The 72089-nt window shown below is 33.2% G+C and overlaps 3 protein-coding genes across 3 annotated transcripts; all 3 read left to right on the forward strand.

Moving 5' to 3' along the window:
- The first annotated feature begins 9513 nt into the window (after positions 1-9513).
- On the forward strand, positions 9514-10458 carry LOC127550615 (olfactory receptor 2D2-like). Its single transcript, XM_051979710.1, has one exon. The coding sequence runs from the start codon at positions 9523-9525 to the stop codon at positions 10456-10458; it is 936 nt and encodes a 311-aa protein (XP_051835670.1). The 5' UTR covers positions 9514-9522.
- An 18918-nt stretch (positions 10459-29376) lies between these two features.
- Positions 29377-30324, forward strand: LOC127546816 (olfactory receptor 2D2-like). Its single transcript, XM_051973756.1, has one exon. The coding sequence runs from the start codon at positions 29389-29391 to the stop codon at positions 30322-30324; it is 936 nt and encodes a 311-aa protein (XP_051829716.1). The 5' UTR covers positions 29377-29388.
- Positions 30325-53146: 22822 nt separating this feature from the next.
- LOC127550614 (olfactory receptor 2D2-like) lies at positions 53147-54094 on the forward strand. Its single transcript, XM_051979709.1, has one exon. The coding sequence runs from the start codon at positions 53159-53161 to the stop codon at positions 54092-54094; it is 936 nt and encodes a 311-aa protein (XP_051835669.1). The 5' UTR covers positions 53147-53158.
- Positions 54095-72089: the final 17995 nt, after the last annotated feature.

Genomic DNA, 72089 nt, shown 5'->3' on the forward strand with positions numbered 1-72089 from the left:
ATAAATCTCATTTAAAGTAATTGGAATCAATATAAAATACTTGGTAGTATACCAGTCAAGACAAATCCAGAAACAATATAAACCCAATCACAAAATGATTTTCATACAAATAAAGTCAGATCTAAATAATTGGAAAAAATATTAACTACTCATTGAGAAGGTCAAACCAACTCTACCCAAAGCTTATTTTGTAAAGCTAAAAAAAAAATAACAAAGCTCATCTGGAAGAACAAAAGGTCCAGAATACTGAGGAAATCAATGAAAAAATATGGAAGAAGCTTTTAATTGATTTCATACTGTACAAAAAAGTTACAATAATCAAAAAAATATCTGGTACTGGCTAAGAAACAGAATGGTAGATCAATGAAATAGATAGGTACACAACACATACTAAATGATCATAGTAATCTACTGTCTGATAAATGCAAAGATCCAAGCTTTGGGAACAAGATTCACTACTTGACAAAAATTTCTGGAAAACTGAAAAGCAATCTGGCAGAAACTAAGTAGAGACTGGCATCTCATACTATTTACCAAGATAAAAGCAAAAAAAGGTGCACAATTTAGACATAAAGGATGGTATTGTAAGCAAATTGGCAGACTACTGAATATTTTATCTGTAAGTTCTATTTACAAGGGAAAAATTTATGATAAAATAAGGAACAGAGGACATTACAATATTTTAAATGGATGTTTTTGTTTACATTAATTACAAGATTTGTATAACCAAAACCAACCTGGGAAAATGTTGTATAGCATGTTTATCTGATAAAGGTCTAATTTCTCAAATATTTAGAGAGCCAAGTTGAACTTATAAAAATATGTTATTCCCAATTATAAATTATCAAAGCATATAGGCAGCTGAGTGGCACAGTGTTATGTTTGGAGTCAGAAAGACACATCTTCTTGAATTTAAATTTAGTCTCAGAGACTTACTAACTCTATGATCCTGCACAAGTCTCTTATCTCTGTGTGCCTCAATTTCCTCATCTGTAAAAAAGCTGGAGAAAGAATTGACAACTACTCCAATATCTTTGTCAAGAAAAGGAAGGCCCCAATCTATGGTAAATAGGATATTCTAAATTTAATTTATAAGACGTTCCCTGAGGAAGGCTAAAGAGATCTATTTTATTCATTTTGAGTATTATAGGGAAACTGAGTGATCATTGCAGCAGCATGGATATCTTCTATTCATTGTTTCAAATTAGTATTGTTTTGTTAGCCTGTTATATGCCTCAAGATCTTATCTGCAAAGTTCTATGTATATCATGAAGGCTGAATATTTAACTCCTCTTAGACTGACTTCTCTTCATTAGTGAAGAACTACACAGCTTGTCTCAGGACTTCCCTGTCTAATGTAACTCACCATTGCTTGAGTCAAATGGGTTCATTCAAGAAAGGATTGGCCTTTGAATCAGGAAGATCTAGGTTCAAATTCCACTTTTATACATGATGAGACTTTTTGCAGTACTTCAAAGCTGACAGGAATTTATTAGATTCCTGGCACAAGAACTAATGGACAATGGATTCCTTATGGACTATTTCTAGGACTTATGGACATTTGTAAATTTTCAGGATGATTCATGTTATTTGTTACATTACTACTAGCCTGTGTTATATTGCTATGTGCTATTGTAAATTATGTATAATGCCTCCCATATTGATGGATTTACGTATACCATGTATATGTGTTTCAAAGTTCTGGCCCATATTGATGGATTTATGTGTACCTATTTCAAGTGAGCCCCTTCAGAGCCCGCTAATCTGATTTGACTTCCTATTTTCTTTGGTGTTTTCATCTCCCTTCCTGAGGTGTCAGGGAAGGCATGATCACCTTTTTTGGGGGGTTCTAATTTACTTGATAATTTCTAAGGTCTCTTTTAACTCTAAAATCTTTATCTTCCTGCCTTTGTTCTACATATATAAAGATAAACATTAAATAGTTCCTGACCTTAAGGAAATTACATTCTGTAGGGAGAACAATATTTAAACACATAAATATTGTATACATTTGTGTAGAACTCTTCTTCTTAGGACTCATGAAGGAATGTCAAAGTCCACATAATTATTGTGATCACAGAAAATATCAGAGAAAGTATATGTCAAGGAATACTTTAATAATTATTCTTAATCTCTTAGTACCATTAGGATCTTGAAAATGGATTTGTGCTGCCAAATGTTGCACTGACAAGCAGAGCAATCCAGAAACATCTTTGGAAGGGTTTTGAACTAGAGTTGAGTCTCGAAGGAAGAAAGGTATATTTAGATGGAAAGGAGAATATTTTAGGTATGAAAACACAACTTATGCAAAACATGGACAAAGGAGATAGAAAGTCACATACAGGGAACAGAAATTAAACCACTTTCTGAGAGATATTGTGGGCCAAATTAATATTTTCCATTGGCATAGATGATATAGGAGGATTCAAATCTGGGATCCCCTTATTCTAGTTTATAATTCAAATTATCTGAATATTACCAAAACACCTAGGGCACAAAATTCTGCAAATTGATATGATTTGTAAATTTTAAAAAATGTTTTCCAAATCTTGAAATATGGAGTCTGGATTACATAAGTTCTCTTTTACTGATGAAAAATTTATTTTATCAAGACAAAAATATAGTAGACCCCCACATTAGGTCACTTAGTTACTCATCAAATGCCCTACCTATATGACCACAGAGAATATGTGGAAGGAAAGAAAGAAAAGACTTAATTTAGAGCTGGAGTTGTAGTTTTTAATTACTTGCACTAAATATGTATTCATTGGTATTACATGAGAAATATTCTGAAAAGAAACACACAGTTCTAGATCTATCCTAATGATTAAGGAATCCTCCTGAGCATATCAGATGCTCTAGAGACCTTCCCAAACCCAACAGATCAATTAACTAAGTTCCTCCTTATAAAATCATTCCTTGTTTGAAAGGAAAGTTCTTAGAAACCATTAAGACATTTGTTTATGGGAAGAAGTCATTTGGGTCAATTTGCCATTTTTCCAACTTCAACCTATTCTTTTCAGAATCCATGCTTCTTCTCAGTTCCTAGTATTTATACCGAAAAAGGAAAAGAACTCTTTGCTTTCACAAAAGTTATCTGCTATTTCCACTTTCCAACTCCAACAGGTACTTCTCATTGATCTAGTCTATGTTTCACATTTGGAATAACCTCACTATCTATAATCTTGTTTGTCTTCCTGTTGAGAAAATAAGGTTATATTTGGAAGAGGAGAAAAATGAGAGAAGTTATTGGAAGAGATGGAGTTTGATACAGGATGTTTCAGGAGAATTTGATTAAGTACCTTTCTGTCTGTCCTTCTGTTTCATTATCAACCAACCAGCAAGTCTGACATACTAATATTTTCTCTTGGCAATAGATCTATATAGGTTATTTCCATATTAGCAAAAAGTCCTCCAGAATGAATTTGGGTAATGATGGCTGTTCAGACAGTAATCAAATTTATCTAAATTACCAAGCATGCAAGATTGATTGTAGGGGGATTTTCCTTTCTTCTTTCTGATAAAATCAGTCTAGAGAGTAGGGACCATTTCCATCACTTTTCCTTAGCTAGTTATTAGCCAAAGGAGAGATTAGTCTTGCAATCTAAGGGAACAATTAATTTCCCTCAGTAAAACACACACACAATATCACTACCTCCCCCACTACCACATCATCCCATGCCACACCACAACACACAACTTCCTTTCTCAATATGGAGATGGTATATAAAAGAATATCTGATTATATGACTCTTATGATCGAGAATCAGATATTATGGGCTTGAAAAAGGGCCAATATATTTAAACTTAGGGTCACTTGGTCATTATGGGCTTGAGGATATTTCAGTGTAGAAATGGTATTGTCTTCCCAAGTGTGAGACATAAATCTGAAATATACTATGTTCTTTCTATTTTCATCTATTTCTAAAAAGTGCTTTAGATTTTCTTTTCTGAACAAACTTGTCTGAGAACAAATGAATACTAGAATTTATTTGTAGACCTAAGAAAGATTAAAACCTCAAATGTGGATAGATAAAATATATGAAGAATCCAGGATGGGAAAACAAAGGGGATAATGGGGGATAAAGGAGATAAGGAGGAGTTGAGGGTCTCAGAATAATTAATAATAATAATAACTTTAGTGTTATCTTTTGGTTTCCTTTCAGCTTGTCCTATTACCAAAGGAAATATATCTGTTACACTGTTTTCTGAATTTTTCTTTCATTGGGACCATATCTGTCAGTTCTACAGCTCTGATGTCACATGTGGTAGACAAAATGAGAGGAAAGTGGATGCTTGATGAAATATCTTTGTGGGAACCATTCTGGATCTGGGAAGAGATTCCTAGGGAATCTCTGAGATTCTAAGTACTTGGGGAGAGGGATCTAGATTATAATCTTCCCTAAATATATATATCTAGAGAAAATGGAGGTTAATATAACTGTTAATATATTAATATTGATTAATATTAATGTATTGATGTAACTATTATCAAGATACCTAAGACATACCTATCTACTCCCTACCAAAGTGAGGAATTAGCCCTCTTATTGTTCTGCAGGTCATATTCTTTATATGTCTAATAAGACTCAGCATATTGAATTAGGTTAGAAATAACTATCTTAAAATAACATTGATTCTTCTCAATCCCCATCTTTCTTGAACAGGTATTCTTTCATCCCTCACTTCCCCCAAATATCACACTTTTCATTTAGAATTCATAAGTTTGTCCCTGTTAAGAAATATATACCTGCTTATGGTCATAATGCCTTGAAAGCATTTTTTTTCATCTGATTTCATAGAATAAATAAGGTTATATATGGTGACAGTCAAATCCATGGTGTTGAATGCTAGAAGATTACTTGGAGGGATTCTTCTGACTCCTCCAAAAAAATCTGGAGAGTAAAAGAGGCAGATGCAGTGAACAAGATATCTTAATAGGTTCTTGTTCTGAAGCTACTTTCCTGACAAGAGGAATCTAAACTTTGCTAGTAACAAGTACGTTTATTTAGTATTTAAAATTATGCTTTATGAGCACTTAGAATGATAAACAGCAATCACTAAGTATTCTTTGTTCTATGAGGAACAATTTATGACAGGCTAATTTCATTTCTTTTCATGAGATATATAGTAACTATATATATCTTAATTTCAACAAGTAATTTGACATAAAATTAATTGAATATTTTTAGAAAACATGGAATAATGTTGATTAGTATAGTTAGATTAATTGAGAACTGATCAAGTACCTGGAAACAAACACAGAAGGTTAAATATCAATGTCAGCATTGAGATGGACAGGGGTAGCCCCAAGTAGAATGACTTAGCTCTCTTTGATTTGATGAAGCTATCATTAGATTTTTAGATAACACAAAGCATCAAGGGATACCAAGAATCTTGGGTGAGATAATTAGGATTCAATCAGATCTTGGTATAATAAAAGAGAAATTTTAAAACATGAATTTTAGTAAGGAAAATGCTTTGCATTTTTATTCAAGCTTTATTCAAGCATTTTATTCAAATGCACAATTGGCATAAAGAATTTTTCCCCCTATTCACAAATATAAGGTTGAAAGAAAGAAGGAAAAAAAAGATGCAATAAGAGGCAGACAGGAAAAGATAGACAGATGGCAAGAGATAAAGTCAAAAATGAGAGACATACAGAAAGAGATTTTTTTTTAAATAAATAAAAAAAGAGTTGAATGAGAGGAGAAGATGAAGGGTGTTAAAGAGGATGTGTGTGTGTGTGTGTGTGTGAGAGAGAGAGAGAGAGAGAGAGAGAGAGAGAGAGAGAGAGAGAGAGAGAGAGAGAGATTGAGAGAAAGAGATTGAGAGAGAAAGAGGGAGGGAGAGAGATTGAGAGAGACAGAGACAGAAACAGAGACTGTGAACTCTGGATTTTTGGTTATGATGTACTGAGGAGGTAAGACTGGCCTCAAATAAATTTTAGTGTTCTTTTCTTCTGATTCATCACAGCCACCCATACCCATACCCTACTCAATTCTTTCCTGTTTCATTTCCCTCACTTAATGGAGTAAATCAATGCTACTTCATACAGAATGGAAAGGGCAAGGATATTAGTGTCACTGTATCTTTAGGAGATGAAAACAGGCTCTCCCAACCTCTAGACTAAATCTGAGTTTTCCTATAATACACTACCACTAGTATATAGAAGCTGATTGATGAAGGGATTTGATTGAACATTCTGATGTTAAAGTTCTCAGGTGTTTATTAATAATGATGTTCAATTCTCTAGTGTTAATTAATGATATCCACTTTTCAGTGATTTTGTACTCTTCTTTATGGATTTATTTGTAATTGCTCTACATATTGTGCATAATTCCTTTTTGTGTGGGTTGAAGAAGTAGAGAGTTTTCTCCCTAATCTGGAAGGATACTTGAAAATCAGTGGAGTAGGTCAGAAAATTCCAAGTTTTCCAGACTTTTTCCACCAACAAGACAAAAATAGAACTACAGGGCAAATGTACAGTTGTTAAAAATAAATAAGAGTTGGGTAGTACAATAATTCTCCTAGGATGAGTGGAGGAGATCTGAAGAAATATCTCTTAAATATTTCCAAGTTAGTTCTGCTGAAACAGCAAGTAGCAAAGCCTGGGCTAGCTGGATCAGAAGATAGCCTTACTTACAGAAATTTTATCTCCAGACATTATAAGAAGTTGGACATCAGAGCTGAGGAAAATTGATGGTATTCTGCTGATAGGGGTTGCCAGGCTCAAATGATGCTATGGAGAGATGGCCCTGGGCAAGAAGAAACCAGCACATGGCCAATAAGTGTAGAAGCAATGGAGCAGGGAGGCTACTGACTGCAGGTACTTAAAGGAGAATGGAGTTCTTGGTTTCGGTTCCAGGCCAGAGGGGAGAACTAAAGGAGGACCTGAGTTAGACACACCATCTCCCATACCCATGTGATTACACTAACAAGTTAAATAATTTTTTAAATAAACAAAAGAGAAAGAATCCGACCATAGAAAGTTACTATAAAAATATAGATAGAGTTTGTCTTCAGAGGATCCTGAAACAAAAAAAAAAAAGCCTCTTCTACTCCAAAGAGTAACATTAAATTGTCTGAGTAAATGTGATTCTAAAAAGAAAAACAGTGTAGGAAAAAGTAGAGTAATTATCTTATACAAAGAAGGTGCAAGAGAAATTATATGGGAAAGTGCTGGTATTTGTGGAACCAACTTTCTTTGGAAATGAGTTAAAGAGGAAACAATACATGTCTATCTAGAGGGTGTAATAGCATTCTAATTCAGAAAGAAATTAAAAAATCTAAATTTATAATTAAAAAAACAGGAGAACGAGGAATTGGATGAGATATAGAACGTCTGTAGATTAATGGGAATGTGATAAAGAGGGAAATACATATATTTGGAAAGCTTTGAAAGTCTTCTAAATTCACATAGAATTTAGAAGCAAAAGGTCATGGAGAAAGGGATGGGAAGAGAAGATTAAGGAGTAATCATTGGAGAGAAGTAGATTAAATAATAGGAGAGCAAAGTGGCAGGTAGAATTAAAGCTGAGGAGTCAGAGGGAACAAGAAATACTTTAAATTTAAAATTTATTGATTTATATTTTGAATCCTTTTTTATGGTCTGCTGTGCATATGGTTATTTTTTTCTTTTTCTATTTTTTATTTAAGTTTGAAATAAATCAGTTAATTTTTTAAAAAGAAAGAAACTAATCTGCCATCTTGCTGGTCAATAAGCTTATGGTAATGATCAACTAGGATGATTAATATTGCATAGTTCTATACCATTTCACAAAGTGGTGAGCTTAAGCAGAAGTGAAATAATATATTTAATGCATTTGAGTCCTGTTTTTACAAATGACTCCTCTAATCAACCTTTAAAAAATTGAACTAGTTTAATTCATTGAATTAATTTAAATCATTTCCCCAGTGAAGAACTTCCTCTGCCAGTATAGAATAGCATCTTTGCTGCATTTATTATCTTAGAAAATTGCTTCAGGCATTGAGAGGTTAAGTCTTTTGTCTAAGCTCACAGAGTCAGTATAAATCTGAGGTAGGAATCAAAACAGTATTTTTCTGATTCTTCTACCCTCCAGGGGTCCTTAAACTACGGCTGCGGACCAGATGCAGCAGCTGAGGACATTTATCCCCCTCACCCAGGGCTATGAAGTTTCTTTATTTAAAGGCCCACAAAACAAAGTTTTTGTTTTTACTATAGTTGGGCCCTCCAGCAGTCTGAGAGATAGTGAACTGGCCCCCTATTTAAAAAGTTTGAGGATACCATGCTTCCTATTTTTAAACTAATGCTAAATAGAAAAGCTTTGAAGATAACTATAGCATAAGTTGAGGCCTGAAATTAATTATTGATTTCCTACTTTTTTATTATAGTTCTTAATTTTATTTACCACTTATTTTTCAGATGAATATTGTTATTATTTTGTCTAATTCTACAAAGTAACCTCTTAGCAATTTTATCAACCTGGCACTAAATCATTCAAGTATTCTAAGCAATATTATCCTTTTTATTATACTAGCATGGTCTAAATGTGAACAATTAATATCTCCCAAATTATTTGCTTTCCTTTATTTCTGGGGGGGGGAAGTGTTTTTTATTGTATTTATACAAGATCTGAATATGGTTTGATAGCTGAACGACAAGATGTTTTATTCATTTACAGTTGTGAATGAAATTTCTTTTGATAAATTATTCTGATAACATCTTGAAAATGCTGATTAATGCAGATTTATTTTAATGTCTGATTCTTTATTGAAATTATTAATAATTTCAATTAATTTAGTGAATCTTAAGGATTCTCTATATAAACTCTCTCTCTCTCTCTATATATATATATATACATATATACATATATATATATATATATATATCATCTGAATAGTGATAATTTTGTTTCTTCATTCCTTAAATTCTTTTGCTTGTCTTTTTTTTTAATTTCTAGAAACAGATAATTACCTGGAAAAATTCTTAGGGAAAACATGTAAAAGTGTTTTCAAATATTTGCCAGGCTATAATGTGATGAAGAAATTGGACCATCTATGAAGGATCAGGTGATAGAGGATAGATTAATAGGAAGAAGCTACAATATGAGAGACTTCAGCTGGATACAAAGAAATATTGTCTAATATTTAGTGATTTGCCACCCTGAAAAGCCTCCCTCATGGGATAGTCTACTACTTCTCAAAGAAAGAACTTAATGAACATCTATCCAGAAGATTGACACAGAAGAAAGAACTAACATTAATATTAGGAAATTATAGAATGAAAGATTTCTTTTCAATATATGGAAGTATTTTCTAACAGTTAAAAGCTGTGCAGTATTGGAATATCTTTTTGAAACAGTGTAATGTGTCACTGAAAGTGTTTAATGAACATTTATCTGGGCATCTACTGGTGGGTTGGGTGGGAAACTAGTAAATTGCATCTTAGTTCTTTTCCAACACTAGATTCTGTAATTCTACAGGTTATATCCATGTATCAAATTCCTGTTGGGTCCTTCCTAAAGAAGCAAAAAGAATATGAGCCAGAGCAATCAGACTTGGGTTACAGAATTTCTCCTTTTGGGTATTTCTGATGACCCTCAGATTCAACTATTGCTCTTTGTACTATTCCTGGTGGTCTACTTGATTACAGTTTTTGGAAATCTGCTCCTCATCTCCTTGGTTCTGACTGATTCACAGCTTCATACACCCATGTACTTTTTCCTGTGCAACTTGTCTACAGCTGATCTCTTCTTTTCTACCACCATTGTTCCACAAGCCCTGTTCAATTTGCTGTCCAGGAGAAAGGACATTTCATTCATAGGATGTGCAGCTCAGCTTCTTCTCTTCCTCCTTTTTGGGTGTACAGAGTGTGCACTGCTAGCTGTTATGTCCTATGACAGATACTTGGCGATCTGTGATCCCATGCACTACCCTCTCATCATGACAGGAAGGGTATGTGGCCACCTAGCTTTGGGGTGCTGGGCTAGTGGTATTCTAGTGTCGTTAGTGGATACAACATTTACACTAAGACTCCCTTATCAAGGAGACAATAGGATTGCTCATTTCTTTTGTGAGCCCCCAGCAATCCTGGCCCTGGCATCTGCAGACATCCACAGTGCAGAGACAGCTATTTTCTTTATGGGTGTATTGATCCTTCTTGCACCTGTATCCCTGATCTTAGTCTCCTATGGCTCTATAATAGTGACTGTGGTCAGAATGAAGACAACCTCAGGGAGACTAAAGGCATTCTCTACATGTGGCTCCCATCTTCTTGTAGTAGTTCTTTTTTATGGGTCAGGAATAATCTCTTACATGACACCCAAGTCTGCTAAATTACTGGGGAAGTTGGTGTCAATGTTTTATTCAGTGATAACACCCATGCTTAATCCTCTCATCTACAGCCTGAAAAACAAAGATGTGAAGAAAGCCTTCAGGAACGCAGCCATCAAGAGACTATTTTGTAAACTCTGACTGTTCTAACAGCAATTGGATTTAAAAAATCTCCTCATCTCCAAAGCTTATTTTATGACCTGGAAAGAAATGACTTTTTCTTCATGACTGAGGCACAGAGAAATCATATGTGGTGTTCATCTGTATATTCTATACCATGATATGTCTCAGATATGGGGAGCAATGATTTGTCTAACTTATTGGAGAACTGGGTGGAGTTATGCTAATCTGAAGTTCTATGGGGAGAAAAAAATTACTGTAGAGTTATCATAGACCCTGGAAATTGTGTTTTACATTTTAGGATGTTAAATTGGTTATATTATACTGATTATGCATTTGGAAAGTAATTAGAAAGCTGCACAAAGATTACCCTGATTTTAGACTACTATACATATCTCTGTATCATTTAAAATGTGTATGGTAATAGTGCCATTGTATATTGTTACACAAAGATCATATCTGCTTTTCTCTATTCTGTACTGAATGCATCATTTAAAAAAAGAGTCTGCCAAGTTGAAGTATATACAGAGGAAAAATAATCAACAAACATTTATTAAGTAGATATACTGTGGTAGACATTGGGGATAGAAATGCAAAGAATGAAATGATCCCTCCTCTTATGAATTGTAGTTATAGTAAGAGGCCTTGAAAAATGAAATATAAAGATTAATTAAATGAATCATGGAATATCTCAGTTGAATAATATTTTATGGATCTTCTAACTTAACTTCCACCTTATACAATATCCCTTGTAAACTATTTTTTGAAATGCTATCAATTATTGGTTGAAAACCACCAGTAATGTGAAGTACCCTACCTTCTAAAACATTCTCTTCTGCATTAGACAGTTTTAACAATTGTTTTTCTCTTCTGATATTTAACCAAAGTCTACACCTCTGAATCATATACTTCCTGCTTTTAATTCTGCCTCCTGTAGCAAAGCAGAAAAGATATAATTTCTCCTCCATAAGAAAGTCCATCAAATTTTTGTAAACAACTATACTATTCGAACTAAATATTTCTCTTATTTTTAAAATTTATCCAGTTTCTTGAACTTCCATTTCAAACTAATGATATAACTTTTCCTTGAAATTCACTAAAATATCTGTATCTTTTTCATGCAATTTTTTTTTCAATTAACTCAAATGTAAGGCCTTAATTTTTTTCTAATTAAATTTCATCCTAAATATAGTTCAGTATTTTTCTCAAGAAATTTCTTTTGGATCATATCTCTGTCATTCAATAGGCTATCTGTCCTTCCTAGCTTTATGTCATCTATAAAGTTAATAAAGTTAATACTAGAACCAAGTAACTGATAAAAAAGAGGTTGAATAGCAGTAGGCAAAATATGAATTATTTTACATTAAAATAAAGGCCTCCTTTTAAGCTAACATTGATCAATTATTTATGACTTGATTTGAGTCTGCTCATTCAATCAAGTAAACTGTTCTGGAATTTAGCTGATGGCTATAGACTTCATTCTTAAAGAATAAAGAGTTTTGTTTTTTTTTATCAAAAGCTTTTCTAAAACTCTAAGTATATTGTGTCTTTAACATTCTATTTATCTACCAGTTTAGAAATATAAGTAAAGTAAAATAAGGAAAGGAGTTTGATAAGTATAATTTATTCTTGATAAAACCATGCTATCTCTTGTTGATCACTACTTCCTTTTCTAAATGCTTACCCAATAATCTTTTCTTTTCATATAATATATTTTTTTTAAGAATTAAAGTGCACCTTTATATAATTTGAAGATGTGATTTTCCCTTTTTCTCAAAACACATTTACATGTCTTTAGTACAGGGAAAACTGTAGAACTTCTATTTTTGTCATGATTTTTCAAAGATCACTTAGATTATCAGAGCAACCACACTGAGAAATTATTTCTTGTGTTTCTTTTGGACATGATGATGAATTCATTATGGAAAAGTCAGAGTTCTCCTACAATCTCTTCACTTAATTTTAGTGGCTACTCCCTTTTTGTCCAATTTTTGTTCTTGTAAAGATCATTGACCTGGTGAGAGAAAAACAGGAGAAAATAAAAATTGAATGGTTCTACCTTCTCTTAATTATTAATTATTATTGTCTTATTCACCCTAAACAAAGTCTTCTTGACCTTCAAGTCAAGTTCATTTCTGTTTAAAAGATCCTTTTGTATCCTAAGCATTCACCACTTGCAAAATTCATTCTGAGTCTTTGAACTTCATCTTACAGAATGGCCTTTTCCCTCTTATTTATTTATTCTCACTTACCTTACTTTTCTATGCTCATCTTTTACAAATATAATTAGGTCAATGACGAATCTATATATTTACCATTTACCATATCCAACTCTCCCTTTTCTTTTTCTTCATCAGAATCATTTAAGATTGTCTTTTCAGAATTTAATTTTTTTTGAACTTTTCATATGTCAGTGGAAAAGTTAAATGAATTCCTTTCAGAATTTTAGTCAACAGTCTATCTATATTTGTTATTTGGGGAAAGGACTTTTGAGAGTTAATTTCTACAACCCTGGAGGATATGTCAGATCGTAACCAACTTCCCTTTCCTTCTCTATGCCATGAGGATTCTATCCTTTTTCTGTAAAGTATCTTATTATCTATATTGCAGCAAGTACTTCCTTCTCAGTCAAAACTGAGTAGAGAATTGCTATTCCTTATAATGTCATTTTTTAACCTTTTAAAGCATGAAGTGCTCAATATGACAAGCCAACAATTTATTAATTGATCTGATTTTGGCAGACAACAAATTCCAGAAAATACATAGATACTTCATATGCTCGTCCTTAACATAGAATGCTTCCATTTTTTTAAAAGGGGGATATATTTCTTGAAGGAATCTATTGGCTCTTTCTGGGCGAGTAACTTTTTAAAAATCATATCATTTCTGTTTCTTTCTCCCTTTTTCTTGTCCTCAATGTCCTCTTCCATGTTTTCCTTATAATTCTCCTCTTATATTGTATTTCCTCAAATAGATTTTTCTTCTTATATAAATTATTATATAGCTCCTCTTTTGAAGTCTTTTCTTTTATAATATGTCTAATAGTAATTCATATTTTATATTGTACACTTAAATTGAATTAGACAAACATTTATTAAGCAGCCATTTTTTTCCAGGCACTATGATTGAGATTAGGAATACACAATTGTCTTTTCAAAGTGTTTCAATTCTATTGGAGGAAACAAAATGCACAAATATAAGTAAATTAAAAATAAATATGTACAAAAGAATGCAAAAAGCAATTTATGTCAATAGAATAGTAAAGTAGCATGCCCAGGGGAGATAGCACTTGTATTTAGGGAATCATCATAAACTTTTTTGTGGTTGTGGTATTTGAGATGAACTTTGAAGCAATCTAAGAAGGTTATGAGGAAGTGATGATGAATCAGCATATTTCATTCTCCTCTCCAATATGTTTTCTGTATAGCTGCCAAATTGAAGCTTTCAAAGCATAGGTCTTTTCTCTTTTCCTCCTAATTGTCTGGATGCTCCTTCTTAGTCTTCTTTGGTAGATCACCCTCATGTCTTCCATTCTAACTAGTGATGGATAGCAAGGTTCTGTCCCAAGCCCTTTTTTATTCTCTTCACATTCTGTCTTAATGACCTTAGCACATTCTACAAACTCCATCATCATCTCTAGGTAGATGGCTCCCAAATTTATATATGTAGACTTCATTCCCTCTTCTAAGATTCATTCCCTTATTAGCAACTGCTTAGTGAGCAATTGACCTGGATGTCTCAAAGTCATCTCATACTCAGTTTCCCTGAAGATGAGCTTATTTTATTTTGGACCAAACACAAAATTCTCAATTTTCTTAAATCTGTCACTGATACCACCATTTTTCAAGACACCATGTTTACGAATTCAAAATTGTTTGTAAGTCATATTTCTTGCATCTTTGGGGTATGTAAAATCTGTCAATTCCTTTTTATTCATAATTATAACTTTTTATTGACAAAATCCATGCCTGAGTAATTTTTTACATTATCCCTTGCACTCACTTATCTTGACTTTTCCCCTTCCTCCCTCCAACCCCTCCCCCAAATGGCAAGCAGTCCTATACATGTTAAATATGTCACAGTATATCCTAGTAGTATATACAATATATGCGTGCAGAACTGAACAGTTCTCTTGTTGCACAGGAAGAATTGGATTCAGAAAGTAAAAATAACCTGGGAAGAAAAACAAAAAGCAAACAGTTTACATTCATTTCCCAGTGTTCTTTCTTTTAATGTAGCTGCTTCTGACCATCATTGATCAATTGAAACTGAATTAGATCTCTTTGTCGAAGAAATCCACTTCCTTCAGAATACATCCTCATACAGTATCATTGTTGAAGTATATAATGATCTCCTGGTTCTGCTCATTTCACTTAGCATCAGTTCATTTAAGTCTCTCCAAACCTCTCTGTGTTCATCCTGCTGGTCATTTCTTACAGAACAATAATATTCCATAGCATTCATATACCACAATTTACCCAACCATTCTCCAATTGATGGGCATCCATTCATTTTCCAGTTTCTAGCCACTACCAACAAACAGGGCTACCCCAAACAATTTTGGTACATACAGGTCCCTTTCCCTTCTTTAGTATTTCTTTGGGGTAGAAGCCCAGTAGTAGCACTGCTGGATCAAAGGGTATGCACAGTTTGATAACTTTTTGAGCATAGTTCCAAATTGCTCTCCAGAATGGCTGGATGTGTTCACAATTCCACCAACAATGTATTGGTGTCCCTGTTTTCCCACATCCCCTTCAACATTCCGCATTATCTTTCCCTGTCATTCTAGCCAATCTGACAAGTTTGTAGTGGTATCTCAGAGTTGTCTTAATTTGCATTTCTCTGATTAATAATGACTTGGAGCATATTTTCATATAGCTAGAAATAGTTTCAATTTCTTCATCTGAGAATTGTCTGTTCATATCTTTTGTCAATTCCTTTTTGTAACACCTCATTATGCCATTATGCATCTTCTGGTTTCATTAGCAGCAAGAATATTAAGGTGGATATTATTCACTTTCAAATAAGATGTCTATTCACTGGTTATTTTTCAAAGATCTCACATTTGAAGTGCCAATTATCAAATTGAATTTTGATGACAGCCTAAAAACTATTATTATTGACTTCCCCTTCCCTATCATTCTACCATCATCATTTCAGAAGTAGAAAGGGGTCACAAGGATAGAGAGCAATCTTTTCTTTACTGAGTTATTGTTTTATGAGTTTCCATGGCTGAAAATTTTTTTAAAAATTAGTCAGTAGGAAGTCAGCCTGTCATTAAGTAGATTGATCTTCAGAAAAAGATTTGTTCTTTTTCTAAGTCTGTATCCAAAATTTTTCCAACATGTTGTTCCAGAACTTATGCTCTATTAGTATAGTCCTTGAGATTCCAGGATCACCTCCATGATACATCAGAATAGAACTTTCTAGAGATATTTATTAAAAAAAAATCCACCATGAAAATAATTGCAACTTACATAGTAACATTGGTTGTCGAAAATGAAAGTAGAGAGATTCTATGAAGGATCTGATTTTTTTAAATTAAAAGATCATATATTTAATATTTAGCGATTTAAGTATATGGGGAGGTATAGTTCAGGGACAGGAAGGAAAGGTCAAAAGCTTGCAGATTATACTGTAGCGTCATGTCTCTATATCATGGATACTTTCTTCAAAAAAAAGAATTGGCAATTACTGAACATGGCACACATTAAATAACACCAAAAAGAATAAAAATAACATTTCAAAACACTGGAAAAGACTTATTATCAATGCAGAAGTTAGAGGACAATAAAGTGTGGCTGAAGACATGTATCATAGGGTTCATATCAATGAGGGATTTCTCTGGATCATGAGGTCTTTCAGATATCCCTCTTTCTAAATGAAATTGTGCTTATTTCATGAAGTCAATTTACATTATAATCTCTCAGGAGAATTTGATTTGTCCATCCACAAAGAAGAGAATAAATGAATAAGCAATGTCTAGTTGCCCAGATTTCCACATTCATCTGAATGAACTACTTATAGATATGATCCAATAGAATGTGTGTCTGAAGCACACAGTACAGATGGTTACAAATGGGTAATGATGTATTTCCAGAATTTAAAAGAAGAGTGTGCTGAAATTGCTTTTGGGAAATCATAAAGTATTTTTTGCTGACTACAAAACTTCCATGACAGCAAAGAGCCAACTTTTCAATTCAAACATTTTCCCTTTTTACTGTATGTCTGGAATATCAGTGCCTCTGAAAACAAAAGATGAGCATCACATGGAGAGCAATAGAATGACTGCAAAATATAACTTAGTAGAAACTCAAGAATAGGCATAAAGGGTGTCAACAAGGCATTGTAGGATAGGAAGTAAAGACAGATTGGTCACAAGGAAAGAGTGATGGATGAGAGATGGTCAGAATAGTTCCTCTGATATTCTTGCAATGTTATGAAAATATGAAAAATATTCCCTGTAAGTTGCAGAGATGATAATATCTTTGTAGCAAACTTTGGAAGAACATGGCCTAGAGGCACACAGAATTAGTATTGATGAAATAATAAATCTATTTGAGTATTGAGTTATATTTGCTTTATCTATCTATCTATCTTTCTGCCTATCTATTTCCTTTGATAGTATGTAAACTCTTAGAAATTATCAGAACAAGGATTCATTTATTTTTTGTCTTTGAATCTGTAGCATCCAGAAAGTACCTAGAGCATAATCAGTGCTTAACAAATTCTTTTTGATTGGCTAATCAAATGAAAAAGGACAGCTGCTCAGGAAAAAATTATTTTTATCCATGGTCCAGGGACCAATATAAAGTTGGTTGATGTTAGTAATAACCATTCTTCTTTCTGTACTGCTGTTTCCATCCTGAGTTCAACAGCATATTTTACCATGAGGACACCTGGAATAATTTCTCTTTTAGATATATGTGTCTGACTCAGATTGGGTTTCCTGAAGGAAGAAACTATTTTCTATCCCTCAAAGAATTCTATCATAGAAGAAATTCTACCCTTTCCTTCCTCTATACCCTTTACAGCACTTAGTCCAAGATTCTGACATAGGGAGTGAGTGCCTAATACATGTTGTTACTAATTGATGAATAAGCTTTTTGATTTCTATGTTTCCTAACTTTTGTTTTGCAGAGAAGAAACCCTGCTTAATCTCAACAGATTTCGCACAAACCTCTTTCTGAGTCTGTTCTTCTTCATTTCTCAACATAACTGATAGCGGAAGAAGGACTAGGAGGAAACAAAGGTGCAACTATTTCCATTGATTTTCTATGAAGGAGACAGAATTCAAATTATTAAGGTATTACAGGCCCTATATTCAGTTTATAATCTTTCCTTTGAAAGGTGTTCTTTCAAAGAATACAGATGTTTGGATCTTTAGACACTTGAGAAAAAAAGCATAGGTGACAGTGGATGAGAGAAAGCTTACATGAAACCTAATTTCTGGAAAGGATAATGAAAATTTGGACAGTGGCTGGTAACTTCTCCATTCTTTTTGTACTGAAAGGATTTTGGAATTTGAAGACCATATTACCTTTGTCTAAGAAAATGATTCGGGGGATTTGGACTATGCTGAATGCATTTGTCTTTGTAATCTTCTCTGGCCAGCCCTGCAAGCCACAGATTCTTCTATTTATGCTATATCTATATTCTTTTGTAACATTTATGGACAGTATCCTTTTACTACACCTGACTCAGCTTTATATAATCTCATATACTTTTTCCTCAAGCAAGTGTTCTTCTAAAATGATAAATGTGGGAGAGCATATAGGAAAATTAGATTACTAATGAATTCTTGGTAGAGCTGCAAACTAATTCAACCATTCTGGACATCAATTTGGAAACATGTCCAAAGGGTAATCAAATTGTACATATTCTTTGATCTAGCAGTACCATCACTAGCTCTGTATGCCAAAAAGAGCAACAAAATGAAAAAAGACTCACACATACAAAACATTTATAGCAGCTCTTTTGGGGGGGTCATTAAATTGAGAAAATTGAGAGGATGGAATGAACAAGTTGTAGTATATGATTGTAATTGAATACCATTGTTTTGTAAGAAATGATGAGCAGGTAGATATCAAGAAAACCTGGGAAGACTTACATGAATTGATGCAAAGTTAGCAGATCTGATGAAGTCTGAATGCAAATTGAAGCATATATTTTCACTTTGTGTTTCTCATAATTTTTTTTCTTTTTGTGCTATTCTTTCACAATATAATTAAAAGTGTTTTACATGATTATACATATATAACCTATATCAAATTGCTTACTGTCTGAGGAAAGGGGCAGGGAAGGGAGGGAGAAAGAAAATTTAGAACTCAATTTTTTTTTTACTAAAACTATGTTAAAAATTGCCTTAACATGTATTTGGGGAAAAAACAAAATATTAATTGAAAATGTGTCCTTCCTGATTGTTTTGCCCTTAATGTCAATATCCTGCTGACCAAAGGTACAACCATCCCTTTGCTGAATTTTGAAACTCAGATGGATTTTTTTCCTTTGGGGTTTCTAAGTGCTACACAATGGTATATGAGTACTATGTAGTCATGCATGATCATTCACAATATCTAATCATGGAGTATAGGGCCTTCATCCAACTTAATTCTGTCTCCTAATTTTCAAGGTTTCCTATGATGATAACAGAGATAATTTGCAATTTCAACTTCCCAGTTTATTTAGCTTTTAAATTCCAATACAACCTATCCTCAAACCATCTTTACAACTTTATTGTACATTACTCACCTTTCTAAGAGTCCATTCAAATGAGCCTATTTTCTGTATCTTACACATGGCGTGGTACTCCTTTGTCCATACCTTTGCACTGTCTATCCCCAAGCTTGGAATGCACTCTCTTTTTACCTCTCTCCTGAAGAATATCTTTCCTTGAAGACAGTTTGACTACCACTCTCTACATGGAGCCTTTCTTGGTCCTTGCAAATTGCTAGTGTCCTCCATCCCAAATTACCTTTTATTTAACTACTTTGTATTCAGGAGTTTCTTCTCTTCCTATTTATTATGTATATGGTTACACATACCCAAATTGTTTTTCCAATTATGATACAAACTCCTTGAACACAGGAATTACTTCATTCTTTGTCTTTGTATTCCTAGAACTTTGCTCAGTATGTGACACATAACAGATAATTAATAAATGCTGATTGATTAATGGATTGAAATCCCATCTTTGATATTTCCCAGGTAGGTGGGAGCACTGGCAAGTCAAGAAAACCATTTTGTGCATTAGTTTTCTCATCTGTAAAATGGTAATATTAATATCTATACATCTCAAGGTTGCTATGAAATTCACATGTAATCTGTAAAGCACTGGGCAAACATAAAAGCATATATAAATATCAATTGTGATCATTATTATGTTAATTATCATTTAAGAGAAATGAAATATGGCAATTTACTATGCCTCTGATCTTTTCTGGAACCATAATCAATAGATTGGGGGACTGACTTTCTTTTATGTATCTTAGAGGGACATAAGATCATTTCTTCATTGAAGGTACACATACAGATGTAAGTATCATTGTATGGGAATAGTGCAATCTTATAACCTTTCTTCTAGCTCAGTAGCCTCTTTGGTAGAATCATCAATCATCACTGTATTCATGATTGTAATAGTAACCCAAACTATGGGATAGTTAATTATATTCTTTACCAAGAATACGTGAATCAGATTGTTTGACATGATCTTATTTGAAATAAAGACTATTATTGTCTTGCTGGTATCTTTTCATCTGTAATAAAGTACCTATGAATATTCTCAAGCTAACAAAAAAGCCAAGACAGAACTACAGGGTGAAAGATTACATAATGTTGAAGTCATCATTTTGTATTTAGACACAGTAAGAAAAGGGCATTTCCTGTGAAAAAGCAATGAGTTTTGAATACTTTGTGGATAGAAATTCCTGTAGTAGGGCATAGGAGGAATCTATCCTGATCTCTGACCCATTGGAAACAGGTTTAACAAGTGATGGGACACAGATGTGTTTTATTAAATCCCTGGAATCCAGAATAAAGATTATATTACTCAGATCTTATATCAAAAGATCTACTTTTACTGGCTAAGCCAGGTAATAATTGATTATATGATTTGTCTTCCATTGCCTGTTATGAATAAGATAAGGCCTATATCATACACCTCATTGTAGCCTTGTTCAGCAGTCCTAGATTTATCTAGATTTTGAACATGGCTTCTCGACTCCAGATGATAGTGAATTTTGATTTTTATAATAAAGGTGAAGGTAGAAATAGAAATAGTTATGCATCCTTCCCTGGGAGCTAAATCATGTCAAGGCTATATCAATAGAAATATAGCGTGTTACATATTTAACATATATTACTTGTTGTCTGAAGGAGAGGATGGGGGAATGGAGTAAGAAAAAAAATTTGCAACACAATGTCTTGCAAGAGTGAATGTTGATGGAAAATGAATGGATGCCCATCAATTAGAGAATGGTTGAGTAAATTGTGATATATGAATATTATGGAATATTATTGTACTGTAAGAAATGACCAGCAGGATGAATACAGAGAGGACTGGCGAGACTTACATGAACTGATGCTAAGTGAAATGAGCAGAACCAGGAGATCATTATATACCTCAACAATGATACTGTATGAGGATGTATTCTGATGGAAGTGGATTTCTTTGACAAAGAGAAGATCTAACTCAGTTTCAATTGAACAAGGATGGACAGAAGTAGCTACATCCAAAGAAAGGACACTGGGAAATGAACTGCTTGCATTTTCGTTTTTCTTCCCGGGCTATTTTTACCTTCTAAATCCAATTCTCCCTGTGCAACAAGAGAACTGTTCGGTTCTGCATACATATATTGTATCTAGGATATACTGTAACCTATTTAACATGTATAGGACTGCTTGCCATCTGGGGAAGGGGGTGGAGGGAGGGAGAACAAAAATCGGAACAAAAGTGAGTGCAAGGGATAATGCTGTAAAAAATTACCTTGGCATGGGTTCAATAAAAAGTTATTTTAAAAAAAGAGTGAATGTTGAAAACTATTTATGCATGTGTTTTGAAAATAAAAAGCTTAACAAAGAAATATAGTGCATTAATAGAAATATGTTGAGAAAGGTGATAGAGGATTGTAAAGTGAATTCTGGGCACAGGGGTTATAAATAAAGTACATATCTTTCCTGTTGTCTAGAATGAAGCCATATTTACCCTATAGTAGAATTGAAGACAGAACTAGAAGTCAGAATTAGAACCAATGGAAAGAAGCTATAGTGAGGTAAATTGCAACTATCTAAGGAAAATAATCTTCTTAGAAATTAACAATTGTTGGGAAATTAGAGTAGGCTTCCTCATTAGGTCTAAGTACCCTGATATTGGAAGTCTTTAAACAGAAGCTAGATGATTACTTGTCAAGAATGTTGTAGAATTAAGACAGCTCTGAGGTATTACTATCTCAGAGTGGCTAAGATGACAAGAAAAGATAATGATGAATGTTAGAGGGAATGTGGGAAAACTGGGATACTAATACATTGTTGGTAGGGTTGTGAACTGATTCAACATTCTGAAGGGCAATTTGGAACATGCTCAAAGGGCTATCGAATTGTGCATACTCTTTAATTCAGTAATTGTTTCTGCTGGGATTGTATCCCAAAGAGATCATAAAGGAGGGAAAGGGACCCATATATACAAAAATGTTTGTGGCAGTCCTTTTTGTAGTAGCAAAAAGCTGAAAACTGAGTGGATGTCCATCAGTTGGAGAATGGCTGAATAAGTTACGTTATATGAATATTATGGGATATTATTGTTTTACAAGAAACGATCAACAGGATGATTTGATAGAGGCTTGTAGAGACTTACATGAACTGATGCTAAGTGAAATAAGCAGAGCCAGGAGATCATTATACACAATAACAACAAGACTATACGACAATCAATTCTGATGGACATGGTTCTCTACAACAATGAGATGATTGATGCCAGTTCCAATGATCTTGTGATGAAGAGAGTCATCTATAACCAGAGAGAAGATTGTGGGAACTGACTGTGGATCACAACATAGTATATTCACTCTTTTTATTGTTGTTTGCTTGCATTTTGTTTTCTTTCTCATTTTTTCTTTTTGACCTGATTTTTCTTGTGCAACATGATATTTGTGGAAATATGTATAGAAGAATTGCAAATATTTAACTTATGTTGGATTATTTGTTGTCTAGAGGAGAGGGTGAAGATAAAAGAGGGAAAAAGTTGGAACACAAGATTTTGCAAAAGTGAATGTTAAAAATTATCCATGCATATGTTTTTTTTATCTCTTTTAATTAAAACTTTTTATTTACAAAACATATGCATTGGTAATTTTTCAACATTGGAACCTTGTGTTCCAAATTTTCCCCTTCTTTCCCCCAACCCTACCCCTAGCTGCTGGGTAGTCCAATACATGTAAAACATATTAAAATATATGTTAAATCCAAGATATGAATTATTTATACAATTATCTTGCTGCACAAGAAAAGTCAGATAAAGAAGAAAGAAAAAACTGAAAAAGAAAACAAAATGCAAGCAAACAACAAAAGAGAGTGAGAATGCTATATTGTGGTCCACACTCAGTTCCCACGGATCTCTCTGGGTGGTTCTCTTTATAACTGAACAAGTGTCACTGGTTTGAATCATCTCATTGTTGAAGAGAGTCAATGATCAGAACTGATCATTGTATAGTCTTGTTGTTACTGTGTATAATGATCTCCTGATTCTGCTTATTTCTTTTAGCATCAGGTCATGTAAGTCTCTCCAGGCCTCTATGAAATCGTCCTGATGGTCATTTCTAACAGAACAATAATATTCCATAAAATTCATATACCATAATTTATTCAGTCATTCTCCAATTTATGAGCATCAATTTAGTTTCCAGTTTCTTGCCACTACAAAAAGAGCTGCCACATGCATATGTTTTGCAAATAAAAAACTTTAATAAAAAATGAATGTTATAGACATTCAAGTCATTGATTAAAATACTAAACAGTACAGAATAATATTTTGGGTTAGAATAGCCTCAATATTGAAATCTTCTGCCTCTAATCAGATTTTCAAAATATTAAAATATCACCACAGTATCAAGGTAATAAAATTCTATCAATTGAAATGATTTGGGATCCTTTCAATTGACTTTTTTTCTTAATAAAATAAATTCTGAAATATGGCTTTTATAGACCTTTCAAAAGTAATAAATCTATGTCAAAAAATACTAGGCCGTATGCCTAGTCACTTACTGCCTTTGTATATTGTATATTGTATATTGCTATTGTATATTATATCCATGTGCCCACAGAGATTATAAGGAAGGGAAATAAGAGAAGATGGAGAATTTAAAGCTGAAGCTGTAGAATTGAATCAGCTGACTAAAATATCTCCCTTGATACTGCTTGTAAATCACCCTGAAAAAAGCATAAAACACCAGTTCTACCTTAATGAGGAGGAATCCTCTAGAGAACATTAGATACTTTAGAGACTATCTCACACCATAGCCCATTAAGTCAAGACTATTCTCAAAGATCTGGCCTTATCTGAAAGTCTGAAAGGTTTTAGAGAACCAAGCAGACTTGCTTATGGAAAGGGATCATTTGACTTACTTTTCCCCTCTTCTTTACTTCAACTCATCTTGCTCTATTAGTTGTCCTTTCACATGACTTTGAACTAAGCATTCTCCTTTCTTTACAAGATCCCTGCTCTTTCTACATCAACCAACTTATCCATAGGCTACTTCTCATGCAGTTGTCCTGTGTTTCTCATTTGAATTCTCTTCACTACCTTTGAAATGCTTTCCAGGTGAGAAAACTAGATTTAAGAAAGAGGAGAACAAAAAAGGGGGCTTGCTGAAAGAGGGAAAATTTGATCATGGGGAATGGATTTAGCATCTTCAGCTTCGTTCTTTTTTTTTTTTTTGCAAGATTTCATGTTTAGTAGGTCTACTATACCAATTTCCTTTAAATGGCAGTGGATCCCCATTAATAACTTTTATATAAATTTTAATACAGACAAATCTAAAGTCTAAGATTTGGGTTTAAAGAGTTGGAGGCACAAATAGATATGAGTGGGAAAGTTATTCATGAAAAAAGACTTTGAGTTTTAGTGGACTGAAATGTCAATGTAATTCAATAATGTGATGGAGAAAACATACACAATCGATCGCAGGGAAGCATATACTCTCACTTTATATTTTTTGGGTGGAGTATATATATATAATATTGTTTACAACTTGAGGGAACTACTTATATGAAGTATATTGACAAGATAGAACATGTTCAGAGATAATTAATTATTGTAGGGTATGGGTTTCTACTAATTCTACATGAGGACAGTTTGACAGATTTGAGAATTTTTAGAATAAAGAAGAGATTTGTCAGAATAGAGAGGAAATAACTTTTATCAGGTAGATGAAGGACTATTATGTAGAAGAGAAATTTATGTTTTTTCAATACTCACTCTTAGATAGCAGAACTAGGATCAATAAACAAAAACGATAGAAAAGCAGCTTTTTATTCAATATTGATAATAATCTTCTAAAACTTCCAAAAATAAATTAATTGTTTCATGAGATAATGAGTTCTCCATAATTGCATGAGTTTAGTTGCATTGGAGATTCTGTAAAGAACATTTCTATCCAGATATTGATTGAAATAAATGTGTTATAAAGTATCATCAGTGAAATCCTATGGTTCTATGAATTTGTTCTGTTCTTTTCCTTAATGTCATATTAGAGAGATGGGAAAATTAGAGATTTACTTTTTCCTGGATTTACCTTTCCAATTCTAGAGAGCCTTGATTCTGATGAGGCTAAGTTTAGATTGGTACGAGGAAGAAATGGGAAAGAAAGTGGTAAGAACTATCTCATGGAAAGGATAAATTGAAGGTAGTTCCATAACCAGAATTCAGGATTCCTAATTTTCAGGAACTTTTCCTACAATGCCCCATCCTTTCTCCATCCTATTTATGTACCAAGAAAAATTACTTTTTATAATATGGTCAGAGTCGGGACAATTATATCTCATTATGTTAAATTAATTGGGGGTACTTTCACCTGACTAAATTTGAACAGCAAAATATTTTAAAAAGAAAAGCAAGTTATTGCTTTCTTTTTTAACTTATGTCATTAATTAATTTTCAATTGTTATTGCTATTGATTTGTTTTTAATAGCTTCCTCATTTCCCATTGCATTGCATCATTCCCTTCCTCTGTTCAGAGAGCTATTCCTTAAAATGAAGGATAAAAAAGAAGAGAGAATAATACTCCAACAAAACTAAACAATGCAAACCAGAAAGTCTGAGTTTATATTCATTGTTCTGCATCCATAGTCCCCAATATCTGCAAAAAGTAGAGAGATATCTGCCTCTTATAATCTTTTTTTTGAATCCTGCTTGGCCATCATTATTTAGCAATATTCAATTTCGTGATTTTGTTGGTCTTTCCATTTATATCATTGTAGTCATATATATTTTTTTTCTGGTTCTGTTTAATTTACTTGGTAGCAGGAGATACATAGTCTCATGTATATTTGTATTCACTATAGGCATTGTGGCATTGTTCTGTAAAGCACAGGTATTCCATGATGTGTGTATACTACAATTTGTTTCGCTTTTCCCAAATCATGGGCATCTATTTATTTTGTTTCCTATTTTATTCCATGACAAAAATTACTGGGATAACACTTCGGTATACACAGGACTTTTTTCTTTTATTGATCTCCTTGAGATGTGTTATTGCTTTCAAATACTCACAATTCACATCTACTGTTAACATAATCTTCCCAAAAAGATTTCCTGGGGAATCTGTTTTAGGAAATAGAAATAATTTGGTTATAATTTACAGCACACACTTGAATAATTAATGTACTAGAATTCTTTAATGTCTCATCACATAAGGGAGTTAAACATGGTTCTGATATTTCCTATTTTGTCCAAATTATAAATTTATTTCATCCTTTTTCCATAGAAAATTTAGTGGAAAATCCCTTTAATTTATTTGGAGTCATTACCAGTTCCAATGAACAATATTCAAATTAGTAACATTCCTTCTACAAAGAATCCCCAGTCCATAAATACATTTTATTACAAATTAATTTTAAGTTAGTGGTTTATAATTCAAACCTCATTACCTTATCATAGTCAGTAAATATTTCATTTGTTGTTCTGTCATTTTTGAGTAGTGTTTTACTCTGTGTGACACCATTTGGGTTTCTTGGCAAAAATACTGGAGTGCTTTGTCATTTCCTTCTCTAGTTCATTTTACAGATGAATAATCTGAGTCAAATTGTGTTAAGTGATTTTTAGAAGATAACACAACTAAGAAGTATCTGAGGCAGGATTTGACCCCAGGGAGGTGAGTTTTCCTGACTCCCAAATCCAGAGCTCTATCCATTGTGTCACCTAGCCATCCCAAATGTTTCATTAGAAACAGTATTATAATTTGGTCCCTAGGTTCTCAGATCCTCAAAAGTATTTAAATATTGTATATTTTGTAGTGGGAACACATAGAAAACACTAACCCAAAGTAATAAACAGATTAAATAGTATACAAATAGTAAACAAATTAAATGAGAAAATTTCCCTGGAATGCTGATGAATGAGGAATAAAAATTAATTAGAGGAAGATAGGGAGGTAGATAAAAGTATTTGTGGAGATTCTGAGATGTTTTCCAGGAAGGCTAAAGAGCTTTGTATGTTGATGGCATTTATTTTTCTATCTAATTTTATGCCAAAATATAAGTGGCTTTCTGGGGTTATCAGTAATCTTATTAAGTCATAATTTTGTTCTTACAAATATAAGAGGGAAAGTGAGAGGGAGAAAAGAGGAATAGATGAAAGAGATAGAGGAACAAAGACATATAAAGATAAGCAGAGAAAGGGAGAGGGGAAAATGCAGGTAAATATTCAAAGAGATGGAGTTTCTGACAACTAAAAAAGAATTCAGCAAAAAAGAAAATAAAATTCAGAAGTATATATTTTTATGAGAGAGATACTGTCTTTTTAAAAATTTATTGTGTAATAATGAATGTCAGAGAAAAAAATTGCAGAGCTTTGAGTGTGCAAGATCATCTTGTGTAGTTGAAAAGGAAATTATAGGGAATAGAATAGAATCAAATAGCTTTCCACTTTGGCTATGAGATAGTTGCATTGTGGCAGTATGAAGAGCTAGGAGAGTATTAAGATAGTAGGGAAACAGAGAAAACTGGAAGTATTCAGGCATTTGTATGTAAAAAGTATTTGTGAGTTTCCTAATTGGAATTCTAGGAAATCTGTATATGTCTGTATGTATCTTTATTCATTGGTTAGCACAGTGCCTGGTATATAGCAAGCACTTAATAAATGTTTATTTATTGGTTGATTTCATTTGTATAACATGCAAAGGATTTTGCAAATTTTGCCTGGATGAGACTTTAAAGAAAGTTAAAATTTTCTGAGGTAATGTTTAGAAATTTTTTTAAGTATACTGGCATTTCTATTTTATTTGGCTTGAATTTATGGCCTAAGGTAATAGGAGAAGTGAAGAACTGCTGAAGGTTGTACTAATTTTCAAAAAAGGGAAGATAGAAGGAAAGGGAATCTATATAGATCAGTGACAATTGACAATTTCCTAATAAAATTCTAGAACATTTTTATTAATTCCTAGTGTGCAGATTCACAAACTAATAAGTTTTCTAGAGCTAAATAACAGAGAAAAATATACATGTATACATAAATGTGTGTGTATATATATATATATACATACATACATACACCTATATATTAAAGTTAAATGAACTTTATGTTAAAATGCAAATTAAATTGAAAAGTGTTTAAGAACTGATTTAAAAAAAAACTGTCATCATTATTAGTTTAAGATACACTTCTAAGTTTAATCTATATTTTTAAGTTTTCCCATCATTTCTTAAGTCTAGATAGTTAATAAAACTTTAAATTAAGCCCTAATTTGTAATATTTGCTGATTTCTGAAATGCAACTAGTTACATTGAAAATGTAAAAATTGACTCTTATGAACTAGTAAGAGCTGATTTTTAAACATACTGTGTGTGTGTGTGTATATATATATATATACACACACACAAGTACATCTATACACATATTATATATGTAATATAGTTTATCTAACTAAAATACCAACAAGGGTATCATGTACATATATGGAATTGATCACATATGTGTACTATATGTGTATTATTAATAAGACGATTCATGAAAACTCTTGTGATCACTTAGAGCCAGCCTGATTTCATTGAAAACACATGATATCAATTAACTTCATTAACTTTTGTAAAAAAGTAACCAGTCTAGTAGATCAGATGGATGCTGTAGATAAAACTACTAATATTTAGATGTGATAAAGATATACAGGTCAGATTAGACAGATAAATCTTGAGGTGGTTAAATGACTGAACCTAAAGTATAATTAATGGACCTAAAGCATAGTTAATAACAAATTGATATCATTTTGGTGGGAAGATTAAAGTAGAGTGGCCAAGGATCTGTTCTTTGTCTGTACCAGAGGTGTCAAACTCACATTCAGCCCACAACACTACTTAGTATATCCAGAACCAAATTAAAATGCAATTATAAAATACTTAACATGATAAATAAAAATATAATAGACTTCAGATATTATTAATATATGATTTTCTAAGGTAATAATGGCCACAGAGATCTTTATGCATGCTTAATTGACCCACCCCATTTCTATTTGAGTTTAACATCACTAATCTATACTTTTCAACATTTTCATTGGAAATTAGAAGGTAATATAAAGTTGATTTCATTGGATGTTTTCAATGATCATTTATCAATACAGCTTTTAATGGTTGGGTAGGAGATTGGACTTTGAAGCTCTTTTTTAATTCTATGATTCTATGACTCTATAGGTTACAGTTTTGTACCCAAAATTTTGCTATTCTTCTAAAGAACCAAAAAACAATATGAAGGATACCAACAAGACCTGGGTAACAGAATTCTTTTTTTTGGGACTTTCTGATGACTTTCAAACCCAGATTTTACTCTTTATATTATTCCTGGTGGTCTACTTGGTTACTGTACTTGGAAACCTGCTCCTTATCTCCCTGGTTCTGATTGACTCAAAGCTCCATACATCCATGTACTTTTTCCTTGGCAACTTGTCTTTGGCTGACCTGTGCTTTTCTACCTGTATTGTTCCCCAAGCTCTTGCCCACCTATTGTCCAGGAGGAAGATCATTTCCTTCACAGGCTGTGCAGCTCAGCTCCTTTTTTCTCTCTTTTTAGGATGTACAGAGTGTGCATTATTGGCTGTGATGTCTTATGATCGATATTTAGCAATCTGTGATCCTATGCATTATCCTCTCATCATGACATGGAGACTATGTGGCCACTTAGCTTTAGGTTGCTGGGCCAGCGGTATTTTAGTGACATTAATTGACACTACAGTCACATTACAACTTCCCTACCGAGGAGATAATAGAATTGCTCATTTCTTTTGTGAGTCCCCAGCCCTTTTGGCCTTGGCATCAACAGACACTCATAGCTCACAGATGGTCATTTTCCTCATGGGAGTGGTGATACTTCTTGCACCTGTTTCTTTGATCTTGGCATCCTATGGCTCCATTATAGTGACTATTCTCAAAATGAAGACAAACTCAGGAAGACTGAAGGCATTTTCCACCTGTGGCTCTCACCTTCTTGTGGTCATTATTTTTTATGGGTCAGCAATCATCAACTATATGACACTTAAATCCTCCAAGGAGCAGGGGAAAATAGTGTCTGTGTTCTATACTGTGATAAACCCTATGCTTAATCCCCTCATTTACAGCCTGAGGAACAAGGATGTGAAGAGAGCACTCAAAAATGTATCTAAAAGAAAGAAACTGTTGAAATCCTGATTGCCTCGCTGTCATTAAATATGTATTGTCTCAACTCTCAGGATTGGTATAGCCTTTCTTATCCCAAGAAAAAATTACATTTTCATTATGATTAGCATATGTGAATACAGGATTATATTGCTCTGTAATGATATCTAAAATGTTTATGTGTTATAAATGTCTCAGATATGGAGAGGTATGACACAATTTGTCCATCACCTTAAAGAATTAAATGAGAATTTTGTTAATATGCAGGATTTTAAAACAAAAATCTTATCAATATGGAATTATAACAAGCAGTTCTGCTCTAGACTTTGGGAAAAAAGAACCAGATATTGTGTAATGATCATTGGGAACAAAAAGAGGGAGTCAGGCATTTGGGAAATTAGTGAGGAAAACCACACAAAAAGTTGACCTGTTTTAGATTACCTTGAGTGGAAATACAGTATCTAAAATTTATAAAGTAGTCATGTCTTTTTACTTTGTTATGGTAAGATTATATTTGCAATGCTCTATTCTATAAGGGACACAAATTTTTTTTAATTTTACTATTTGATTATGTTTTATAACCTAATTTCTGAATATGTCATTCTACTTTACTACTTGAATTATTCCTTATAACAAAGATTTTGAAGGAAAAAGAAAAAAAGTAATAAAGCATTAATCTCCAGCATTTCATGTAGTATTCCACATTGACAATCTGCTTTTACAAAGAAGAAATGAAGTTATATGTTCTCTGTTCTTTTCTGAGGCCTACTTAAAGAATTATAATTACATAAATGTATTTTTGTTCTTTCCATCTGTCATTGGTATTACTATGTATATAGTTTTATACAATATTACTATGTATATTGTTTTATTCTCCTAGCTTCAATTTATATGATTTATGCCCTTTTATGATTCTCTGCATCTAAGTTTTATTTTAATATTTATAATTAAAATAATTTATTTCCTCTATCTCCATTCTCCCTCCTTATATTTATTAGAAATTAAGCTTCATATGATACCTGCTGCAAAATTTTCCCAGTTACTAATTTTTCACTGCATTGGTTTTCTTCATGCAAATAGTAAGAACTTTAACATTTTACGGAATCAAATTGTCTCTTTTATCTTGGATGACTCCTTATGATCTTTCTTTGGCCATAAATTCTCCAATTTACAAGTGTAAAAAGCATATTATTCCCTTTTTCCTATAATGTGTAATTTAATCTTTATTTATTGTGATGTATTTGGAATTTATCTTGGTATATGATGCAGATGCTGCTTTATACTTAGTTTCTGGCAGACTTATTTCTAATTCTCCTAGAAGTTCTTGTCATATATTGAGACCATATCCTAGCATCTGGGGGCTTTGTATTTATTGAGCAGAAAGCAACTTTGCTCATTTGCTACTATATGATTTGTGCTTTTCCACTGATGAACTCTTTCTAACTCAATCAGTACCTAATCATTTTGATGATTATTGTTGTATGGTTTGAGATGTCATATTGTAGACTTATTTTGTTTCTACTTTTTTCATTGTATTCCTGGAAGGTATTGATATGTTGTTCCTGTAGATGAATTCTGATTTTTTTTTTTGTATTAGCGTATCTGGCAATTTGGCATTAATCATGTGCTTTCGAGACAGGTTTCTCTTAGTATCTATCAGCTCACCAACACAAATAGTAAATATATTATTGGGATAATGGCATTCAAGTTTTGTGGAGATTGTAATTTGTTTATTATTCCTGAATCTGTGTTAAGAGAATAATGCCTTTAATGTTCTTGCCATTTTGCCTTATCGACAAGGAGGAACATAAGTGAAGAAAACTCAGGCCATCAAGGTAACTCACAGCTTTGGAACTGTATTGACATTCTCTTTTTGTCTCAGTATATCCATAAGAGTTCTTTGGTGAATAACTTTTGTATTGAGCAGATGCTTTCAGTACTAAGTTAACATGATTCATGCTATATTTTACTAACGCTTCTCTAGGTCTTAGATCTAAGTCAAACTAGTTAATCCAAAAGGTGATTTCTCTAATTCTCTGCTTACAAGATATCCTTCTATTCAGCTAGACTTCCTCCTCAATAGCAATTTTTATATAGACAGATAGATAGAAAGATGATAAATTGTAAGACAGAGATATAAATAGATATGTATTTTAGATATAAATAGATAGATAGATATCTCTGTCTTTATAGAGATATGTCTATCATTTACAGCCTCTAACAATAATGCACTCAATAGGAATAACACCATCTTTGCTTAAAATGAACTATTCTCATTTGTTTACTTGTCTCAAAATCGTATATCAGTTATCACTCCAGAATATAACTTGTCCCATATGAGACAAGATGATGGATTAGAGATAGGTGGTTAGCTGAATTCTCCCAATGTTCTACTATAAAAACTTTAAGTAATGCCTCAAATCAAGTTTTAGAAAGGCAGAGTCAACAAAAGGTGAGAGGGAGACATTTTTCTAGCTTTAAGCAACTTAGGGAGGTGGAATATTTGGAAGAGAATTTTTAAAAATGAATATTAAACAGCATTTTTGCCTTTTTTATTATTGTTGTTTGTTTGCTTGTTTTTATTTTTTTATTTTTCCCTTTTGATCTGATTTTTCTTGTGCAGTATGATAAATGCAGAAATATGTTTAGAATAATTGCACAAGTTTAATCTATATTAGATTAGTTGCTGTCTAAGGAAGTAGGTAGGGGTGAAAGGGAGAAAAATTTGAAACACAATGTATGCAAGGGTGAATGTTGAAAACTATCTTTGCATGTATTTTGAAAAATAACAAAACTATTATTATAAAAAAATAAAATTTAATTTAATTTTTTTTTAAAAAAAGCAGTAAAGCCCGAATCAGATTAAGAGAAACTATTCTCTTAGAATACTGAGTAGACTTAACTCAGCATTAAAGTACTCCATATGAAGATGAAGCACTTAAGGATACCAAATTCTACAGAAAGTAATTCCATGAAGCCAATTAGGGAGGAAGAATATTAAAGGTTGGAGGAGGGTATTTAAAAAGGCTTTATAATATATATACATATATATATATATATGATGTATATAATTTAATGTTTGATCTATGTCTTGAAAAAAAAAGAGCAAATCTAAGAGGTGGATTCTAGGTATGGTGACAGCTAGCACTATGGCATGAAGATAGGAAGGTGAAGTTCTATAGAAGAGGAACAGAATGAAAGCTGATTCAACTAGATTGTGGAATGTGGGAAGGACAGTCAGATATAACAAGGCTGGGGAAATGAATTGCTATCATTGTTCTACACAATGCTTACTCCCATATTGAGCTCCATTAATGACAATCTGAGGAACAGAAAGATGAAAAAAATCAGACCCTATGAAAGATCATCGGTTGTCTGATACTATAATAAATTTGTTTGGAAGGGAAGTGGATAAGAGGTGAGATTCTGTTATAGAAGGAACAAGACAAACTGTATTTAGTGAATAAGTGTGACTAGGTGGCATAAGGGATGGAGCATTGGGCTAAGAATCAGAAAGATTCATTTTCATGAATTCAAATTCAGACACACTAGCTGTATGAACCTAGGAAAGTCATTTAACCTTGTTTGCCTCAGTTCATCTATAAAATAATGAAGAGACGGAAATGACAAACCATTCTAGTATTTTGGCCAAGAAAATTCCAAATGGTATTGTAAAGAATTGGACATTACTGAAAGGACTCAAACAATAATATGTAGTAAATAAGGCCTATCTTAGAAGAAAGGAAGTATGGAGTTTAAATCCCATATATGTCATGTAATTATGGCCAAATAACTTAACCTTTTTTTGCATCTGGGTCCTCATTGGTAAATGAGAACAATAATGCAATAATCTATCTCATAAGTCTATTTTGAGATTTTATACTTGTAAAGATTTTTACATATTTGTGCCATGGAACATGTTAAATGTTCCATTTAAATGCATAAAAAATGTATAAGACTATAAAAGAAATGAATACAATTGAAATGCAGTCATCGAAATATTTTTCAAAAGAAGTTCATCAACCCTTCTCCAACTCTAATAAGATACTGCAGATAATGTCAAAGTATTAAAATTCAATGAGCTATATTTATTTAAAGAAATGTATATATAAAACAGATTATAGTTTACCTACCAAAGCTCATATGATAATCATATGAACAAAACTACAAAACTTCTTTACATAAAGGAAGTTTTAATTAAAGAGGAATTAATTTGCTCATGTTTGGAACATGCTAATATGATAAAAATACTACACAAATTAATTTCTTCAAGCAATTTCTTGGTTCTGTGTCACACCAATAAAAGTTTATAAAATTAAATAGGATTGTTAAGGATCATGCCTAAGTGTGAAGGGGGGAGACCAATTCTACTAAAGTCCCCACAGCTGTGAATCATAACACTTGAAGAAGTTGCAAAGAAGCCTTTCTTGATACAGATGTTGCTTATGGATTGGGAATGAAATAAATTGGAGGCAAGAGGGAAGAGGAGAGAAGTCAGAGAATGCAACTTCCTCTCAGTCTCCTTGTATCATCTTACATGAAGGGATCCATTCTACAGATTTGAGTTAGATCTCCAGCAGGCACTGGCAGGTGTCTCCCATATCACAACATAGGATAACATAATTAATTTGAAGAAATAAAAGGTCAAGTATCTCAAGTTAACCAATGGAATGAATGAATAAAATTTTGTATATTAAAGGGATTATTATGTGCCATGCTCCATGCTAAGTACTGAGGATACAAATAGCAAACCAATGGAGTTCCTACAATGAGAGAATTTAATTGTAGGGTAGATGATAAGGTTCGGTGTTCTTTACCATCAGCAGGTCAGTCTGGATGTCTGGAAGGCGCAGAAAAAGAAAATTGTAAGATCTGGTGGTTTTTTCACTCATTGAAAGAAGTCTTTAGCCATTACCAACTCTTCAAGTAATGTTAACTGTCATGTTGCTCTTTCCTCTTGGGGTCAGCAAAAATATGAATTTCTGGAACTTCTATTGACTGGTATGTGTGGTGATTTTCTTCTTTTAAAATAATATAATGGTTCTCTCTGGGAGAGAGCAGGTTTCTTGGGGAGGTTTTACTGGAGGCAGCAGCCTTAGTTTCAGTTAAGAGTAATAATCACCCAAAATGCAACTAGCTGGTAAAAATGCAAACGTTTATTTTCTCCTTCCAAAATAGCCCGGTTAGTTGAGGCCTATCTCTCTGCTTGGTTCTAAGAGCTCTTGCAGCTTTGTCCTTTCCTTCTGCCTCTGCTTTCTTCAGCCTCCAGAGCCAGCACCAAGTTGAATCTGTCTTGCCTCTGAGAGAGGGCTTCTGGCTCTCAATCTCCCTGCTCCTCTCCAATCTAATCCAGATGAACTCTCTTGACTGGGCTCACTGAAGCTCTATTTATGCTCCTTTGAGAGAGAGGGATTGTGGGATATGAGAGAGAGGGATTATGGGTTTCTTCCCAGAGTGCTCTCTGGCCCTAAGAGCTTCAAGGGAGGTGTGAATTCACAAAATTATACAGTTAACTTTGTGCCTCTCCCATACTTGTGAATTCCAATGAGTACTTAAATGCTTCTTGCTTATATGAGCTCTCTAAAGGTGTGAACACAAGCATTATTGTCTATCAGTTCTATTTAGTACCTTGTTTTCTTCTGGCCCATAATATCTCCTTATAGGATTAGATCAATCATACTGAACCATGCTAAATTAGATAATTATTATCTCTATCAATTCTAACGACTTAACAATTTGTAAAGATTCCAACAGTTATGCTCATGGCTTTTATCTTCTTTACCCCACTGAAACTGAGAGGATTTCTTTTTCTTCCCTTTTTTTTTCTTCTCAACAGTGTTTTATTTTTCCAATTGCTTGTAAAGATAATTTTCAATATTCATTTTTGTAAGGTTTTGAGTTCCAAAATTTCTCTCCCTTCTTCCTTTACTTTCCCTCTCCCCAAGATAGCAAGCAATCTGATACAGGTTATACAAGTACAATGATTTTAAACATATTTCCATATTTGTTATATTGTAAAAGAAAAATCAGAAGAAAAAGTAAAAAACTACAAGAAAGAAAGAGCAAAGAAGAACAACCAAAAAAGAGGGGAAAACAGTATGCATCACTCTGCATTTAATTTCCATAATTCTCCTTCTGGATGTAGATGTTGTTTTACATACTGGGTCTATTGGAATTGTCTTGAATCAAAATGTTGCTGAGAAGAGCTAAATCTATCATAATTCATTACATAATCTTGACTTTGTACAACATTTTCCTGGTTCTGCTCCACTTCACTCAACTTTAATTCATGTAAGTCTTTCTAGGCTTTTCTGAAATCAGCCTACTCATCATTTCTTATAGAATAATAATATACCATTATATTCACATAACATAACTTATTCAGCCATTTCCCAATTGATGAACATCCACTTAATTTCCAATTATTTGTTACTACAAAAAAAGTTGCTACAAAATTTTTTGCACATGTGAGTCCTTTTCCCTCTTTTATGATCTCTTTGGGATACAGACATGGTATTCATGGATGTTTGTACAGTACACTACTTTGGGATGACATTTTATGGGAATTGGATTATAATGAATGAACTTGTCTTTGTGAGTTTCTCTGCCCTGCATTGTGAGTGATGCATTCTTCTATTTCTATTGTATATGAATATTTTTTCGGTAATGGGCAATGTTCTGTCTCCAATGATGTAGCTGACTCCACCAGCACAATCTCATGTACTTCTGACTCAAGAACCTGTCCTGCTTAGAAATCAGTTTCAACTTAATCATTATGCTCATCAATCTGGGAACCTTCTTAGTAAAGGAAACAATCACCTCTTTTCATGATTTTAGAACTCAGATTTATTTGTTTTTCCTTTTGGGGTCTCCTATGGATGATCTCCTGTTACCAAAGCATATAATCACAACATAGTCATATGTAACCTTTCATATTACCTATCATCATGTCATAGAACCTGAGATTAGGTGGCTGCTACCACCTGATTCTTAGGGTTTCTTGCTTTCCATCTTATGCTCCAAACAAGGTAAACACAATCCTGTGAAAGCCCTCTTGTCATTTCATTGGTCTGTTCTGACACAATCTGAGCTGAAAGCTCAGTCTAATTCATGTATTTCCCCTTAAAGATGATACTGGGGTTATGTGTCTGCATACCCCCAACCTGTTAAAGATGTCTACTGTCAATGGGGAAACACAAGGTCTTATTTCCCTGATTTTTTTCTTCTTGTTGTCTTTCTCCTTTTTTTTAAACTGTAGAGTACATTTTGGTCCTGTTCAACCTCAAGTACATTTGGTCCTGCTTCAATACCTCATCTTGGACAAAAAGCTGCTATTACTATTTTACACAGCAACGACTGCCATTTTAAGTCACATTATCTATAGCTTGGAGAATAGAAAGATGGAGGATCCCTTTACCAGACTCTTAGAAAGATATGGGTCTCAGATATTAAAATTACCTTGGTTAAAGTGTAGGAAGTTAGTATGGAAGGAGTCAGGTATAGAAGACAAAATACTATAAATTGTAATGGATAGAAGTCTAGCTTTGGGATCAGTCAGTCTTAAGTTCCATCTCACTTTTGCTACTTTCTAATTATGTGACCACATACATTTAACTTATCTTGTTTGTATTCCAATTTCCTTGTCTATAAAGTGGGAATAGTAATATTCACATTATCTAAATCCCAAAGTTGTTGTGAGACTCAAATTGTAGTACAATATTAAATATTAAATTATTACATAAATTTCAATAGGTAAAGTTGGAGCATTATAGAAATTTATCCCAGATTCTTGTAGAAATGTGATGGAAAGGTTGTTTGTCCTTTATTCTTGAAGAGGATACCTTGCAAATTAGGAAAAGAAATGCTCTGAGGAAGAAGTGCCACAGGAATTAGAATCTGGAACTGGCAGCCTGGGAGCATTTGTACAATGTTGTCAGCTTGGAGAACTGGAAAATGATAAGAAGAAGCATGTTTCATCTCCATTTAGGTGGATCAAAGCTTTATTTACTATGTGCTAGTTTCAAGTCTAAAAGGCATAACTAGGATTAAAAGCTAGATATTATGAGGAGGTAGATTTCAGACTTTTTATAATAATTAGACTTATTAAAATGGAATAAGATGCCTCAGGAAGTAGTTAGCCTCTCATCAGTTGAGATCTCTAAGCAGACATTGAATGACTACTTGTAAATTAAGCAAGCAAGTCATAAACAAGCCTCTTTTATATAAAAAAAATGAGGCAGGTTTTAAAGATATAAGTATAGAAGTAAAAGAGTCACATGCCATCAAAGACCTTTCTAGTCTAGTACTTACCAAGTACTTACTATATTCCAGGTACTATGCTAAATTTTGGAAATGCAAAGAAAAGGGAAATATAGTTCTTGCTCTCAGAGAACTTACAATCTATTGGGAGAGACAATAGCCAAACAATCATATCATAGATAAATTTGAGGTCACTTCAGAAGGAAGACACTAACTTTAAGGAGACTAGGAAAAACTTTCTGTAGGAGTATTCTTCAAGGAAACTATTCACAGCTAAGTACATATAAGATATACACACACATACATATATATACACACACACATCTCATAGTGATAAAAGGAAACACTAACAATTATAGTAACAAAGTTGAGCCTCTTGAAGAACTGATTTGGACATGGGGGTACAACTTGTAAAAAAGCATGGGATTTGAAAAAAAAACAGTGTTTAGGTCAATTAGTAAGATTATGTAGTAGAGAAGATGCATATTTTGAGTTGGCCTAAGTGATTCCTTAGGCCTCAACTTTGAATCTTCTCATTCTGCTTCAGGATTCAAAATATCTGAATAAAATCAAAGCACTTAGGTCATAATATTCTACCAATAAATATGATTTATGAAATTTTCAATAGATTTTTTTCTTGGTGGTAAAAGAAATCTTAAAATCTCATCTCTGCATTTCACAAAATGACAAAAATATCTTGTATACAGCAAAATATATCCAGGACCTTCCCATGGTCAGTTACTCATACTTCAGCTTCTCAAATAGACACAGAATATATAGAGGAAGGAACATGGAAGATATCCAGGGTTAGAAAAAAAAAGATTTAAATTACCCCCACTAAAATATACAACTTGCTACCACTGAAAAATAACTTTGCAAAGAAACATTCAGTTCTAGATTTTTTCCTAATTAGTAGTAAAAATCTCCAGAGCATATTAAAATCCCCAGGGATGATTCTACACTATAGTCCACTTAACTAGGAGTCATAAAATTAGCTTTTATTTTAAAGACAAGTTCCTTGAACCACCAGAGATTTATTGGTAAGAAGGGCTGATTTGAATTGATTTGCTACTCTTTTCTTCTTTCCCAACCCTGTTGCTGTCATTTTTTGCTAAGGTTTGGAAAGAACTCTTTGCCTCCAAACAAGGTACTTGGTATTTCCATCTTCTCCTTCCTATTAACTACTTTTTATGCATCTTATGCGTATATTTTCTACTTGGAGACTCATCTCTGACTGTGGGGTGCTTTTTTGGCTTCAGTGTAAGAAAAAGATTAAAGATAGTAGAGGCAAAAGAGATTACTAAATGAGGCTGAATTCAATTTGTGATATTTAAAGGGGGGATTTGCATTCAGCTTTGTCATTTTGTTTAAAGATTCCCTTTCCACAGAATCTGATCTTCAAGTTTTCTCCCCTGGGCAGTAGACCTACTTAGATAATTTCCATTCAGTTGCTTCTAATTACACACACATTTCCTTATTTGAGAGCATAGTTTGTATCCTGGGTTATATCTTAAATTATGAAGATTCTGGTTGGGGACTCATCTATCTATCTATCTACACATCTTTGCATAGGGGGGCAGGATAGGAAGATGGTATAAGAGAATTATTCACAATTTTGTTCTTTGTGATAAAAACTATTGTGAAGAAAAATGATCATTTCCTTGATATTTCCTAGCTTTTGGCGAAGAACAAAATGAAGTCTGTGTACTGAAAGAGCTGGTTTTCTAGTTTCACTTAGGGAAAAATATACCTATCTAATTTGGTTATATAAAGGATATCAAGAAGAATCATTGAAAGCATAACTTTCAATGTGGATTTACAGACACCAGGGACTCAAGAAAGAGAATATTATTAAGTCTTTTATCTCCCAGATCTGAATTGTTACATATCATATTAAGATATAATCTTAGATTTGCATGGTTCCATGACAGTCTGAAGCAATCCTTTGTGGAGTCCCCAAATCTAGTTTCCTAAAATCAGACATGAGCCCCCAATTTTCCCACTGCTACATAGGGAATAGTGGAAAATAATGTAATAATGTTTATCTCATGCTAACTTACAGAAGCCAAAAATAAACCTAGTGTTGTGGGAAACTAAGACCTAAGGTCAAATCCTTAATATGTCCGCTTAAAATATATTAGAAAGCTCTTATAATAATGAATTAGGTCAGAAATAACTATCTCAGGTAATTATAATTCTTCCTCAATTTCTATCTTTTACTCTTTGGTCTTCCATGTGCTAAAGATCTCATAGTGTTCACTCATAGGATATAAGGTATTTTTTTTTTTGGTCAAGAAACCCAAACATTTATATTGCCATAACATACAAATAGATGAGCTGACCTCATCTGATCATATAACCTGAGTAATATGAGACTTGATTAATAGTTAGGCAGAAGAAATTAAATACGATTCCGGCAAATTTTAAATACTCCCTCTGAAGGTTTCTCCTGATTTCTTCTTTCTCTAAAAAAGTAAGGGTGCAAAGAACACTGACTTGTACGGTATTGTCTGCTCTAAATGGTTCTTATCCTAAAATTGTCCTCTATCTTTAGTAGTCCATTTTACCTTTGCAAATCTTCTCAATTATGATTGAAAGCTATCTTGTGAGCAGTTAGAAAAATAGCAGGGTACCGTGAGAAAACACTGAGAGAGGTTGCATTAGGAATTATTCACTAAGAATCTCATTACTATTTGTGACAGGTTTATTCTCTTGATAAGTCTGAGGAATGTCATAAACATTTTCAATTTCAAAAAAGAGTTCAGCAAAATTTTTTCATGAAATCCTTATGGACAAAGTGAAGAGATGCAGACTAATAGAGCTAGATGAATTGAAAACTAGTTGAATGACTGGAACCAAATAGTGACAACAAAAGTATCAAAATAAAGGTTGATTTGAGATTGTAACCCTTTTCTTATGTAAGGCTTCTAGGAAACTCTCCTTGGTGCTAAAATATTTAACACTTTATCTATTACTTGAATGAAGGCATAATGACATGATTGTCAAAGTCTTGTTGAAACGTACAGGCATTAACAACACATCACATGATATTATTGGAATCCAAAAATATCTTGGCAAAAATAAAACAAGAGAAATTTTAAATGATTAAAATAAATCTTTAAGATAGAGGTAAAATTCCACATTTAGATTCAAATTATTAGAGACACAAGAGGGTATAGAGTAATAACTCCTCATCTAAAGAAGACCTAGGGTTTTAGAATATTGCAAGGTTAAAATTTAATAATGGAATATGGCAACCAATGGCTAATGCATTTTTAGAAATGTGTTATACAGAGCATCAGGTGTTGTAGTCCAATTATAATATTCTTTGGTTGTATTATGTCAGGAGAATTATATGCTTTTGAGAACTTTATTTTAAGAAGGACATAATTTCCTGGAGTATGTCAAGAAAATTGTGATGGTAATGTAAAGAACTACTAGTCACACTAAATAAGGTTAATGTGAGTGATGTGGGAATAGTTAAATTAGACAAACAAAGACTCATAGGTGGTAGAAAGAGCAGAATATGTCCTATCAAGCATTTTAAATGTTATAAAATAGAAGATAAACTCTCTTACTTGACAGAGAAGGACAGGTTAGACCATTTATAAAAGGGAAAACCAAAATAAAAAAAAGTAAAAAAAAGTTTTATCCAATATAAATTATAAAAATTCTAAGAATTTGTGGTATTCAAAAATTGAATAAACTGCCTCTGGAGCTATTAAGTTCTCCATCACTGGGTGGTATTAAAAACTTGACATTTTGTAAAAAAAAATAGCTTTTATTGTAATATAGATAGTATTAACTTAGGTATGAGAATCTCTGATGCTATGCCTATTGATTGTCCTCTTCCTCACATCTCAAGAAACAGAAGTTGACACTATATTTTCTTAAATATTAATTTTAATTATATTTTTATTATTTTACTTTTTTTTGCTTTACCTCTTTTTTTTTGAGGCAATTGGGGTTAGGTGACTTGCCCAAGATCACACAGCTAGGAAGTGTTAAGTATCTGAGGCCAGATTTGAACTAAGGTCCTCCTGACTTCAGGCCTAGTGCTCTATCCACTGAGCCACCTAGCTGCCCCTTGCTTTACCTTTTTGTAAAGTAACCTTTTGGGGATTTTTTTTTTTGGAAACTGAACATGATCAACTTACCCTCAGAAGGAAGAAGAAAGGATGAGTCATAGAAAGAAATAGGGCATAGAGATAGTAAATATTACATTGAACTAAAATGAGAAGTCAAAAAATGTTAATACTCAGGCAATTTTCTACATATGTCATTTTTTGAGACATCATTTTTACTTTTCAAGAAAAAAAAGTTTTGTAATATGACAAAGAGATAAAAAAGTCAAATCTCATTAAATGTAGTCTTTTGAGGACACTACCAAGATGACTGTATACCCTAAACTGTATGTAAATGAAATTCATTCATCACTTTGAAATGCTCACAACTAATGCCTATTGCTAATAGAATTTTTCCAAGTAGAAGTCCTGGGGTTGTGCTTTAATAAACATATAAAATGTAGAAACACTAGTTTGAATAACTAATGTTCCAAAATTTATAAAATGTGTTCTTTCTTTTTTTTCTTTTTTCTTTTATTATAACTTTTTATTGAGAGAACATATGCATGGGTAATTTTTTACAACATTATCCCTTGCACTCACTTCTGTTCCAACTTTTCCCTTCCCTCCCTTCATCCCCTCCCCTAGATGGCAGGAAGTCTTATCCATGTTAAATATGTTATAGTACATCCTAGATACAATATATGTGTGCAGAACTGTACAGTTCTCTTGTTGCCCAAGAAGAATTGGATTCAGAAGGTAAAAATAACCCAATAAGAAAAACAGAAATGCAAATAGTCCACATTCATTTCCCAGTGTTCCTTCTGTTGCTGATTCTGTCCATCATTGATCAATTGGAACTGAATTAGATCTTCTCTTTGTCAAAGATATCCACTTCCATCAGAATATATCTTCATACAGTATTGTTGAAGTGTATAATGATCTCATTTCATTTCACTCAACATAAGTTCATGTAAGTCTTTCCAAGCCTCTCTGTATTCTGCTGGTTATTTCTTACAGAACAATAATATTCCATGACAATTCATATACCACAATTTACCCAACTATTCTCCAATTGATCGACATCCATTCATTTTCCAGTTTCTAGCCACTACAAAAAGGACTGCTACAAACATTTTGGCACATTCAGGTTCCTTTCCCTTCTTTAATATTTCTTTGGGATATAAGCCCAGTACTAACACTGCTTTATCAAAAGGTATGCATAGTTTGATAACTTTTGGGGCATAATTCCAGATTGCTCTCCAGAATGGTTGTATTCATTCACAACTCCACCAACAATGCATCAATGTCCCAGTTTTCCCGCATCCCGTTCAACATTCATCATTATTTTTTCCTGTCATCTTAGCCAATCTGACAGGTGTGTAGTGGTATCTCAGAGTTGTCTTAATTTGCATTTCTCTGACCAATAGTGATTTGGAACACTTTCATATGAGTGGAAATAGTTTCAGTTTCATCATCTGAAAATTGTCTGTTCATATCCTTTGACATTTATCAATTGGAGAATGGCTTGATTTCTTATAAATTTGAGTCAGTTCTCTATATATTTTGGAAATGAGGCCTTTATCAGAACCTTTAACTGTGAAAATGTTTTCCCAGTTTATTTCTTCTCTTCTAAACTTGTTTGCATTAGTTTTGTTTGTACAAAGGCTTTTTAATTTGATGTAATCAAAATTTTCTATTTTGTGATCAATAATGGTCTCTAGTTCATCTTTGTTCATAAATTTCTTCCTCCTCCACAAGTCTGAGAGATAAACTATCCTATGTTCTTCTAATTTATTTATAATCTCGTTCTTTATGCCTAAATCATGGACCCATTTTGATCTTATCTTAGTATATGGTGTTAAGTGTGGGTCCATGCCTAGTTTCTGCCATACTAGTTTCCAGTTTTCCCAGCAGTTTTTGTCAAATAGTGAATTCTTATCCCCAAAATTGGGATCTTTGGGTTTGTCAAACACTAGATTGCTATACTTATTGACTATTTTGTCCTGTGAACCTAATATATTCCACTGATCAACTACTTTATTTCTTATCCAATACCAAATGGTTTTGGTGACCACTGCTTTATAATATAGTTTTAGATCAGGAACAGCTAAGCCACTTCCATTTGATTTTTTTTCATTAATTACCTTGAAATTCTTGACCTTTTTTTCTTCTTTATGAATTTTGTTGTTATTTTTTCTAGGTCATTAAAATAGTTTTTTGGGGAGTCTGATTGGTATAGCATTAATTAAATAGATTAGTTTAGGTAGTATTGTCATCTTTATTACATTCTCTTGGCCTATCCAAGAGCACTTAATATTTTTCCAATTATTTAAATCTGACTTTATTTGCGTGGAAAGCGATTTGTAATTTTGCTCATATAATTATTTCTTTGATAAATAGATTCCCAAATATTTTATGCTATCAACAGTTATTTTGAATGGAATTTCTCTTTGTATCTCTTGCTATTGGATTTTGTTGCTGATGTATAAAAATGCTGAGGATTTATGGGGATTTATTTTGTATCCTGCAACTTTGCTAAAGTTCTGAATTATTTCTAATAGCTTTTTAGTAGAATCTCTGGGGTTCTCTAAGTATGCCATCATGTCATCTGCAAAGAGTGATAATTTGGTTTCCTCATTACCTACTCTAATTTCTTTAATCTCTTTCTCAACTCTTACTGCCAAGGCTAGCATTTCTAATATGATATTGAATAATAATGGTGATAGTTGCCAATCTTGTTTCACTCCTTATCTTACTGGGAATAGTTCCAGTTTGTCCCCATTATATATGATGCTTACTGATGGTTTTAAATATATGCTCCTGACTATTTTAAGGAAAAGTCCATTTATTCCTATACTCTCAAGTGTTTTCATTAGGAATGGATGTTGGATTTTATCAAATGCTTTTTCTGCATCTATTGAGATGACCATGTGGTTTTTTTTTAATATAATTATTGATATAGTCAATTATGCTACTAGTTTTCCTAATATTGAACCAGCCATGCATTCCTGATATAAATCCTACTTGGTCATACTGTATTATCCTAAAGATGATTTTCTGTAATCTTTTTGCAAATATTATATTTAAGACTTTTGCATCAATATTCATTAGAAAGATTGGTCTATCGTTTTCTTTATCTGTTTTCAACCTACCTGGTTTAGGTATCAGTACCATGTCTGTGTCATAAAAGGAATTTGGTAGGAGTCCTTAAATCCCTATTTTTTCAAATGGTTTATATATTTTTCTTAGTTTTAATAATTAATTCAACAGTTTTTTTTAACTTTCAATTTTATTAATCTCTCCTTTTATTTATAGAATTTCAAGTTTAGTGTTTGGGAGTTTTTAATTTGTTCCTTTTCTAGCATTTTTAGTTGCAAGCCCAATTCATTGACCTCCTCTTTCTCTATTTTATGCAAGTAAGCCTCTAGAGACATGAAATTTCCCCTTATTACCGCTTTGGCTACATCCCACACATTTTGGTATGATGTCTCATTATTGTCATTTTTTTTGGTGAAGTTATTAATTATGTCTATGATTTGCTGTTTCACTCAATCATTCTTTAGTATGAGATTATTTAGTTTCCAATTATTTTTTGGTTTATTTTCCCCTGGCTTTTTATTGAATATAATTTTCATTGCATCGTGATCTGAAAAGGATGCATTTACTATTTCTGCCTTTCTGCATCTGAATTTGAGGTTTTTATGTCCTAATATATGGTCAGTTTTTGTATAGGTTCCATGAACTGCTGAGAAGAAAATATACTCCTTTCTGTCTCCATTTAGTTTTCTCCAGAGATCTATCATATCTAACTTTTCTAGTAATCTATTTACCTCTTTGACTTTTTTCTTATTTATTTTGTGGTTTGATTTATCTAATTCTGAGAGTGCTAGGTCGATATCTCCCACTATTATAGTTTTGTTGTCTGTTTCTTCTTGCAGCTCTCTTAATTTCTCTTTTAAGAATTTAGATGCTATTTAACATGTATAGGACAGCTTGCCATCTGGGGGAGGGGGTAAAGGGAGGGAGGGGAAAAATCGGAACAGAAGTGAGTGCAAGGGATAATGTTGTAAAAAAAAAAATTACCTGGCATGGGTTCTAGCAATAAAAAATTATTAAAAAAGAGAATTTAGATGCCACACCACTTGGTGCATATATGTTTAATATTGATATTGCTTCATTATCTAAGCTATCCTTTAGCAAGATATAGTGCCCTTCTTTATTTCTTTTAATTAGATCAATTTTTACTTTTGCTTGATCTGAGATCAGGATGACTACCCCTGCTTTTTTGACTTCACCTGAAGCATAGTAGATTCTGCTGCAACCCTTTACCTTTACTCTGTATGTATCACCCTGCTTCAAGTGTGTTTCCTGTAAACAACATATTGTATGATTCTGGCTTTTAATCCAGTCTGCTAACCGCTTCCTCTTTATGGGGGAGTTTACGCTATTCATATTTATGGTTAAAATGACTAATTCTGTATTTCTTGCCATCTCATTAACCCCTGCTTATGTTTTTCTCCTTTCCTTCATCCTTACTCCCCTCCCCAATATTAAACTTGTGAGCACCACTTGCTTCTCACAGACCTCCCTTTTTAGGATCCCTCCCCTACTTTAGAGTTCCTCCCCCTTTCTTACCCCTTTTCCTCACAATTTCTGTATTCCCTTCTACTTAGCTTACTCCTTCCCTTTTCACTTTTCCCCTCTCAATTTTCAATGAGTGGGAGAAGTTCCTCCATAAATCGAATATGTGTAATATTTTTCTCTTTAAGCCAATTCAGATGAGAGTAAGATACACAATATATTCATTGCCCTCCCTTCTTTCTTTCAGATATAATAGGTTTCCTTTGCCTCTTTGTGAGATGTAGTACCCCCACTTTATCCTTTTTGTGGTACAATTTCCTTTCCATCTGTAGTTTCTAGAACAATTATACATGTGTTCTTTATGTATCTTTATAACAGAAATATAGTTTCCAAGATTTCTTTTTACCTTTTTATGTTTCTCTTGAATCTTTTTTGGAGTCTTTTTTGGAGATCAAACTTTTTGTTTAGTTTTTTTTTCTTTTTTATCAGAAATAGATGAAATTCACTTATTTCATTGAATGTCCATCTTCTTCCCTGGAAAAAAAAATGTTCATTTTTGGCTAAGTTATTCTTGGCTGCATATCAAGTTGCTTAGCTTTTTGGAATATCAGATTCTAGGCCCTTCAGTCCTTTAATGTGGACACTGCTAGATCATGAGTAATCCTTATTGTGCCTCCTCTATATTTGAATTGATTTTTTCCTAGCAGCTTGTAGTATTTTTATCTTGGTCAGATAGTTCTGGAATTTAGCCACAATATTTCTTGGAGTTTTGATTTTAGGGTCCCCTTCAGTAGGTGATTGATGAATTCTTTCAATGTCTATTTATCCTCTGTTTCTATAACATCTGGGCAATTCTCTGATAATTTCCTAGAAAATAATGTCCAGGATCTTTTTTCATTATATTTTTCAGGAAGTCCAATAATTGTCAGATTATCTCTCCTAGATCTATTTTCCAGGTCTGTTGTTTTCCCAAGAAGGCATTTGACTTTTTTTTTCTATTGTTTCATTTTTTTGGTTTTGCTTGACTGATTCTTGGTGTCTCCTTCAGTCATTCAATTCCATTTGTTCAATTCTGATTTTTAATGAATTATTTTCTTCACTCACTTTTTTTATATCTTTTTCTAATTGTCCAATTGAGTTTTTAAGTGAGTTGTTTTGTTCCATGGAATTTTTTTCCATTTTGCCAATTTTTTTTTTTTTTTTTTAGAGAGCTATTTTCTTTTTCCACTATAGGTTCATGGAACCTATACAAAAACTGACCATATATTAGAATTATTTTCTGTTTTCCTTGGAATTGTTTACCTTTGCCAATTCACTGATTCTGTTTTTCAAGGATTTGATTTCTTTATCCACACTACCTTTAAATGAGTGGGATGGCTTATCCAGACCTTCTTGCCAAGCTTCCCTTTCCTTTTCCCATTTTTCTTCTATCTCTCTTCTGAGAGCCTTTTTAATTTCTTCTATGAGAGTCTTGTGTGTTGAGGACCAGATCATATCCCTCTTTGGGGATTCATCTGGATACAGTCTGTTTTTAGTTTCCTCGGGGTTCAAAGTCTGTTCTCTATCCATATAGAAGCTATCAATAATTAGAGTGTGCTTTAATTTTTTGCTCATTTTGTCAAAGAAGAATCAAAGAAAACAAACTAACAAAAAAAGCAAATGCAGTCTGCTTTTTTGCGGGGAGGGGAGCTGGATGGTATTACCAAGCTTCCTCTACAGACTGCAGGGGGCAGCAGTGAGGCACTAGCAGGACAGCAATGACTGCACTGTGTCTGCGTGTCTGAGAGCGTGCTGAGTCACTCTGGGTGGGGTGGGGGTAGCCAGGTCCCAAAAGACCCTAGCTTTTTCAGGGTTATAGTCTTTACCTCCTGTGTTTATAGCTGCTTTGCTGATCTACTGGCTTGCTAACAGGGCAAAGTAGCCACACTGTGGTAAATTTCTACCCGCAGAAACAGGTGAGATCACACCCCACCCCACTCAGGTCAGTTCAGTGTGAGCTGCCTTCCGTACTTTCACTGCCTGCTGCGCTCTCGCTGCCTGCTTTCAGTCTGCACCTGATCTAACCCTCTTGCAAGTAAAAACAGACCTTTTCTGGTGAATTTAGAGGATGTCTTCTGTTGGTAATGTATTCATGGTTTTTTTCAGTCAAGTCCTAATTCCGAGGTCTTGTCATGAAATAAAGTAATCTGAGAGCAAGATGGAGCTTAGATAGATGTGTGTGTCCTCTCCGCCATCTTGGCGGGAAGTCCCCAAATGTGTCATTTCTTTATTATTATTATTATTATTATAGCTTTTTATTTATAAGATATATGCATGGATAATTTTTCAGCATTGACAATTGTAAAATTTTTTGTTCCAATTTTTCCCTTCCTTCTTCCCCCCACTCCCTCCCCCAAATGGCAGGTTGACCAACACATGTTAAATATATTAAAATATATGTTAAATACAATATATGTATACATGTCCATACAGTTCAAATGTGTCATTTCTTAAGGCAGTTGAACATGTTCTTGATATTTCCAATTTTCTCCATATTATTAATTTATTCCACCCTCTCTCCAGCAATAACACAAAGAAAACCTAGATCAAATCAATTGGAATGATCACCAATTATATTTACTATTATCTAAATGTTGACATTTTAATGCAAACATTCCCTAATTCACAAACATACTGTGCTTAAAAGATCATTTATAAAATACTAGTTTGAATTTAGAAGCATTGCCCATAGAAACAATATTGCAATTGATATTTTTGTTTCCATTGAAACCCTTAAAAACCTTTTTGAGTCGAATACATTCTCTATGAGAAAAGAACATCCTAACAAAGTCATAATAAATCTAAACAGTACCCTGAAATTTGACTTTTTAAAAATGTGTTTTACCTGAAATATTATTATTGAAAAATGAAGAACTAATTTGAAGAGAATAGAAGTGTAGATAAAATTTTTGTAGTGCTTCTCGGAGAATTTTCATGGAATTCTCAAGGCTTTAGAGACTGATACCAAACTATCAATCTATCTTGTTTTATTTAAAAATATAATGGTCTTCCCTTTCCTTAACATAAGTGAAATACCAATGTTATTTTTCAGTTTATTGGTTATGATTTGTGCCTCACATAAGAAAGAAAGAAAAAAGAAAAGAAAGAGAGACAGAAATATAAAAGCAGAAACAGAATGTCTGAGAAACACAGGGGTAGACAGAGACATATCCAGAAAGAGAAATTAATTTTTTCTACATGCCTGAATTACACAAGATGAAAAAGAGGAAGTCTGTAAAAAAGTCATTGGCTACATAGAAATGAAGAGACCTGTAATTGTAAATTTTAGTAGGAAAAAAAAAAAGAAAGCATGGCATGTACATGAAGTTCCTGTGGGGTTACAGAGAGAGTTAACAGGGAAGAGATGCTGATCAGAGAAAGCTTCTTTTACTGGGCAACAGGCAGTATTGTTGACACATGACAGTTTAATTCTTATTTTAATTGAATAGCAGAGAGGGCTTTAAGGTGGGAGTGAAGAGTAGCATAGATAATGTGCATCCATACATTTGGTACATAAAAGGAATTTTTGATTTGAGAGTTTGCAACTCTACCAATTGTGAAATCATTTGAATGGAATCTTAGAAGTTATACAATTCTAATAGCAACAAAGCCTTAGATAAATCCTAGAATACATGTATATCCTAGTCATCAGTTTCAAAAATAGTCTTATTAAATTGAAGACAATAGAATGAATGCAGTTGTCCTGTATTAATTCCAGCCTCGTTCATGTAATATTAATCAACAAAAAGACTCTCATGAATGTTTAATAAAAGAGCAACATTTCAGAAAACAAATGACTTATGAGTGCGAAATATTGTTGGAGAAAAAGTTCCATAGCCATCTTCTAAGTGTATGTCCTAAAAATAGAGAATGGTGCCAGCAAAACAAGATCCAATTTTGGAATTCTTCCATATCGGAGGCCATTTTTCCAAAGTTATCTTGATTGCTATACATTTTAATCCTTGAAATAATACTTTTCAATCAGCATGAGTAATGCCAACTATTATAACTTCAGTGGAACATTGTCTAGGCTCAGGCCACCCTCTGTCCAAAGGTTCTATGTGAACACAAATATGGTGACTATTCTAAAGGTATTATTCTTTTTCCAGAAAGATCATCAATCAAGGATTCTCAGTATTTTGGGTCATTGACTTATTCAGCAGGTTGGTGAAATTTATGAATCCCCTTCCCAAAATAATGTATTTAAATGAATAAAACAAAAAACACAGAATTAAAAGGGAAACAGATTACATTGAATTTTGTTAGTAAAATATTTTCAAATAAGTTCACAGATCACAGATTGAACACCTCTGCTCAGGGCATTCAGGTTGAGCAACAATGGGATTGTCACAGTGTCATAAACTTCCTTTCTTGTTGGTCTTCCCACTCAGAGATTTGATTCTTTTTTTTTTCAGGAAGAAGATGTTTTCATAAGCCAGGAGTAATGTGATGTAAACTGTAAGCACACATGTACTTTCAAAGAAGTGCCATAAATTCTTGGCCCTTAGCAATGGTCACTCACCTTGAATAATTTGTAAATATGGTAAATTTATCTGAATACTGTCTTCATGTAAAATATTGTAATGATTACTAAAAGTCAACATAGTTTTATAAAAAGCAGCTAATATCAACTTACTTTCATTTGCTTTTTGGAAAGGGTAACTAGATTGATGGATCAGAAACATTGTTGTGGTGATTTTCTTCTTTTTAAAATATATAAATGATGTTTTCTCTGGGGAGAGCAGGTTTCTTGGGGAGGTTTTCTGGAGGCGGCCTTAGTTGCAGTTCAGACAATAATTACTCCAAATGCAGCCAGCATTTTTTTGCCTCCAATATAGCCCGGTTAGCTTAGAGGCCTATCTCTCTGCTTAGTTCCAAGGCTGAACTCTCAACTCGTAGCATCTTCTGACTTGATGTTCCTCTCTCCATGTAATTCAGCTGAATTCTGTCCAAGAGCCTCTGTCTGTTTCTTATATATGAGAGAGAGGAATTGTGGGATACGCGAGAGAGGGACTATGGGTTTCTTCCCAGAGTGCTCTCTGGCCCTAAGAGCTTCAAGGGAGGTGTGAATTTGGATATCTCATACTAAACCCTGAAATCTCCCAAAAGTGTGAACTCCAATGAGTAAAGGTGTGAACATAAGCATTGTATCAATTAGTTCTACTTAGTACCTTGTTTCAGGTTCTGGCTCAAAGCATCTTGTAAGATTAGATCAAAGATACTGAACCATGCTAAATTATGGCTCTCTATCAACTCTAATGACTTAACAGTTTGTAAAGATTTCAACATATTGTAGACAAAGTAAACTTGAATTTTAGCAAAGCATCTGAAAGAGTGTGATAAGATGGAAAAATTAAATGATTTTACAGCTAGAAAAATTCAGTAGATACAAAGACTCATATCTAATGACTTAATGTAATTTAAAGTTAGGTCTTAAACTGAGTGATCAATATTCTATCCTTGTTTCATAATATCAAAAAATATCAATTATTTATTTGTTATTGTTCAGTCATAGCCATGAGTTTTTCTTGGCAAATATGCAAGAATGGTTTGCTATTTCCTTCTCCAAGTAATTAAGGCAAATAGAGTTTAAGTGATTTGCCCAAGATCACACAAGTAAGTATTTGAAACTGGATTTGAATTCAGGTCTTCCTGACTTCAGACTCAGCACTTTATCAGCTCAACCACTTAACTGCCTGATAAATATTATCCTTATCACATTTTCTCCTGGCACTAAGAAATTTAACACATGGAGAAGAAATCTAACATGCATTAAACAAGGATCAATACAAATTTCAGCACACTAGAATTATGATCTGACTAAGCAATCTTGCAGTTTCTTCTAACACTAAGATTCTATAATCCTATAGGTTACACTAAGAAGAAAGTGTTGGGTACTTCCTAAAGAAGAAAGGAAAAGTATGAGCCAAACTAACAAGACATGGGTGACAGAATTCCTCCTTCTTGGACTTAGTGATGATCCTCAGACCCAGTTACTGCTCTTTATATTATTCCTGGTGGTCTACTTGGTTACTGTGCTTGGAAACCTGCTCCTCATCTCCCTGGTTCTGTTTGATTCACAGCTTCATACACCCATGTATTTTTTTCTATGCAACTTGTCTACAGCTGATTTTTGTTTCTCTACCACCATTGTTCCCCAAACCCTGGTCCATATGATTTCCAGGAGAAAGCTCATTTCCTTCATGGGATGTGCAGTTCAGCTTCTTTTCATCCTCCTTTTTGGATGTACGGAATGTGCATTGTTAGCTGTGATGTCATATGATAGGTACTTAGCTATCTGTGACCCCATGCATTATCCTCTCCTTATGACATGGAAGGTGTGTATCCAGCTTGCCTTAGTATGTTGGGTCAGTGGCATACTTGTGTCCATGGTAGATACAACATTCACACTACAACCTCCATACCAAGGAGAAAATAGAATTCCTCATTTCTTTTGTGAGCCCCCAGCTCTTCTGGAGTTGGCATCTGCAGATACCCATAACTCACAAATGGCCATTTTTCTTATGGGAGTGGTCATTCTTCTTGCACCTGTCACCTTGATCCTTGTCTCCTATGGATGTATCATAGTTACTGTTGTCAGAATGAAGACAACCTCAGGGAGACTCAAAGCATTCTCTACTTGTGGCTCTCACCTTCTTGTAGTTATCATTTTTTATGGATCAGCTATAATTTCCTATATGACACCCAGAACTGCTAAAGAGCAGGGGAAGTTGGTGTCTGTATTCTATGCAGTGATAACACCCATGCTTAACCCCCTAATTTACAGCTTGAAGAATAAAGATGTGAAAAAGGCCCTTAGAAATGCAATTATCCGGGGACCACTGGGTAAAATCTGATTTTATAATCATTATTTTTCAGTGTCCTTCAGCTTAAAAACTCCATATTTTGGAAGAAATATCCTTTTCCTTTTCATGAGGGATAGAGAGCACTAAAAGATGGTTTGTAATGCTCTCAATTATAGATGCAATTTTTTGTATATTGAATACTTGTATTATTTCTTCAGTTACAAAAAGAAATGTGGGCAGATGCATCAATTACTTTGGAAAACTTGGTAGTTTTTTTTTAATATGGAGGACTGAAATGAATATTATGGATGTGACATAAAAATGGTCCCAGGAAATACTTCGCTACAATTTTGAATTAAAGTAGATATGGTGGAAGGATTTTTGAAATAAGAAATAGTCATTAATTCAAACAACCCTGGAAGAGTTAGGGGATGGGGGACAGTTAACTTGATTTTATATTGACTTCTATTAATAGATAGTGATCAAATGTGCACATTAATAATTATATTGTACTCTTAAGTCCTGCGAAACTTCTGTATTAGTAAGATGCTTTCTTCAATACTTGGTTCTGTATTTAATACAATATCAGAAGAAAGACATTTCCAAGTTAAAATGTGACCAGAAGGTAACCAAGTCAATGAAAGGAATTAAAAATGTCATGTACTCAAATTGTTGAATCTCAGAAATTTCGAGTAGGAAAACATCTGAAGTACTCTTCTTCAACTCTACCTTTAAAAAAGTACCGTATATACTCGAGTATAAACTGACCCGAATATAAGCCGCGGCTCCTAATTTTAACCCAAAAATCTGGGAAAACTTATTATATCAGTAGGTTTAGGTAGCGCACCGGTGCCCGCAAAGGAGGAGAGTGGGTGCTGGTATACATATGTAGAGTGGTTGCCAGCATTAGTATACAGTCCAGTTACTGACTGTGATACTACAGGAACAGCCGCATCACCGTAGCAACGGCCGGCCCTGTAGTATCACAGTCGGCACTCGCGCTGTATACTACACAGCAGTGGGGCCTTCAAAGGGATATTTACACATGTTTTATCTAGTGACTTGAGTATAAGCCGAGGAGGGGATTTTCTGCCCAAAAATTGGGCAGAAAAACTCGGCTTATACTCAAGTATATACGGTAATCTCTCTAACTATTTTTTAGAAGTGCTGTATACAAAATCTCAGACCAATTAGATGATCAAGGAATAATAGTGAGGCATTTTATTCAGGGTGTAGGAATTGCAATTCAAGGCACTGAACTGCTTTTCAGACAGAGTTGCCCAAAGAGGGAAGTTAAAACAGGGTTATATATATTCAGAAGGGGTGGGTAGATAAATATTTAGAACAGTTGGTAAAATTATGGTTAAATGATAAAATCATTTAAAATTACCTCTAGCCAGCAGGGGCAAGTTGCCGATTTAAGCCCACACTAGGATCAACTGTAAGGTCAACAGCCTAATTATAGGAAGAGAGTGTTGATAAAAGAGTAAAAGAATAAAATTTCTATCTTGGAATTATTACTATCTGGGAACAAGGAGGGTTAGAAACTGCTGATCAAAGAATGTTAGAGGGCCCAGAATTTTCCAGGATTGATAAGTTATTAGTCACGGCTTGGAGATCACCAGTGATGTGAAACCTATTAGATAACAAGCCTATTATATTTCTACAAAATTCTAATAATTAGAATTTTTTTCATACCAAGGTAAAGAATACTCTCTGAAATTTCCTACCTCTAAATTTAGCTTTGTCATTCAAGGCCAAACAAAACAGATCTAGCATTGAATTAATAAGCAAAGGAAAGGAATGTGCATTTATTAATTTATGTCAAATGCCTCAGACATTATCTCAACTGACTCTGAAAACAATTCTGTGAGATAGGTACTATTATTGTCCCGAATTTGCAGTTGTGTAATGTGGGGAAGGCAAATTAAATGATTTGCCCTGAACTGTATAACAGAATTAGAAAGTACATGAGGCTGGATTTAAATGCAAGGTTTTTTTGTTTTGTTTTGTTTTGATTTCAGGTCTAGTATGCATTCCACGGAACTTTATTTTTTCAAATAATATTTTATTTTTCTTTCAGTTACATGTCAAGACAAATTTTGGCATTTTTAAAGCAAATTTTGAGTTTTATTTCCCCCCCCCTTCTTCCCTTCCCTTTCCTTTTCTGAAGATGCTAGGCAATTTGCTACAGTTTATACATATGCGTTCATGTAAAACATTTTACCATATTTGTATTGTGAAAGAAGAAATAGATCAAAAGAAAAAACCCAATAAAAATAAACTAAGTGATAAAAATATGCTTTGATCTGCATTCAGATTCCATCAGTTCTTTTTCTGGATATGGATAGTATTTTTCTTCATGAGTTCTTTGTACTTGTCTTAGGTCATTGTGTTGCCAAGAAGAGCTGAGTCTTTCATAGTTGGTTATCACACAATGTTGCTGATACTCAGTACAATGTTTTCTTAGTTCTGTTCATTCCACTTTGTGCAAGTCCTTCCAGGTTTTTCTGAAATTTGCCTGTTTTTCATTTCTGATTGCACCTTTTCATAAATTGTTCAGCCATTTCCCAAATGATGGGCATCCCTCAGTTTCCAATATTTTGCCACCATGGAAAGGGTTGCTCTAAATATGTTTTCAGAGGTAGATTTCCCCCTCCCCTCCACCTTTTTATGATACCTTTGGGATACAGACCTGGTATTGGTATTGCTGGAATAAAGTATATGTGCAATTTTGGTTGTATTTTGGGCACAGTTCCAAATAGCTTTCCAGAAATGGTGGAGCTCCATCAATTCTGCCAACAGTGTATTAGTGTTCCAGTTTTCCCATAACCTCTTCAATATTTATCATTTTCTATTTTTCTCATATTAGCCAATATGATAGATGTGAAGTAGATACCTCAGAATTGTTTTAAGCTGCATTATTCTATTCAAAAGTAATTTAGAGCCCTTCTTCATATGCCTATAGATAGCTTTGAGTTCTTCATCTGAAAACTGCCTATAGGCAGTTTGAACATTTATCTTTTGAGGAATGGCTTGTATTTTTATACATTTTATTCAGTCCTCCCTATATTTGAGAAACAAGGACTTTATTAGAGACATTTGTAAAGATATCCCTCCAGCTTCCTGGGTTTCTTGCACTGTTTTTGTTTGTACAAAAGCTTTTCAATTTACTATAATCAAAATAATCTATTTTCCATTTTGCACTGTTCTCTATCACTTTCTCAGTCATGAATTCTTCCCTTCCCTGAATAGCTAAGAGGCAGACTATTCCTTGCTCTTCTAATTTGTTTATGGTATCATTCTTTATGTCTAAATCATGTACCAATTTTGACTTTATCTTGGTACACAGTGTGAGATGTTGTTATATATATATATATATATATATAGTTTGTGCCCTATTATTTCCAGTTTTCCCATGAGCTTTTATCAAATAATGAGTTATTATACCAAAACTTGGTGTCATTGGATTTATCAAAAACTAGGTTTTAGGTCCTTGACTACTGTGTCTTGTGCATCAAACTGATTCTACTGATCCACCACTGTATTTCTCAGCCAGTACCAGATAGTTTTGATGAATACTTTCTCACAAGAAATTGACATTTTTCCATTTGTTTAGATCTGACTTTATGTGAAAATTATTTTGCAATTGTGTTCATATAGTACCTAGGCTTGAGCTAGTAGTAGACTCCTAAGTTTTTTTATATTGCTTACAGTTGTTTTATATGGAATTTTCTATCTCTTGCTACTGGGCTTTGTTGGACATATAAAGAAAAGTTGGTGATTTATGTGGATATATCTTATATCCTGAAACTTTGCTAAAGTTGTTAGTTAGTTCAACAATTTTTTGTTATCTCCCTCATATCATCTGTAAAGAGTCTCAGTTTTGTTCCTCTTTGCCTATTCTAATTCATTCTTTTCTTTTTGTTTTCTTATTGTTAAAGCTAATACTTCCAGTATTATATTGAGTAATAATGGTAATACTGGACATTTTTTCTTCACCCCTGATCCTCTTGGGAAATCTTCTACTTTATTCCCAATAGAGCTAATGTTTGCTGATGGTTTTAGATACATACTTTAAGGAATACTCCCTTTACTCCTATACTCTCTAGTGTTTTTAATAGGAATGGATACTATATTTTTTGAAAAGCTTTTTTTTTTTTTAGCATGTATTGATATAATCATATGTTTTCTCTTGATCTTATTTTTGATATGGTCAATTATATTGATAGTTTTCCTAATATCAAACCTGGTTGTAAATTCCTGGTATCAATCACATCTGTTCATAAAGTATGATCCTTTTGATGTAATAGTGTAAGAGCCTTGTTAGTATTTTTCCAAAATTTTTGCATCAATATTCTTTAGGTAAATTAGTCTATAATTTTCTTTCTCTATTTTAGCTCTTCATAGTTGAGACATCAGCACCATATTTCTTTCATAAAAGAAGTTAGTGGGACTCCTTCACCTATTTTCCAAATACTTTATGTAATATTGGAATTAATTGTTCTTTAAATGGTAGGATCTACTCATGTAATCATCTGGTCCTGTGGGTTTTTCCTAGAAGACTCATAAACCACTTGTTCAACCCAATAAGATTAGATTATTTAAGCATTCTATTTCCTTATCCATTAATCAAAGTAATTTATATTTTCAGAAATATTAATTGTTTCACAGATTGTCATTCACAGATTATTATTGGCATATAATTGGGCAAAATATTTGCTAATGATTGACTTAACTTTTTTTGGTAATGATTTAACACTTTTCATGTATACTGGACTTTTTTCTTTTTAAAAATAAAATTAACGAATGGCTTTTCTATTTGTTTTTCATAAAACCAGCTCCTTAAATTATTTATCAGTTCAATATTTGTTGTGTTTATTTTAACTTTCAATTTTTTAATTTCAACTTCAATTTTAGAATTTTTAATTTAGTGCACAACTGAGAATTTTTGATTTGCTCTTTTTCTTTTTCTTTTGGATTCTTATTAAATATTTATTTTTTATTTTTATTTTTTATTAAAGCTTTTCATTTACATTTATGTTCCAACATTGACTTTGCAAAATCTTTTTTCCAATTTTTCCCCTCCTTTCCCCCACCCCCTTCCTCTAGCTGACAGATAGTCCAATACATGTTAAATATGTTAAAATACATGTTAAAACCAAAATATGTATACATATTTATACAATTATCTTGCTGCACAAGAAAAATTAGATCAGGAAGGAAGAAAAAGAAAAACTGAGAAAGAAAACAAAATGCAAGCAAATAACAGAGAGAGTGAGAATGCTATTTTATGTTCCACACTCTGTCCTCACAATTCTCTCTCTGGGTGTAGATGGCTCTCTTCATCACTGAACAAGTGGAACTTGTTTTAATCATCTCATTGTTGAAGAGTTTCACGTGCATCAGAATTGATTGTTGTATAGTCTTGTTGTTGCTTTGTATGGTGAAATCCTGGTTATGCTCATTTCACTTAACATCAATTCATATAGGTTTCTTCCTGAAGTCTCTTTGAAAGCATCCTACTGGTTGTTTCTTACAGAACAATAATATTCCATAGCATTCATATGCCATAATTTATTCAGCCATTCTCCAAGTGATGGGCATCCACTTAGTTTCTAGTTTCTTGCCACTGCAAAGATTGCTGTCACAAACATTTTTGCACATGTGGGTCCCTTTCCCTCCTTTAAGATCTCTTTGGGATATAATCCCAGGAGAAACACTGCTGGATCAAAGGGTATGCACAGTTTGAGAACTTTTTGGGCATAGTTCCAAACTGCTCTCCAGAATGGCTGGATCGTTTCATAGGTCCACCAACAAGGTATCAATGTCCCGGTTTTCCCACATCCCCTCCAACATTAGTCATTGTTGTTTCCTGTCACCTTAGCCAATCTGATAGGCATGTAGTGGTATCTCAGAGTTGTCTTAATTTGCATTATTCTAATCAATAGTGTTTTGGAGCACCTTTTCATGTGGCTACAAATAGTTTCAATTTCTTCATTTGAAAATTGTCTGTTCATATCCTTTGACCATTTATCAATTGGAGAATGGCTTAAACTATTATAAATTTGAGTCAATTTTTTACATATTTTAGAAATGAGGCCTTTATCAGATCCTTTAGATATAAAAATGTTTTCCCAATTTATTGTTTCCCTTCTAATCTTGTCTACATTTTGTTTGTACAAAACTTTTTAACTTAATATAATCAAAATGATCTCTTTTGTGATCAATAATGATCTCTAATTCTTCTTTGGTCACAAATTCCTTCCTGCTCCACAAATCTGAGAGGTAAACTATCCCATATTCTTCTAATTTGTTTATAATATCATTCTTTATGTCTAGATCGGGAACTCATTTCGACCTGATCTTGGTATATGGTGTTAGCTGTGGGTCTATGCCTAATATTTGCCATACCAGTTTCCAATTTTCCCAGCAGTTTTTTGTCAAATAATGACTTCTTATCCCAGAAGCTGGGGCCTTTGGGTTTGTCAAATACTAGATTGCTATAGTCATTGACTAATTTGTACTGTGAATCTAACCTATTCCACTGATCAAGTTCTCTATTTCTTAGCAAGGACCAAATGGTTTTGATGGCCACTGCTTTATAATATAGTTTTAGATCTGGTACAGCTAGGCCACCTAAATTTGCTTTTCCCTCCATTAATTCCTTTGAAAATCTTGACCTTCTGTTCTTCCAGATGAATTTTGTTGTTATTTTTTCTACGTCAGTAAAATAGTTTCTTGGGAATTTGATTGGTATAGTACTAAATAAATAGATTAGTTTAGGTATTATTGTCATCTTATATTTGCTTGACCTATCCAAGAGCACTTAATATTTTTCCAATTGCTTAGATCTGACTTTATTTATGTGGAAAGTGTTTCCTGACTTACCCTTGGCAGATAGATTCCTAAATATTTTATACTATTGAAAGTTATTTTAAATGGAATTTCTCTTTGTATCTTATTAAGTCCAGGCTAGCACTCTGGAGGCCTCAGGATCAGCCAGAATCAGGATAAGTAAAAGTCCTTGGTCTTTGGGAGGAGAAGTGAAAGAAGCAGGCAAACTGCCACAAGCTCTCCAAAGATGTATCCTTGATTTTCTAGTCCAAAGCTTTCAAAAAGAACTAGAGTACACTATATTTGATTATATTAAATTAAAAGTGTTTGTACAAACAAAATCAATGCAGACAGGATTAGAAGGGAAGCAATAAACTGGGAAAAAATTTTACCTTCAAGAGTTCTCATAAAGGCCTCATTTCTAAAATACATAGAGAATTGACTCAGATTTATAAGAACTCAAGTCATTCTCCAATTGATAAATGGTCAAAATATATGAACAGACAATTTTCAGATGCAGAAAAAGAAACCATTTCTTGTCATATTAAAAGGTCAACTAAATCGCTATTGATCAGAGAAATGCAAATTAAGGCAACTCTGAGGTACTACTGTGTAGTACCCCTCAGATTGACTAAGACTACAGGAAAAGATAATGACAAATGTTGAAGGGCATGTGAGAAAACTAGGACACTAATATATTGTTTGTGAAGTTGTCAATGGATCCAGCCATTCTGAAGAGCAGTTTGGAACTATACTCAAAAAATTATCAAACTGTGCATACTTTTTGATCCAGCAGTGTTTGTACTAGGCTTAAATGCTAAAGAGATACTAAAAGAGGGAAAGGAACCTATATGTGCAAAAATATTTCAGGCACTATTTTTTGTAGTGGCAAGAAACTGGAAATTGAGTGGATGTCCATCAATTGGAGAATGGCTGAATAAGTTATGATAGTATTTTTAATAGGAATGAGTACTGTATTTTGTCAAAAGCTTTTTCTGCATCTATTGAGATTATCATATGAAGTATTGTTATTGATATGGTCAACTATGGTAATCATTTTTCTTAAGTTGAACCAGCCCTTTATTCCTGGTGTAAATTCCAATTGGTTATAATGTATTGTCTTACTATTAAGTTGTTTTGATATCTTTGCTAATATTTTATTTATTTTTTGCATCAATATTCACCAGAGATATTGGTCTATACTTTTCTTTCTCTGTTTTGGTCCTTACTAGTTTAGGTATCAATACCATATTTATGTCATAGAAGGAATATGGCAGAATTCCTTCTTTACCTATTTTCCCAAATCCTTTACATAGGATTAATTGTTCTTTAAATAGAATTAATTGTTCTTTAAATATTTAATAGGATTCATTTGTAAATCCATCTGGTTTTGGGGATTTTTTTCTTAGCCATTAATTGATGATTTGTTCTATTCTTTAATGGTACTGGCTAAGAATGATGGATCAGTGGAATAGATTATATTAATCTAATATTTGCTAACTCTCCCAAACTCCAGCTTCTGGAATATTTTAGAAGCTGGGAAAACAGGAAAATAATGTCAGAAACATAGTATAGACCTACATCTTACACCACATATCAAAACAAGGTCAAAACAGGTACATAATTTGGGCACAAAGGATAATACCATAAGCAAATTAGGAAAGCAAGGGATAGTTTACCTATCATATCGTTGGAGAAGGGAGGAATTTATGGCCAAAGAAGAACTAGAGAACATTAAAAAATGCAAAATGGACAACTTTGATTATATTAAATGTCAAAGGTTTTGCACAAGAAACATCAACACAAATAAGATTAAAAGGGAAGCACAAATCTGGGAAATAATTTCTATAGCCAGTGTTTCTGATAAACGTCTCATTTCTAAAATATATAAAGAACTGTGTCAAATTTATAAGAATACAAGTCATTCCCCAATTGGGAAATGGTCAAAGGATATGAAGAAACAATTTTCAGATAAAGAAATTAAAGTTATCTTTAGTCATATAGAAAATTCCGTAAATCACTATTGGTTAGAGAAATGCTTTAAATTAAGAAAACTCTTAGGTACCACTTCGTACCTCCCAGATTGGCTAAGGTAACAGGAAAAGATAATGACAAATGTTGGAGGGCATGTGGGAAAACTGGACAATAATTCATAGTGGAGTTGTGAAATGATCCAATCATTCTAGAGAGCAATTTGGAAATATGCCCAAAGGGCTATAAAACTGTGCATACACTTTAACCAGCAATGCCACTCTGTATCCCAAGAAAATCATAAAGGAAGAGAAAGGACCCATGTGCAAAAAATGTTTGTAGCATTTTTTTATAGTGGAAAAGAACTGGAAAATGAGTGGATGCTCATCAATTAGGGAATGACTGAAAAAGTTATGAAATGTGTAAATAATGGATATTATTGATTTATAAAAAAAAAAAAAGATGACCAAGCTAATTTTAGAAAGGTGTGGAAGGATTTATAAGATCTGATGCTGAGTAAAATAAGTAGAATCAATAATACATTGTACACAGTAACAACAAGATTTTGCATTGATCAACTATGAAACAATTGGCTATTCTCAATGGTTCAATGATCTAAAACAATCCCCAATAAACTTTGGATAAAATATGCCATTTCATCCAGAGAAGGAAATACGAAGACTGAATTTAAATCAACAGATATTATGTTCCATTTGTTTTATTTTTCTGTTTTTTCCCCTCTTGTGGCTTTTCCCTTTTGTTCTGATTTTTCATGTTTTGTAAGAAAATGTATTTTTTAAATGAATGTGCATGTATAAGAAACAAATAAATAAATAACATTTAAAAATAATGGTTCCAACTCTTATTGTAATATTCATTCATCTCATTAATTTTAATCAATCAGAGTTGGTTGCTATCCTCAGGTACACCAGTGCTTCGAAGGGTATATAAACTGTGAATTCATTGCCATGAGTTATCTTTGGTCTAAGAGAGAGACAGCTCAATGACCCTCCTTTTTATTAACAAAATGCTAGCATTATTAATAAAATGATAAAATACCCAGAGACTGTGGCTATTGAATTTTATAAACATCACAAAACAAAATACAAAAACTGTGTACTTGATCTTACTGTCCTCTTAATATATTATCCTGAGTATTCCCTTCCTTGAAAACCAAAACTCCTGGGAAATAATAACATCTTTGCTTTCCTTGGTTTCACATTCTCTGTGCTTACACATTTCTTTACTACATACTTAGATCATTGTTCAGATAAAGTTGCTCTTTCAGTGATGATACTGAGATGACAGTGAGATACACTGAACTTGAGTTCAAATATTACCTTTGCCAAAGGTAATCTCAGCTAAATCACATTGATCTCAGCTAAGTCATTTAAGCACTGTAGTCCTCAGTGCTCTCATCTACAAAATGAAGGGGGCTAACTTGATTAGTATGTGGTAAAGTTTGATTCACTAGATTAATGTGGTCTAACACCTATTTTTAAATGACCCCTAAGCTAAGATTTATTTTGCATTTTTAAATAGTTGAGAAAAATCAAAGGATTAATATTTAATGATAAGAAAATTTTTATCAAATTCAATTGCCAATCCATAAATAAAATTTCAATGGAACATAGCTGTGCTCAATCATTTAGCTCACTCATTTTCATACTGTCTATTGCTATTTTTTTCAACATAATAGCAGAATTGAGTAGTTTAGGATAGTACTACAGGTGACAGTCTCATCTCTTTACACTGCTACTCAGTATGTTAAAAATCACAATGAAGTAGTCATAAATTGACAGCATTTCAAGTACCATGTTTATCACAGTACGACAAATTGTTTTTACTATTACATATTTATCATGTTAAAATTTTTAAGAAGCAGAGAGATCTAAACATCTAGTTCCATATTATTAAGGCACAGTAGCTTGTGCATTTTTCTGTTATCAAATTGGTTGGCAAAATTTTGTGTTTATTATACCATGATATTATATCTGTGCTTAAAGAATACAAAATATGCAAACATTATCTGACTAACTACTCATAACAATATTCCAAAGTAACAGGAAAATAATTGTCAAAAATTTGGAAAATTTAAATAAGATACCTCATTGCAGAAAAATCTATTGACAAATCTATAATATGAAAATGTGAAACTAAAATAAGTTTCTAAGTAGTTCAAATTTACTAGCCAATAAAAAAAAGCCAATTACAAATGTTTTTGTTCAGTCTGTTTACCTTTTCATGACCCCATTTGGGGTTTTCTTGGGAAAAATACTGAAGTAGTTTGCTGTTTCCTTCTCCAGATCATTTTGCAGACAAGGAATTGAGGCAAACAGAGTTAAGTGACTTGTAGTTACCTGTAGTTACAGCTAGTAAGTTTTTAAGGCTAGATTTAAACATAGGAATGAGTCTTCCTATCCCTCTATCTAATGCACCACCTAGCTGCTCCTTACATGATAAATTATTTAAATCACATTTGATTAAAATAGCAGAAGGAATGTGTCCAGAGAAAAAAACTTATTTGAAAGTATTAATATCTACAGTTACAGATGTTGTGAAATAAACAAGTTCACATAGCTCTCTACACAGCATCATGGCTTAGCCCTTCTCCAAACTCTCAGCAAAATGATTCTTTTCCAATCCACATGGCTATCAACAAAATAATTGTAAAATCCCTTTTCAAACAAATAGGGAAAGTGAGAAAGCAGACACAATATAAAAGTCAAATAATTTCTCTGAAATTCTTCGGCAAAAAGATAGAAGTCAGGTTGTAAAATACAGCTTTAGGAATAGATAGAAATTTAGTTTGTATTCATTCTGTGAAGTGTATGTTTCTTTTGGAACATGCAAAAAAATTGATTTTCAGACATTTGAGAAAAGAATAATGGAAGAATGTCAGCAGAGAAGAATATTGTAAAGTCTGGAGAGTATGATGGGAGTGGAAGCAGTAGATGATATATTCCCTCTTTCTTTTAGTCAAAGAACACTCTTTTTACTTCTCTGAGGTCTGCATGTTCTGACCAAGTGGATGTGTTTGAAACAATAGTAAATTTGTCCTTGAGAGTGTTATGGGCCAGAACTCTGAACTTGAAACAAAGGTTTTTTACAAGGTGCTAAGTCAGGTGAATTAATAGAGACAATGGTTATTTAGCATGGTGCTTAACAGTTCTCTAGTTCAGTACATGTATTTAATACTTAATATAGTTCCACAAGATTCACACCTGTGGAAAAAAAAATAAAAAAATAAAAATAAATAAACAAAAAAAAATAAAAAATAGAAATAAAAAAAATTAAAATTAAAATTAAAAAAAAAAAAAAGATTCACACCTGTGATAAGAGAGCATATAAGCTCAGACAAACTGAGCCAGAATCAGAACTGGAAGACAGAGACCATGGTGGTGGTCCTTTTGTCTCCTCCACAGAAACCAAGACACATTCAGGAGGACGTTAAGAAGCTGGCAGAAAGAGAGAAGGTAAAGGACTGGCAGCAGGAGCTTAAGCTCTCAGAACCAAGGGGAGAAATTCATTTCGATCTTCGATCTTCTTGGTGGCTGGCCTGGACTCCTGCACTTCCTCCACTAAAACTAAGGCCAGACTAAAAGGCTCTCCAGAAAGCTGCCCAGCCCCATAAAGGAGATTATAAAGGATATGGACTATAAGAAAACTAACCAGGCCCCAGGGAAGGAGATAAGACTTTGAAACAGATAATAAAGGATTTGGACTTTAGCACCTGGCTGTACTTGTGGTGATTACTGAACTGAAATGAAGACTGCTCCCAAAGACCTCAAGAAAACCTCAACAGAGAACTCTACAGAGAGCTTTTCTATTATACTACAAAACTAAAGAACTTTTTCCTCCTGTTTCTGCTCATTTATTTTGTTACCTTTGTGAGCAACATTCTAACAATCCTGGACATTATTGGTCAATATGTCTGACTCTGCCCTGTCCAGCAGCACCTTTTTCTTCCTCAAGAAGAATCATCTTAGAAATCATTCTTATCTTTCTTACAAATCAAATTCAACTTGATCACAGTAAATATAATACAGGAAACTCTTCTGTTAAAGGAAACAACAATCTTTTTCTTGGCTGGGCATCTAAGATGGGTTATACGTTCTTCTTTGAGGCTGCTGAGTGCTTAGGTGAGCAAGAGAACTAGGCATATGATCACTATTCAATAATGTGAATATTTTTGTATTGTCCAGGTATTATGGACCACCAATTCCCAATTCAGTTAACCTTTGGAACAGAGAGATAAAAGCTATACTCATTTGAATCTTTAAAATATCTTTCATTACTATTCCCAAATTTAGAACAACGTGGTTAGAAAGAAGATTGAGTTGAGTAGGAGTCAGTGACAGGAGAAAAAGAGATGCATGATGTAGTAAATTAACAAATGCTAGTTGACTGAGTAAATAGAGGAATTGGCCTTGGAGTTGGAAAGATCTCTGTTAAAACCCCATATTTGACAATCATTTACCCTCTTTGTGCCTCACTGCTCTCATACATGAAATGGGGATAATGATATACATAAAAAATGACAAAGTTGTTAGGCTCAAATGAAATATGTGAAACACTTGAAAATATTAAAACTCTATATAAATGTTAGTTGCTACAGTTTTTAATTTAAAAAATGAGAACAATATGATTAACAATATGGTTGAGTAGTTGATTTCTACAAATTTTTCCTGTTCTGAAACTTCAAAGGAAAGTAAATAAATATCACATATAAAGTAAGTAGAGAGAATCCCACAAAATAATAAGAAATCCCACATATTTAACATTGAAATGCTTTAATATTTAGATAATAGAGAATTAATATCATCCCTATTCTCAAGTTACTCCACATGCTCCTTCAGTAAGAATTTTTATAAATTTTTTAGTTTATGTGAGACTCTGTCTAAACCTTGTAACTTTGTAGGAAATGGGAAATAAGGATCTGCTTGACCATGTATCAATCAGGGAAAAAAACTTTCAATTTACAGTACCCAGAGCAATAGCTTGAAGTCAAACAGAAAGTTAGGATGTGGTATAAAGTCAGCTGAGATCAATGATTTGCCTAGGCCCCCCAGACCCTATTGATGTAGCTTTGAGTTAGCTGCTCTAAAATTTGGTCTTTACAACTAAATCAGAACCACATAGGGAAAAAAAAAAAACACAGCAACAGATTTCTCTTAATGAGTATAATATCCTCTAGAGCATATTTGCTCAAGAGACTATTTCTCTTCACAACCCATTAAATTTTTACTATCCTTAAAAAATTTGCTCTTATTTCAAAGGTACATCTTCTGAAGCACAAGGGAAACTTCTTTGTGGGAAATAAGCCTGTGAACCAGTTTTCCATTCTTCCCTCCCCTTTTCCCAACTTCTCTTCCTTGTACATTACAATGATTTAAAATATGATTTCTGCCTCGCAGAAAGAATTCCTGTTCCTTTGCTATCCACCTATCCTTGAGGTTATTTCTCATACATCTATTCTGTGTTCCACATTTGGAGTGGCTTCACTGACTATGAAATTATTTCCTGATCTTTTCTGCATTTCAGGTGAGAACCAACAAAAGCAAATAGTTAAAAGTTGTTTAGGTACTTATAGGAATGAAGTATGTGGGTGGTGGGAGAAAGATGAAGGCAGGGAAGAAAGACAGGGGAAATGGCATGAAATATTCCCTAAAAGAAAAATTTGGAATTCTGCTTTGGATTCTATGTTTCTCTCTAGTTTGTCTATTTTGAAAAGAAAACATGTAACATTACCATCTGAACTCTTAATTCTCTTAGAATCACACCTTTTAGTTTTTTTTAGCTCTGCTGACACATGAGGTGGACAAGGTTTGAGACAGATTGGGCTTTGAGCAGTTGATATTATCTGTTTATATAAATCATCAAGACTGATGGAAGAAATTCAAGGGTGCCTCAGAAAATTATTTCTGAATATAAACACTATTTAGAAGCAATGTAGAATAATCTAACTATTGTATTACACTCACAGAAGTCAAGAACAAACCCTACCCCTATCCTGGAAGATCAAACTCTAAAATAGTGTCTTTTCCTGAACTTCCAGCTTAACAAATTAAATCAGAACTAGTTTGTCTCAAGGAAGTGCTGATTCTTCTTCACTACATATTTCTTTGGCTCTTAGCCTTTAACACTCTCAGAAACCTAGTATCATCACCCAGAATTTATAAGTTTTTCCTTGTCAAGAACCATGAACTTGTTGGACTAAATTCTGAGAATACTCCCCGAGAGCTTCTTTTGACAACTTTTACCACTAGAAAAACTAAAGTTTGAGATTTGCCACTATGAAGAAAATTAATTTTTCCAGTGGAGCTCTATCCTCAGGTTGTTCTCCTCTCTATAGGAATCTAGTTGTGCTTTTGATATTGATTATAAGGGTTCTTCATTTTTATTAATGAGATGCTTTATGAGTGTTTAGATATATGAGAACTAGAAGCTAACACAAGTTTCACACCCCCAAAAAATGTTGTGGTGGCTGAACTAATTTCTATTTGTAACAGGTTATTAGACTTATAGATATGGGAAATTTCCATGGAAATTTTAGATTTCAAAAGGAATTTGAAAAAATTCTAATGATAGCTTTGTAAGCAAGATAGGAGAGATATGAACTGTGTGGAAGCATAATTGAGGGCATGCAAAGATGTTTCAATAACTAAAACCAAGGACTGGTTGTTAGAATATCATTGTCATGGAGAAAGTTTAGGGATAGTGTGTGTGTGTGTGTGTGTGTGTGTGTGTGTGTGTGTGTGTGTGACAATGTCTACTGGAATACCTTAGAAATCTCAATGTTTTTGGTGGAGACATAGATAATATGAAATGTAGAAAGGTGGCCCACACCCAACAGTACTAAAAATGAAACTAACATAAATATATTTCTTAGAGCCAGCAAGTCTCTCTCTTGTTTGCCTTTCCATTCACAAACTGATTTTTCTTCTTCAGGAAACAGATGTGATATTAGTTAGCAATAATTTAAGTACAAATATACTTTCCCCAGGAAATCCCCAAAGTTCTCAATTATTAGCAATGAGACCTCATATAGAACACTTTTAAAGTAGAGTAGATTTATCTGAAAGTGGTGGTCACCTTAAATGAGTATCATAAGCATAAATTTATCTTTGGAATATTCAACAATTACTTGTTAAATGTGGTCATACAGTATCCCCAGACACTGAAGTTACAGAGACAAAGAAGAAACAGCACCTATCCTCAAAGAATTTATATTCTATTGGTATAGTCTTGATGTTGTTTGTATTTTTCAATATAATCCCCGGTAGAAAAATCAAGTTAACACATTTTCCCCTAATTAACATGGGTATATCTAAAATAGAAAAATGAGAATATCATCTAAATAAGCACCAATGAACTATTTGAAGTCTCCATGAATTATAAATCTCAGAGTTATAAGGGGACTTAGATTATCTTGCAAGGTAGGTGGTTCTGCACTAGATACTGAGAAACTAAATAGCTATCTTCTCTTATTATAGTTTAAATAGGATCTTCCACAACTTGAATTTCTTTAGGAGTATTACTGGGCAAGCCTGACTTCAGTGATATGAGACTCTGGACATAGGAACTCCTGGAGAATGAGACTAGTACAGGTAAAAGAAAAACAAAGCAAAAAGATATCAAAAAAATACAAACAGTGTAATAGTCCCTTAAAAGAGTGATTAAACATGGAGGAGAATAAAGATCAGAAATCTCAAGCTTTATTCTTCAGAAGGTCCAAATTTTAGTGTATATCATCTAGTCCATCTGGTGGGTAAAGTGAAATCTTTCCAATTCATAGTAGATTTTTAGATGTTAAGCTGGGATGATGATCAAGAGCGGCACAAGTGTAGATGATGACATTTCTTATCAGTTTTTGGCTTGTAATAGAAGCAAATAGATGGAAAATCTCTTTGAAATTGATAAATTCTGTTTGTTAATGAGTAAAAATGCATTGGAAGTAGTTTAGTGTTGGAAGAAACTGTATAGCTGGCATAACAAAAATAAGAAACATTAAATTCTCATCCTGAAATATAAAATAAGCTAACAATTTTAATGAGATAGCAGTTTTACATGGAGGAAATAATATTCCCTGAAATTACCTTTCTAAGTCATTTTCTTATGTGCACAGGAAATTCCTTCCCTTTAGTGGAAACATATAGTTTTGCCTTTGGTATCCACAAAGGAAAGTCTTTCATACAGTTTTACATCCTTCTATTGCTGCTATTTTGAGCCATAGAAAGAATAATGGCATTAAGTCCCATGTGAGGTAATTCTCCTTCTTAGAGATCACTACTCTCATACTCTCAGAGCATCTCAACAACAACAGAAGATGATCTATATATTTAAAGTAATCCAGAGAAACATTAAGATGTCTAAATATTTTTCAAGGAAATAAACATATATAGTTAGTTAGTATTATCCTTCCCATCTAATCATCTTTCAAGCTCAGACTTGTCTTTCAGTAAGCAAGAAATCAGAATATGAGCAACATTTCTCTATATTTTTCTCATAACTTTTATAAGGAAGCTTTAAATGGGATAAAATAAACTTATAATTAAGAAAACTAAATTTGAAGTTCTCCTGAATTTTGGTATGGAAAAAGTCATCTGCGTAACTATAGAAGGGGATGGACCTAGTTTAACAGTTGTTCACATAAAAGGAAGTAAAGGATTTGCTTGATTGAGCTCAATATGAGACATAAGATAAATGTCAAGTGTTGCCTCCAAACTAAATATTCTCAGACTCCATTATAGTAGGTATTGTATAATTAATAACAAAAATAAATCCCTAAATGATACATTGAAAATGTAATGGATTGGTAATTGTTGTTTGTCCTTTGTTCTCAAATTAAAACATGACATCAGGGAGATGATGCCATGATATGCAAGTGAATTGGATTTAAGTGAAGGATGGCTATGCAAGGTCACCCACCTCACTTTCCCCTCCAGAGACATCTGGATCCAATGGCAGGATATAAATCACATTGACTGTAGATGGACCTAGATGAAATGGGAGATTTTAGTCATTTCCTAAGATTTTCAACAGGTCTCAGTTTGACTGAGATCTTAACCATTTAGTGATTAAGGCTATTTGAGGCAAAGAATCTTCTCTTTCACCTCGTTCAAAAAAATCAAAATAAATAAATGAAAGAATGAATGAATTTAGGAAGGGAAGATCCTCCGGGTTTCTGGCCAAAGCAGAGATACATATGGAATATTGCACTTATTGATCTTACTGA

This window comes from Antechinus flavipes, chromosome 2, assembly GCF_016432865.1.
Source record: "Antechinus flavipes isolate AdamAnt ecotype Samford, QLD, Australia chromosome 2, AdamAnt_v2, whole genome shotgun sequence".
NCBI lineage: Eukaryota > Metazoa > Chordata > Mammalia > Dasyuromorphia > Dasyuridae > Antechinus > Antechinus flavipes.

Coding starts and splice junctions, on each gene's coding strand:
- LOC127550615 (XM_051979710.1), top strand. CDS start 9,523: ATGAGCCAGAGCAATCAGACTTGGGTTACAGAATTTCTCCTTTTGGGT.
- LOC127546816 (XM_051973756.1), top strand. CDS start 29,389: ATGAAGGATACCAACAAGACCTGGGTAACAGAATTCTTTTTTTTGGGA.
- LOC127550614 (XM_051979709.1), top strand. CDS start 53,159: ATGAGCCAAACTAACAAGACATGGGTGACAGAATTCCTCCTTCTTGGA.